The 69994-nt window shown below is 52.8% G+C and overlaps 3 protein-coding genes across 3 annotated transcripts; 2 read left to right on the top strand and 1 right to left on the bottom strand.

Moving 5' to 3' along the window:
- Nucleotides 1-11689: 11689 nt before the first annotated feature.
- Nucleotides 11690-24492, bottom strand: LOC138769215 (trypsin-3-like). Its single transcript, XM_069947532.1, has 5 exons — nucleotides 24426-24492; nucleotides 20083-20245; nucleotides 14499-14640; nucleotides 13035-13301; nucleotides 11690-12062 (listed from the first exon to the last, which is right to left on the bottom strand). The coding sequence occupies exons 1-5, from the start codon at nucleotides 24478-24480 to the stop codon at nucleotides 11919-11921; spliced, it is 771 nt and encodes a 256-aa protein (XP_069803633.1). The 5' UTR covers nucleotides 24481-24492; the 3' UTR covers nucleotides 11690-11918.
- Nucleotides 24493-28315: 3823 nt separating this feature from the next.
- On the top strand, nucleotides 28316-47267 carry CDA (cytidine deaminase). Its single transcript, XM_069947195.1, has 5 exons — nucleotides 28316-28540; nucleotides 34904-35140; nucleotides 38903-39014; nucleotides 44181-44238; nucleotides 46542-47267. Exons 2-5 carry the CDS (start codon nucleotides 34948-34950, stop codon nucleotides 46653-46655), a joined length of 477 nt encoding a protein of 158 aa, XP_069803296.1. The 5' UTR covers nucleotides 28316-28540; nucleotides 34904-34947; the 3' UTR covers nucleotides 46656-47267.
- A 5790-nt stretch (nucleotides 47268-53057) lies between these two features.
- Nucleotides 53058-57484, top strand: AGMAT (agmatinase (putative)). Its single transcript, XM_069948271.1, has 7 exons — nucleotides 53058-53396; nucleotides 54462-54664; nucleotides 54736-54784; nucleotides 55761-55956; nucleotides 56515-56694; nucleotides 56911-56995; nucleotides 57118-57484. Exons 1-7 carry the CDS (start codon nucleotides 53089-53091, stop codon nucleotides 57189-57191), a joined length of 1095 nt encoding a protein of 364 aa, XP_069804372.1. The 5' UTR covers nucleotides 53058-53088; the 3' UTR covers nucleotides 57192-57484.
- Nucleotides 57485-69994: the final 12510 nt, after the last annotated feature.

Here is a 69994-nt window from a genome sequence, read left to right as displayed (position 1 = left end):
TACTAGCATGGTGTACCTAATAAAGTGGCCGGTGAGTGTGTGTATATATATATATATATATATATATATATACATATATTATAGTGTGTAGGGGAGGGGGGCCCCATACAGTTTTTGCCATTGGGCCCTATGAATCCTAGTTACACCTCTGGGCTGCACATATGGGGTCAGAGCGCCCCCTCTGGTCTGGGGGTCCGTGGTAACATCTCTGCATCCTACAAGTCAGAAAATATCCAATATTTCTTCTCTTCTGACAGTTTCCATGGTAACACGGAGAAGTTGGTTACTTGACATCATATACAGAACTTGAGTCGCCTAAGAGACGAAACGCAGCGGATAAATATAGAAAGTTTCCTGACATAGTCGTGTCATTTACATCCATCTTGTGAGGGGATTTCATTCCTGTCCTGATAGCGAATAATGCTACTTGAGCGACACGGGGTCACATGATGGCGGATAACGCTGCCTGAGTGAGACGGGGTCACATAACGGTGGACAATGCTGCCTGAGTGAGACGGGGTCACATAACTGTGGACAATGCTGCCTGAGTGAGACTGGGGTCACATAATGGCGGATAGCGCTGCCTGAGTGAGATGGGGGTCACATAATGGCGGATAGCGCTGCCTGAGTGAGATGGGGGTCACATAATGGCGGATAGCGCTGCCTGAGTGAGATGGGGGTCACATAATGGCGGATAACGCTGCCTGAGTGAGACGGGGTCACATAAAACGGTGGACAATGCTGCCTGAGAGATATGGGGTCACATAACGGTGGACAATGCTGCCTGAGTGAGACGGGGTCATATAACGGTGGACAATGCTGCCTGAGTGAGACGGGGTCACATAATGGCAGATAACGCTGCCTGAGATATACGGGGGTCACATAATGGCGGATAACGCTGCCTGAGTGAGACTGGTTACATGATAGCAGATGACGCTGCCTGAGTGAGACTGGTCACATAATGGTGGACGATGCCGCCTATCGTAACCAACAGGGAGTTTTTTTCATCAGTTTGCTTTACAGCAGCCCTTCTGTGGGATTGGACCAGACTGGCTAGCCTCCACCCCCTACACAATAACGAGCCGTAGACCCCCATGTCCTGTCCCCGGGGACACCCTGCCCCTCGTGTGGCTCTTTGGTCCTGGTCATAGTCGCTCACCTCTTTACGTTTACTCATTCTGCTGCTTCCACAGAGCTGACCAGTCACTTCTCCTGTTCTCCCCCCACAGCGGCCATTGTCCCTGTATAAGCAGTGGTATTATTGTTATGGCTGAGCGGTGTATACTCTGCACACACTGTATACACTTCTGCACAGTTTGTGGCAGTCCTGAGAATATTGTTGCTGGTGACCATGGTCTGCGCCATCAGCAGCTCGGGGAGGCGGTGATGCTGCGGTGACATGCGGTGACATGCGGTGATGCTGCGGTAACATGCGGTGATGCTGCGGTGACATGTGGTGATGCTGCGGTAACATGCGGTGATGCTGCGGTGACATGCGGTGATGCTGCGGTGACATGCGGTGCCCATGTCATGGGATATCGTCAGCCAAACGATCAATAAACCAATGATCAGCAGATGATCGTTGTCTCTATAAGGGACCATTTACACAGGAAGATTATTATCAGGTCATAAAGGAAAGCCGGAGATTTCTCCTCTGTTCAAATCCATTCCTGGCTTTGGCTTCAAATCTTTGTCAGATAATCTTTCTGTGTAAACGCACCATTACACGGAGCGATAATATATTGAATCTGCCTGATTCCGCCAATTAACGCTCCATATAACAGGGCCCAAAGGATTTAAGAGACACCTGCACGCTAGCCAGCGAATACTGGGAGAACGAGGGGACGTTTTATAGGTCAGGGTCATGAAGGTGTCATGCAACACTGACAGGGAGACCTGCACCTGGCTGCTGCCCTGCTGGGGATACAAACCACCTCGCTGGCCCCTCTCTCTGTGCTGGTAGTGTGACATCAGGGGCCCCTCTCTCTCTCTCTCTCTCTCTCTCTCTCTCTCTCTCTCTGTGCTGGTAGTGTGACATCAGGGGCCCCTCTCTCTCTGTGCTGGCAGTGTGACATCAGGGGCCCCTCTCTCTGTGTTGGCAGTGTGACATCAGCGGCCCCTCTCTCTCTATGTGCTGGCAGTGTGACATCAGGGGCCCCTCTCTCTCTATGTGCTGGCAGTGTGACATCAGGGGCCCCTCTCTCTCTGTGTTGGCAGTGTGACATCAGGGGCCCCTCTCTCTCTGTGCTGGCAGTGTGACATCAGGGGCCCCTCTCTCTCTGTGCTGGCAGTGTGACATCAGGGGCCCCTCTCTCTGTGTTGGCAGTGTGACATCAGGGGCCCCTCTCTCTCTGTGCTAGCAGTGTGACATCAGGGGCCCCTCTCTCTCTGTGCTGGCAGTGTGACATCAGGGGCCCCTCTCTCTCTCTGTGTTGGCAGTGTGACATCAGGGGCCCCTCTCTCTGTGTGCTGGCAGTGTGACATCAGGGGCCCCTCTCTCTGTGTGCTGGCAGTGTGACATCAGGGGCCCCTCTCTCTCTCTGTGCTGGCAGTGTGACATCAAGGGCCCCTCTCTCTCTGTGCTGGCAGTGTGACATCAGGGGCCCCTCTCTCTGTGTGCTGGCAGTGTGACATCAGGGGCCCCTCTCTCTCTGCTGGCAGTGTGACATCAGGGGCCTCTCTCTCTCTCTCTGTGTGCTGGCAGTGTGACATCAGGGGCCCCTCTCTCTCTCTGTGCTGGCAGTGTGACATCAAGGGCCCTCTCTCTCTGTGTGCTGGCAGTGTGACATCAGGGGCCCCTCTCTCTGTGCTGGCAGTGTGACATCAGGGGCCCCTCTCTCTCTCTGTGCTGGCAGTGTGACATCAAGGGCCCTCTCTCTCTATGTGCTGGCAGTGTGACATCAGGGGCCCCTCTCTCTGTGTTGGCAGTGTGACATCAGGGGCCCCTCTCTCTCTCTGTGTCGGCAGTGTGACATCAGGGGCCCCTCTCTCTCTCTGTGCTGGCAGTGTGACATCAGGGGCCCCTCTCTCTCTCTGTGTTGGCAGTGTGACATCAGGGGCCCCTCTCTCTCTCTGTGCTGGCAGTGTGACATCAGGGGCCCCTCTCTCTGTGTGCTGGCAGTGTGACATCAGGGGCCCCTCTCTCTCTCTCTGTGCTGGCAGTGTGACATCAGGGGCCCCTCTCTCTGTGTGCTGGCAGTGTGACATCAGGGGCCCCTCTCTGTGTGCTGGCAGTGTGACATCAGGGGCCCCTCTCTCTCTCTCTGTGTTGGCAGTGTGACATCAGGGGCCCCTCTCTCTCTGTGTGCTGGCAGTGTGATATCAGGGGCCCCTCTCTCTGTGTTGGCAGTGTGACATCAGGGGCCCCTCTCTCTCTCTCTCTCTGTGCTGGCAGTGTGACATCAGGGGCCCCTCTCTGTGTTGGCAGTGTGACATCAGGGGCCCCTCTCTCTCTCTGTGTCGGCAGTGTGACATCAGGGGCCCCTCTCTCTCTCTGTGCTGGCAGTGTGACATCAGGGGCCCCTCTCTCTCTCTGTGTTGGCAGTGTGACATCAGGGGCCCCTCTCTCTCTCTGTGCTGGCAGTGTGACATCAGGGGCCCCTCTCTCTGTGTGCTGGCAGTGTGACATCAGGGGCCCCTCTCTCTCTCTGTGCTGGCAGTGTGACATCAGGGGCCCCTCTCTCTGTGTGCTGGCAGTGTGACATCAGGGGCCCCTCTCTCTGTGTGCTGGCAGTGTGACATCAGGGGCCCCTCTCTCTCTCTCTGTGTTGGCAGTGTGACATCAGGGGCCCCTCTCTCTCTCTGTGCTGGCAGTGTGACATCAGGGGCCCCTCTCTCTCTGTGTGCTGGCAGTGTGATATCAGGGGCCCCTCTCTCTGTGTTGGCAGTGTGACATCAGGGGGCCCTCTCTCTCTCTCTCTCTGTGCTGGCAGTGTGACATCAGGGGCCCCTCTCTGTGTTGGCAGTGTGACATCAGGGGCCCCTCTCTCTCTCTCTCTGTGCTGGCAGTGTGACATCAGGGGCCCCTCTCTCTCTCTGTTGGCAGTGTGACATCAGGGGCCCCTCTCTCTCTCTGTGCTGGCAGTGTGACATCAGGGGCCCCTCTCTATGTGCTGGCAGTGTGACATCAGGGGCCTCTCTCTCTCTCTCTCTCTCTCTCTCTCTCTGTGCTGGCAGTGTGACATCAGGGGCCCCTCTCTGTGTTGGCAGTGTGACATCAGGGGCCCCTCTCTCTCTCTCTCTCTGTGCTGGCAGTGTGACATCAGGGGCCCCTCTCTCTCTCTCTGTGCTGGCAGTGTGACATCAGGGGCCCCTCTCTCTCTTTGTGCTGGCAGTGTGACATCAGGGGCCCCTCTCTCTGTGTTGGCAGTGTGACATCAGGGGCCCCTCTCTCTTTGTGCTGGCAGTGTGACATCAGGGGCCCCTCTCTCTCTCTATGTGCTGGCAGTGTGACATCAGGGGCCCCTCTCTCTTTGTGTTGGCAGTGTGACATCAGGGGCCCCTCTCTCTCTCTCTGTGTTGGCAGTGTGACATCAGGGGCCCCTCTCTCTCTGTGCTGGCAGTGTGACATCAGGGGCCCCTCTCTCTCTCTCTGTGTTGGCAGTGTGACATCAGGGGCCCCTCTCTCTCTGTGTTGGCAGTGTGACATCAGGGGCCCCTCTCTCTCTCTCTGTGCTGGCAGTGTGACATCAGGGGCCCCTCTCTCTATGTGCTGGCAGTGTGACATCATGTGCCCCTCTCTCTCTCTGTGTTGGCAGTGTGACATCAGGGGCCCCTCTCTCTCTCTCTGTGCTGGCAGTGTGACATCAGGGGCCCTCTCTCTCTCTCCCTCTCTGTGCCGGCAGTGTGACATCAGGGGCCCCCCTCTCTCTCTCTCTCTCTCTCTCTGTTGGCAGTGTGACATCAGGGGCCCCTCTCTCTGTGTCGGCAGTGTGACATCAGGGGCCCCTCTCTCTGTGCTGGCAGTGTGACATCAGGGGCCCCTCTCTCTCTCTCTGTGCTGGCAGTGTGACATCAGGGGCCCCTCTCTCTCTGTGCTGGCAGTGTGACATCAGGGGCCCCTCTCTCTCTCTGTATTGGCAGTGTGACATCAGGGGCCCCTCTCTCTCTGCTGGCAGTGTGACATCAGGGGCCCCTCTCTCTTTGTGCTGGCAGTGTGACATCTGGGGCCCCTCTCTCTGTGTCGGCAGTGTGACATCAGGGGCCCCTCTCTCTCTGTGTTGGCAGTGTGACATCAGGGGCCCCTCTTTCTCTCTGTGCTGGCAGTGTGACATCAGGGGCCCCTCTCTCTGTGTGCTGGCAGTGTGACATCAGGGGCCCCTCTCTCTCTGTGCTGGCAGTGTGACATCAGGGGCCCCTCTCTCTGTGCTGGCAGTGTGACATCAGGGGCCCCTCTCTCTCTCTCTCTCTCTCTCTCTCTGTGTTGGCAGTGTGACATCAGGGGCCCCTCTCTCTATGTGCCGGCAGTGTGACATCAGGGGCCCCTCTCTCTCTGTGTTGGCAGTGTGACATCAGGGGCCCCTCTCTCTTTGTGCTGGCAGTGTGACATCAGGGGCCCCTCTCTCTGTGTTGGCAGTGTGACATCAGGGGTCCCTCTCTCTCTCTCTATGTGCTGGCAGTGTGACATCAGGGGCCCCTTTCTCTCTCTGTGCTGGCAGTGTGACATCAGGGGCCCCTCTCTCTCTCTGTGCTAGCAGTGTGACATCAGGGGCCCCTCTCTCTCTCTGTGCTAGCAGTGTGACATCAGGGGCCTCTCTCTCTATGTGCTGGCAGTGTGACATCAGGGGCCCCTCTCTCTATGTGCTGGCAGTGTGACATCAGGGGCCCCTCTCTCTCTCTCTGTGTTGGCAGTGTGACATCAGGGGCCCCTCTCTCTCTCTGTGTCGGCAGTGTGATATAAGGGGCCCCTCTCTCTCTCTGTGTTGGCAGTGTGACATCAGGGGCCCCTCTCTCTCTCTGTGCTGGCAATGTGACATCAGGGGCCCCCCTCTCTCTCTCTCTCTCTGTCTCTGTGTTGGCAGTGTGACATCAGGGGCCCCTCTCTCTCTGTGTGCTGGCAGTGTGACATCAGGGGCCCCTCTCTCTGTGTCGGCAGTGTGACATCAGGGGCCCCTCTCTCTCTGTGTTGGCAGTGTGACATCAGGGGCCCCTCTCTCTCTCTCTGTGTTGGCAGTGTGACATTAGGGGCCCCTCTCTCTCTCTGTGTCGGCAGTGTGATATAAGGGGCCCCTCTCTCTCTCTGTGTTGGCAGTGTGACATCAGGGGCCCCTCTCTCTCTCTGTGCTGGCAATGTGACATCAGGGGCCCCTCTCTCTCTCTCTCTTTCTCTCTCTCTCTCTGTGTTGGCAGTGTGACATCAGGGGCCCCTCTCTCTCTCTCTGTGCTGGCAGTGTGACATCAGGGGCCCCTCTCTCTCTCTCTCTGTGTTGGCAGTGTGACATCAGGGGCCCCTCTCTCTGTGCTGGCAGTGTGACATCAGGGGCCCCCCTCTCTCTCTCTCTCTCTCTCTCTCTGTGTGCTAGTAGTATGACATCAGGGGCCCCTCTCTCTCTCTCTATGTGCTGGCAGTGTGACATCAGGGGCCCCTCTCTCTCTGTGTTGGCAGTATGACATCAGGGGCCCCTCTCTCTCTCTCTATGTGCTGGCAGTGTGACATCAGGGGCCCCCCTCTCTCTCTCTCTGTGCTGGCAGTGTGACATCAGGGGCCCCCCTCTCTCTCTCTGTGCTGGCAGTATGACATCAGGGGCCCCTCTCTCTCTCTCTATGTGCTGGCAGTGTGACATCAGGGGCCCCTCTCTCTCTCTCTCTATGTGCTGGCAGTGTGACATCAGGGGCCCCTCTCTCTCTCTCTCTCTCTATGTGCTGGCAGTGTGACATCAGAGGCCCCTCTCTCTCTCTCTCCCTCTCTCTCTATGTGCTGGCAGTGTGACATCAGGGGCCCCTCTCTCTCTCTGTGTTGGCAGTGTGACATCAGGGGCCCCTCTCTCTCTCTGTGTTGGCAGTGTGACATCAGGGGCCCCTCTCTCTCTCTGTGTTGGCAGTGTGACATCAGGGGCCCCTCTCTCTCTCTGTGTTGGCAGTGTGACATCAGGGGCCCCTCTCTCTCTCTCTCTGTGTTGGCAGTGTGACATCAGGGGCCCCTCTCTCTCTATGTGCCGGCAGTGTGACATCAGGGGCCCCTCTCTCTGTGCTGGCAGTGTGACATCAGGGGCCCCTCTCTCTCTGTGCTGGCAGTGTGACATCAGGGGCCCCTCTCTCTGTGTGCTGGCAGTGTGACATCAGGGGCCCCTCTCTCTCTATGTGACCACTGATTAGCCAGGCCCCTGACCCCACTTGCCGCCATTATACTAGTGAAGCAGACACAAGGCACCACAGTGTATCTATGGCTATAAGCCCCGCCACTACCTAATCACGTGACTATGCGCAGTGTTCCTGCCCGCGCGCGCCGCACTGGGCGTCTGTGAGTGACAGATGAATCTCAGCCGACATGGACGTTACTTGATGAAAACTGCGGGAGACGGTAACCGAGCCCGGAGGAGAAGGAGGAGCTACAATCAGCAGCAGCCCCGGAAGACTATGCGGTCGGTGAGGGGCCGCCAGCAGTGATATACCCCAGGAGGATCCATCTGCTGGAGGATTTCAGGTATTGTATGGGGATTGTACAGTGAGGCTCCCCCTGGTGGCCGCTAGCGTGTATGGCAGCTCTATAGAGGCAGCTCCTGCCCTCTGTGCTGCTGTGATTGGGGATCATGTGACCCCCAGGTGACTGCGGAGGGATGCTGGTCCCACATACACCCGATCCAGAGGGACAGGCCCCATATATGCGCCATCTGTGTGGTACATCCCTATAGAGACGTATGGGACATACTAAAAAGCATGAAGAAAAAGAATGAGCATTATTTCCTATGGGAAAACATCTAAAATATGGTATTAATTGGTTTAATTAGTGAGATAGACCCGGAATGAAGAGCATATTTCTGGGAGGGAGCGTATACACCATATATAGCGATGTGTGATACCTACCTGTGCACGGTACACCTGGAATGAGTGGGATATGGGGAAATATAGGGGCATGATCCATAGATGTATAGATGGTGTACGTCTCTCCCCATGCAAGATACCAGGCGGAAGTTGGTTTCTTATTTGTCCAGTTTCTGATTCAGAGGATTTTTCTATTTCCTGTTTTAGGGTAGCTTCACACATACCGTATCGCTGCGTATTTATCACTGCGTATTTGGTGCAATTTTTACATGCAAGTTTTTATTTTCACATGATTTTCATGTGAAAATTAAAAATCGCACCAAACACGCAGCGATAAATACGCAGCGATACGGTACGTGTGAAGGCAACCATTATTCTTACAGAAAATTGATAATATTCATAAACTACCATAAGTGAGGAGCCCTGAGGGGACTGGTGATAAAAACAGCCAAAAGGACCCCACAGTTGGCATAAAAATGGGCATCAAAGTACAAACACAAAATTATGATTTAGGGTGCCTTCATACCTACCATATCCGCAGTGGATTTTCATGCTCCGAGTTTGCAGTGAAATCATGGGACCCGGCCCCTTTAACCCCTGCGCCGCCACTGGCCGCCCGCAGCTTACAGGGGTTAAAGGGGCCGGGTCCCATGCAGGCAGCCACTGATCTCACACTGATAATACACAGAGAGGGATGCCCCGCATCACATCCAAGAGAGTCCAACCTGGCCCAAAGTGGTTCTGGGTATAAAAATTGGCATCAAAATGGGCAGACGAGCATTTACAGTAACAGGTGTTTTCAAAGGGTTAAATGAGTTCGGGCAACTGATCTTAACAGGGGTTAGTGGCCGTTATTCCCCCCATAGACACTTCTAGAAAGTGATGACCTATTTCAATACATGACAGCGGATTCCCAATCCTCCCAATGATGTCACAGATGTTGCCATGAAGACAGCTCATTCTGTCCATAGACAACGAGATGGCAGAAGGGCAGAGACCTTTCCCAGACTTCTGCCGCAGCCTTAAAATAACCTTGAAGTACTAGGAAAATCAATAAATCTAGTAAGATCTCATCTGCTCCCTCCTTCCCTCCAGCCTCTCTCCCCATCCTCCCTCCCACCTCTAGTCCGCTAATTCCCCCCCTCCTCCCACCTCTCGTCTGCTCCCTCCCTCCAGCCTCTCGTCTGCTCCCTCCTTCTCTCCCGTCTCTCTCCCCATCCTCCCTCCCACCTCTCGTCCGCTCCCTCCCCCCTTCTCCTGCCTCTCGTCCGCTTCCTCCTTCCCTCCCACCTCTCGTCCGCTCCCTCCTTCCCTCCCAACTCTCGTCCGCTCCTTCACAACTCTCGTCCCTCCCTCCCGCCTCTCGTCCTCTCCCTCCCACCTCTCGTCCCCTCCCTCCCGCCTCCTGTCCGCTCCCTTCCGCCTCTCCCTCCCACCTCTCGTCCCCTCCCGCCTCTCGTCTCCTCCCTCCCGTCTCTCGTCCGCTCCTTCCCGCCTCTTGTCCGCGCCTTCCCTCCCGCCTCTCGTCTGCTCCCTCTTTCTCTCCCCATCCTCCCTCCTACCTCTCATCCGCTCCCTCCCACTTCTCGTCCCCTCCCTCTCGCCTCTCGTCCTCCCCATCCCTCCCGCCTCTCGTCCCCTCCCTCCCTCGTCCTCTCCCGACTTCGTCCCCTCCCTCTCGCCTCTCGTCCTCTCCCTCCCTCTCGCCTCTCGTCCTATCCCTCTCGTCCCCTCCCTCCCTTCCGCCTCTCGTTCCCTCCCTCTCTTCCGCCTCTCATCCTCTCCCTCCCTCCTCTCGTCCCCTCCCTCCCGCCTCTCGTCCTATCCCTCCCTCTCGTCCTCTCCCTTCCTCCCGACTCTCGTCCCCTCCCTCTCGTCCTCTCCCTCCCACCTCTCGTCCCCTCCCTCCCTTCCGCCTCTCGTTCCCTCCCTCTCTTCCGCCTCTCATCCTCTCCCTCCCTCCTGCCTCTCGTCCCCTCCCTCCCGTCTTTCCTCCTCTCCCTCCCACCTCTCGTCCTCTCCTTCCCGCCTCCTGTCCTCTCCCTCCTGCCTCTTATCCGCTGCCTCTTTTCCCCCGCCTCTCCTCTCCCTCCCGCCTCTCGTCCTCTCCCTCCCTCCGGCTTCCTGTCCTCTCCCTCCTGCCTCTCGTCCGCTCCCTCTTTTCCCCTGCCTCTCCTGCTCTCCCTCCCGCCTCTCGTCCTCTCCCTTCCTTCCGCCTCTCGTCCTCTCCCTCCCGCCTCTCGTCCTCTCCTTCCCGGCTCTGGTCCTCTCCCTCCCGCCTCCTGTCCTCTCCCTCCTGCCTCTTGTCCGCTCCCTCTTTTCCCCCGCCTCTCCTCCTCTCCCTCCCGCCTCTCGTCCCCTCCCTTCCTTCCGCCTCTCGTCCTCTCCCTCCCGCCTCTCGTCCCCTCCCTCCCGCCTCTCGTCCCCTCCCTCCCGCCTCTGGTCCTCTCCCTCCCACCTCTCGTCTGCTCCCTCCCTCTCGCCTCTCGTCCTCTTCCTTCCTTCCGCCTCTCGTCCCCTCCCTCCCGCCTCTCGTCCTCTCCTTCCCGGCTCTGGTCCTCTCCCTCCCGCCTCCTGTCCTCTCCCTCCTGCCTCTTGTCCGCTCCCTCTTTTCCCCCGCCTCTCCTTCTCTCCCTCCCGCCTCTCGTCCTCTTCCTCCCTCCGGCTTCCTGTCCTCTCCCTCCTGCCTCTCGTCCGCTCCCTCTTTTCCCCCGCCTCTCCTCCTCTCCCTCCCGCCTCTCGTCCCCTCCCTCCCTTCCGCCTCTCCTCCTCTCCCTCCCGCCTCTCGTCCCCTCCCTCCCGCCTCTCGTCCCCTCCCTCCCTTCCGCCTCTCCTCCTCTCCCTCCCGCCTCTCGTCCCCTCCCTTCCTTCCGCCTCTCGTCCTCTCCCTCCCGCCTCTCGTCCTCTCCCTCCCGCCTCTCGTCCCCTCCCTCCCGCCTCTCGTCCCCTCCCTCCCGCCTCTCGTCCCCTCCCTCCCGCCTCTGGTCCTCTCCCTCCCACCTCTCGTCTGCTCCCTCCCTCCCGCCTCTCGTCCTCTTCCTTCCTTCCGCCTCTCGTCCCCTCCCTCCCTTCCACCTCTCGTCCCCTCCCTCCCTTCCACCTCTCATATTCTCCCTCCCACCTCTCGTCCCCTCCCTCCCGCCTCTCGTCCCCTCCCTCCCTCCTCTCGTCCTCTCCCTCCCGCCTCTCGTCCTCTCCTTCCCGCCTCTGGTCCTCTCCCTCCCACCTCTCGTCTGCTCCCTCCCTCCCGCCTCTCGTCCTCTTCCTTCCTTCCACCTCTCGTCCCCTCCCTCCCTTCCACCTCTCGTATTCTCCCTCCCACCTCTCGTCCTCTCCCTCCCGCCTTTCGTCCCCTCCCTCCCGCCTCTGGTCCTCTCCTTCCCGCCTCTGGTCCTCTCCCTCCCACCTCTCGTCCGCTCCCTCCCTTCCGCCTCTCGTCCTCTCCTTTCCGCCTCTCGTCCTCTCCTTCCCGCCTCTCGTCCTTTCCCTCCCGCCTCTCGTCCCCTCCCTCCCGCCTCTCTTCCGCTCCCTTGACCCGCCTGTAATGGCAGAAGGCTCCCACCCGGCACACAGCGGAGCCCCTGGACTGGCGCCCACATTGGAGTTTATATTCTATAATGTGACGGGTGATGGGCACAGCGAGTCTCAGGACCACAGAGAGGTTATCACTTTATTCATTGATACAGAGCGGACCCCCGGACCCCACAATTATACACAGCACCTAGAGGAGTCTGCTCCCCAATGGTTATAAAAATGAAGAAGATTCCCAATCTAGTCTAACATTAACCCATGCAGCACCAGTCCGTCCGCCATGCCCTTTTGCAGCGTGATGGTCGGTATCCAAGGATGGGTCAGAGGTCACTGTGTGGATGTGCCCCCGTTTTTGGCACCACAAGGTCACGTCTGTCACTAAACGTTGGCTCAGATCTTGGGTTTCTTTAAAATATTGTCCTGTAGATCCACTTCTGGAAATTGGCTACGGCCGTATACACCCCAGGATAGTTGGGGTTCGCACAGCTGTGACCCCAGGATACAACACCAAATACTCGTCCATCACACACCAGGGGTCCCCCAGAGTCACCCTGCAACAAAGAGGGCGACAAGTGAGACATACAAGGTATGGAGACCCCCCCCCGACCGACATATTCTACATGGTAGTGGTAGTATAAAGCACTGTGCACTATATGGCAGTATTATGTGTACGGTGGCTGGTACTGCTGTCTGGCACTATATGGCAGTTTTATGTGTATGGTGGCTGGTACTGCTGTCTGGCACTATATGGCAGTTTTATGTGTACGGTGGATAGTATTGCTGTCTGGCACTATATGGCAGTTTTATGTGTACGGTGGCTGGTACTGCTGTCTGGCACTATGTGGCAGTATTATGTGTACGGTGGCTGGTACTGCTGTCTGGCACTATATGGCAGTTTTATGTGTACGGTGGCTGGTACTGCTGTCTGGCACTATGTGGCAGTATTATGTGTACGGTGGCTGGTACTGCTGTCTGGCACTATATGGCAGTTTTATGTGTACGGTGGCTGGTACTGCTGTCTGGCACTATGTGGCAGTATTATGTGTACGGTGGCTGGTACTGCTGTCTGGCACTATATGGCAGTTTTATGTGTACGGTGGCTGGTACTGCTGTCTGGCACTATGTGGCAGTATTATGTGTACGGTGGCTGGTACTGCTGTCTGGCACTATATGGCAGTTTTATGTGTACGGTGGCTGGTACTGCTGTCTGGTTGTCCCTCCAGACAATGATTTGATCAGACTATTATTTTGTGGGCGGTCGTTCCCCTATAGGAGGAAGTCATGTAGAATTAGTTGCATGGAGTACAAGACCCATCGGGCAAGGGGCGACCTCTGATCTGTTGCCTCCATGCGAGTATAACAGTGCCCCCTGCTGGTGGGGCAGGCGTATGGCACCCACCTTACAGGCGTCCTTGCCAACTCTGGTGCCCCCTGCAGGCAGGGCAGATGTATGACACCCACCTGACAGGCGTCCTTGCCACCTCTGGTGCCCCCTGCAGGCAGGGCAGATGTATGACACCCACCTGACAGGCGTCCTTGCCCCCGCTGTTGTAGCCGGCACAGATCATGTTTTTGGTGATGTGTCCGTTGTACGAGGCCGAGCTGTTACACCTCCGCAGGGGGACAATGGGCAGCCTGACGCTACGCAGAGTGTCGGAAGCCTTGCCGCTGACTGTGCTGGTGTAACCCCAGCCCGACACCTGACACAGGCGACCCTCACTGGGCGAGACCCCCTGCGCGGGGAGAGGCACTATGGATACAAAGGAGTTATACACAGCGGCGCGATTAAGCTGCAAAATAATAAACGGAGGTGGCGTTAATGGACGGACATTACTACAAGTGCTGTAAATGTTAAAGGAGCTGATCTCTAACCTGTAACACTAGAGCTACACAGTGACTGGTCGTAACACAGACCCTGCAGTTTAAAAATCCACAACTGACCACAAACCCGACCCCCTCCCCCCAAGGGGTTGTTCACACCAAAATTTTCCTTTCAAATCAACCAGTGTCAGAAAGTGCCAGACATTTGTAATTTACTTCTATTAAGAATATCCACTTGTCCAGTACAGCTGCTGTATGTCCTGCAGGAAGTGATGTATTCTCTCCAGTCTTCCAGTACTTATCAGCTGCTGTATGTCCTGCAGGAAGTGATGTATTCTCTCCAGTCTGACACAGTGCTCTCTGCTGCCACCTCTGTCCATGTCAGGAACTGTCCAGAGCAGCAGCAAATCCCCATAGAAAACCTCTCCTGCTCTGGACAGTTCCTGAAATGGACAGAGGTGGCAGCAGAGAGCACTGTGTCAGACTGGAGAGAATACATCACTTCCTGCAGGACATTCAGCAGCTGATAAGTACTGGAAGACTGGAGATATTGTAATAGAAGTAAATCACAAATGTCTGGCACTTTCTCAGTCAAGGTCCCCATACAACCCTAGACTGACTTCCAGCTGATGCATTGTAGGAGATAGCATACAATGCATCTGAGTGCAGTGCATTATGGGATGTCAGCAAAGAGAAGATAGATTCCAGGTGGACAGGTCCTGGGTGACTGTAAAGCTTGTGAAACTAAAGAGCGGGGCATGCTGGGAGTTGTAGTATTGCAGTAGCTGGAGAGCATGCTGGGAGTTGTAGTATTGCAGTAGCTGTAGAGCATGCTGGGAGTTGTAGTATTGCAGTAGCTGTAGAGCATGCTGGGAGTTGTAGTATTGCAGTAGCTGGAGAACATGCTGGGAGTTGTAGTTTTGCGGTAACTGGTGAGCATGCTGGGAGTTGTAGTTTTGCGGTAACTGGAGAGCATGCTGGGAGTTGTAGTATTGCAGTAGCTGGAGAGCATGCTGGGAGTTGTAGTATTGCAGTAGCTGGAGAGCATGCTGGGAGTTGTAGTATTGCAGTAGCTGGAGATTATAAAAACTTGTGTTGCTCCAATATAATGCAAAGACTACAACGAATGTGCGCAGTCATGTGACTGATGACATCATGTGGCTCACCTTGATCAGCATGATGTCAGCGTTCTTGGAGGAGGAGCTGTATTCAGGGTGACACACCATTTTCGCAGGCCGGAAGATCTGCTCCGTTCCTTCATAGATGGACAAGGAATATTCCCCGGCGACCACCAGCATCTGGTTCTGTCTGTGAATGTGATGGATGGCGATAGAGGCGGTTTAGAAATCACTCATATAAAAGCGAAACCTCCCAAATGAGGTTTTTGTAACCAAAATAAATTTGCGTCACTGCTGAATTATTGATCGTTTAATGAACACAGAAAGGTCAGATTAACACACAAGTTTTGTCGCCCACAGAAAGTAATGTGAAAATCAAACAAATAATTCACATCAAATACAAAGCTCTGCTCTAAGAAGAATTCCAGCACCCCCCACCTTCACCACGCCAAACATCCCCTCTCCGACCAAAGCCTGGATCATCAAGAGGCTGAAGACCGGATCCACTGCAGAGGTGGCGGCACCTTTATGTGTCTTAGGGTGGTATTACACGGAACGATTATCGTTCGAAAAATCGTTAAATCGTTCGGATTTGAACGATAATCATTTTGTGTAATAGCAGCAACGATTAAACGACCAACTAGAAATCGTTGATCGTTTAATAGGATCCGGACCTATTTTTATCGTTTGATCGTTCGCTCATCGTTTCGCACACCGTTCGGTGGAATAAGAATTCACAGCTGAAACGTACGCAATAGCGACGACTAAACGACCGCAAGAACGATCATAAATAACGATCATCAATTCGTGTACTTGGGCAAACGATTTCGGGTCGTTTGCCTTAGCGGTCGTTTAGATCGTTTATCGTTAATCGTTAGTAGTCGGAAAATTGCTTGGTGTAATAGTACCCTTAGCCTCAAGTACAAAGAATTAAAAAAAGATTTGAAAAGACTGGAGATGTTTTTGACAAGCCCAGGTCCGGCAGACCGCGCAAGATAACTGCTCAGGAGGAACGTTTCTTGGTTTGAAAATCGAAAGCCAGCCCCTCTTCCACTGCGGCGGAGCTCCAACAGGCCCGTTCACCTCAAGGCCCTGTGTCACCTAGAAAAGTTTGTAGGTTTCTGTCTGGAAATGGCCTCCGTGGAGGAATCAGTACCCAGAAGCACTAAACAAAAGGCAAGTAAAAAAAATGCGTGGCATTGGCCAAGGCCCACAGCCTGCTAAATGGATGGACGTTAGAAAAGTGGCAGAAGGTGGATTTCTCAGATGAATCTTCAGTTGAATTACACCACAACCACCGCAAATCCTGCAGGAGATCTACTGGAGCCCATATGGATTCAAGATACACCCAGAAAACAGTTACGTTTGGTGGTGGAAAGATCATGGTCTGGGGTTACATTCAGTATGGCGTGTGCGAAACATCTGCAAGGTGGAAGGTAATATCAATAGACTAAAATATCAAGAAGTATTAGCTACCTCTTACATCCCCAATCATAAAAGAGGTGACGCAGCAGGATGGTGCTCCATCTTATACATCCATCTCTACATCAAAGTTCCTCAAGGCAAAGAAGATCAAGGTGCTCCAGGACTGGCCAGCCCGGTCAGCAGACATGGACATAATGGAGCTCCAGGACTGGCCAGCCCAGTCACCAGACATGAACATCATGGAGCTCCAGGACTGGCCAGCCCAGTCACCAGACATGGACATCATGGAGCTCCAGGACTGGCCAGCCCAGTCACCAGACATGGACATCATGGAGCTCCAGGACTGGCCAGCCCAGTCACCAGACATGGACATCATGGAGCTCCAGGACTGGCCAGCCCAGTCACCAGACATGAACATCATGGAGCTCCAGGACTGGCCAGCCCAGTCACCAGACATGGACATAGTGGAGCTCCAGGACTGGCCAGCCCAGTCACCTGACATGAACATCATGGAGCTCCAGGACTGGCCAGCCCAGTCACCAGACATGGACATCATGGAGCTCCAGGACTGGCCAGCCCAGTCATCAGACATGGACATCATGGAGCTCCAGGACTGGCCAGCCCAGTCACCAGACATGGACATCATTCAGCATGTTTGGGGTAGGATGAAAGGAGGCTTTGAAGACAAAACCAAAGAATCTTGATGACCTCTGGGAGGCATGTAAGACTACATTCTCTGCTATTCCTGATGACTTCATCAATAAATTGTATGAATCATTGTTGATACACATGGTTGCCGTCCTTCAAACCCATAGAAGTCACACAAAATATTTCATATGGCTCTAATAGCCGCACATCCACCAATGGTAGGAAACAGAGCTTAGTATTTGAAGTGAATTATTTTGATTTTCACATTATTTTCTGTGGGCGACAAAACTTTTGTCTTGCCAAAATCCGACTTTCTGTGTTCATTAAATGATCAATATTTCAGCAGTGACGCAAATTTGTTTCCGTTAAAAAAAAAATCATTTGGGAGGGTTTCAGCTTTCATAGGAGTCATTTCCAAAACAAATGCATGAATTTTAGGTCAGGTTATAAGCTTTGGTTTCTACAACATAGAGAAGCGACAGAACTTCTGTCAGGGACTGTATCTTGTACTCTAGTTACATCCAAAGCTGCATTTATAGTTCATGGACAGAGTCATCAGTGCACTGACCGCTCCGTCCTGTGCCATCCCATAATGCACTTCACCCTGGTATCAGAGTATATCTTCTATAATACATAGCGTGTCTTGTGCACACACTAACCAGAGGGGGGCAGTACAGATGTGTCCTGTCAAACAACCCTGCATTTGTGCTGTGTGTTATTAAGTAACTACATGTAATAATGTGTAGAGGAGGATATATACTGTCTTATTTTTTCTCAGGTGTCCATTCAGTGACAGTGTTCCTCCATATTCTGCTTTGTCCCTCCCCTCATCTTCCGCTCTGTCCCTCCCGTCATCTTCCGCTCTGTCCCTCCCCTCATCTTCCGCTCTGTCCCTCCCCTCATGTTCCGCTCTGTCGCTCCCCTCATCTTCCGCTCTGTCCCTCCCGTCATCTTCCGCTCTGTCCCTCCCCTCATGTTGCGCTCTTTCCCTCCCCTCATGTTGCGCTCTGTCCCTCCCCTCATGTTCCGCTCTGTCCCTCCCCTCATGTTCCGCTCTGTCCCTCCCCTCATGTTCCGCTCTGTCCCTCCCCTCATGTTTCGCTCTGTCCCTCCCCTCATGTTTCGCTCTGTCCTGCCTTGTCACAGGTCTCGCTATGTCTGTCAGCATCCGAGTTACCTCAGGCCACCTCCACCAGTAGGGAGCTACCCAGAAGTCTATAAGTAGGGGTGGGGAGGGCCCTGTTCTCAGCAGGGAGAGGACAGGATTAAGCTGTGGTCCTGACTGTGTAACTCACCAGAGATTCCACTACGCTTGAGGGGACTCTACCTGTCCACGCTGAGGGGGTTATCAAAGATATGCGTTCCACAGTGGTCAGGGTTAGGAGAAGCTGCGTTTCTACTGGCAACCATTGGAAGTCAGTGCCAAGTGCTACTGGAGATGCCGCTCTGCACACTCATCACAGAGAGACGGATCTGGTTGTCTCTCCCTCTCTCTGTCTCTATCTGTTATCTTTTCAAGTCATCGCAACCGATCCAAAGTTTTGAGGACCCTCTCCGGCAGAGTTGTTACTGTACGGACACTCGTGGTAGTCGCCACTAACCTCACCACTAGCATCAGTGACTATTCTTAAACCACTCAAACGTCTCGCAAAACTCCAGACTCTGGCTCCAAAAAGTCTCTTAAAGGGGAATTAACCGACAGGCCTGCCCCGAGCCGTCCTCTCTTGTGCTGATTCTGTATCTGCGCATTAACCCCTTCTCAGTTTTCATTTTTGCGCTTTCGTTTTTTTCTCCTCATGTTTATAAAACTTTAGCACTTCCAGATTTTCACTTACAGACCCCACATGAGCCCTTATTTTTGTGACACCGATTGTGCTTTGTAATGACTGGCTTCATTTTTCCTTAAAATATACTGCAGAACTAAAAAAAAAAAAATATTTAGAAGGTGAAATAAAAAAAAAATTGTTAAAATTTTGAGGATTTTTGTGTTTACACCGTTCGCCCTATAGTAAAACTGACTTGTTCTGTATGTTCCCCACATCGGTGCGATTACAGCGAAATGTAACTTGTAAAACTTTTATTTTATTTGATGGCTTTTAAAAAATTAAAACCTTTTTTAAAAGAAACCCCTAAATTTGTGTGAAATGTCTCTATTCCCTCCTTATAGCGCTGTTATCTTTGGGGCTGTGTGAGGCGCCGTTACCCTTTGGTCTATGGATGTGTGATACGCTGTTACCCTTTGGTCTATGGATGTGTGATACGCTGTTACCCTTTGGTCTATGGATGTGTGATACGCTGTTACCCTTTGGTCTATGGATGTGTGATACGCTGTTACCCTTTGGTCTATGGGGCTGTGTGATACGCTGTTACCCTTTGGTCTATGGATGTGTGATACGCTGTTACCCTTTGGTCTATGGGGCTGTGTGATACACTGTTACCCTTTGGTCTATGGATGTGTGATACGCTGTTACCCTTTGGTCTATGGGGCTGTGTGATACGCTGTTACCCTTTGGTCTATGGATGTGTGATACGCTGTTACCCTTTGGTCTATGGGGCTGTGTGATACGCTGTTACCCTTTGGTCTATGGATGTGTGATACGCTGTTACCCTTTGGTCTATGGGGCTGTGTGATACGCTGTTACCCTTTGGTCTATGGATGTGTGATACGCTGTTACCCTTTGGTCTATGGGGCTGTGTGATACGCTGTTACCCTTTGGTCTATGGATGTGTGATACGCTGTTACCCTTTGGTCTATGGGCTGTGTGATACGCTGTTACCCTTTGGTCTATGGATGTGTGATACGCTGTTACCCTTTGGTCTATGGGGCTGTGTGATACGCTGTTACCCTTTGGTCTATGGATGTGTGATACGCTGTTACCCTTTGGTCTATGGGGCTGTGTGATACGCTGTTACCCTTTGGTCTATGGATGTGTGATACGCTGTTACCCTTTGGTCTATGGGGCTGTGTGATACGCTGTTACCCTTTGGTCTATGGATGTGTGATACGCTGTTACCCTTTGGTCTATGGGGCTGTGTGATACGCTGTTACCCTTTGGTCTATGGATGTGTGATACGCTGTTACCAGAGATGAGCGAACCTCAAGCATGCTTGAGTCCATCCGAACCCGATCATTCGGCATGTGATTAGCGGTGGCTGCTGAAGTTGGATAAAGCCCTATGGATATAGTCATTGGCTGTATCCATGTTTTCCCACTTTATCCACCGCTAATCAAATGCGGAACGATCAGGTTTGCATGACTCGAGCATGCTCTATGCCTGTTACCCTTTGGTCTATGGGGCGGTGTGAGGCGTCATTTTTTGCTCCATGATCTGTACTTTTTATCAGTAACTTGCTTGCGTAAATACAACTTTTGGGATCATTTTTCATAACAATTTTCCGGTTACCCCTCACCACCCCCCCTATCTCCCACACTACAACACAGCAGGAAAGCAGCAGCAGCTTTGGATGTGATTGGAGTATGTACAGTCCATGTATAGAGGCGCTCAGCCGCCACCTGCAGCCATATTGCTTCCCTCTCCCTCAGTCCTCGTCTACTTACTCAATCTTGCAGTGGGCGGCTGTCAGGACCCAGAACCTGCTGACCAGGGACCCCCCGCAGAAGTGCAGTCCCGTATTCCTCTTCAGAGACACCAGGTAGCGGGTAGAATAGGGCAACACTGAGTACCCCCCAATAATACGCGTCATGCTCCTCTGCCCCTCGCCTGAAACATTAGAAAATATGGTCCTGGTCCAGTGAGCTGCATACCAGCCAGGCGATCAGCAGCTTAAAGGGGTTATCCAAGCTTAGAAAACAGCGCCAAATTGGTGGTGCCAACGTTGTGGTATCATAATTGGGCACCATTTATTTCAGTGTAGCTGCAGTACCCCACACAAACTGAGTACGTAAGAGTGGCGCTGTTTCTGCAGCAGCTGTGTCTTACTAGTCCTTGATATCCCCTGTAATCACCGTATAATGAACCGTTCTTCATCCTTATATTAACATTTCTCACCATATTCATCATCTCCATTTTCTGTCAATGATGGGAATATTGTTTACTAACCTCATCCCACAGCTTAAAGTAGCACTCCGAGATTTCATATATCCTATAAGGTGCACTCATCCCCACTGTTCCTGCAGTGTCATCTGTTTTATCCCAGCTCTGCTGCATCTATACACTTCATTGCTGTGTCTGGGTCATGTGACCTCCCATCTGCCGCCATCTTCAATCTGCTCTCAGATTTCCAGTCTGACACAGTGCTCTCTGCTGCCACCTCTGTCCATGTCAGGAACTGTCCAGAGCAGGAGAGATTTCTATGGAGATTTGCTGCTGCTCTGGACAGTTCCTGACATGGACAGAGATGGCAGCAGAGAGCATTGTGTCAGACTGGAGAGAATACACCACTTCCTGCAGGACATACAGCAGCTGATAAGTACTGGAAGACTGGAGATTTCTAAATAGAAGTAAATTACAATTCTATCTAACTAGAAATTTTCACCAGAGTGCCCCTTTAATGCCCCATTTTTTAACATGGTTTCTGAAATTACTTCAGACTGTGGTAAAATTGTGATATTACTGCATTGTGTGAACAGGAGTCTACGCTCACCCTCTAACTCAGCTTTCCTCTTACCCTGAGTTATAAAGATTAACACAGCAGGTTACTAAGGGGAGGGATGTTTTTTTGCAGCCTAAGCACAATGTCAGTCTTTACTGCGGTTCTCCCATTCTGTTCATGAACCAGGAAGCCCTGGATGAGCACTGGAATAAGTCATGATGGGGTCTGTGGGGCCTGACAGTGACCTTTTCTATCAGGCTTCTTATTGTGGATGCCGCAGTGTTGGGGCTCTGTAATATTCTCTTCCTTCTCCATAAGTTCTCTGCAGCTCGGGGCTCCTGGAAGTGGAGGCATTACCCGGCCCCATGTTCCTGGAAATCTGCAGGGAGCGGATGAGTCACTCAGCTTGGAGAGATGACCCCTCCACCCCCAAACCACACAGGTAAAGAAGGTGATGATGGACCATGCTTTAGGAAAGGGTTAATACTGCTGCACTGTGAACTGTACTGCAGGTAAAGAAGCGGTTACTGATGGACTGTACTACAAGTAAGGAAGGGGTTACTGATGGACTGTACTGCAGGTAAGGAAGGGGTTACTGATGGACTGTACTACAAGTAAGGAAGGGGTTACTGATGGACTGTACTGCAGGTAAGGAAGGGGTTACTGATGGACTACTGCAGGTAAGGAAGGGGTTACTGATGGACTGTACTGCAGGTAAGGAAGGAGTTACTGATGGACTGTACTACAAGTAAGGAAGGGGTTACTGATGGAATGTACTGCAGGTAAGGAAGGGGTTACTGATGGACTGTACTGCAGGTAAGGAAGGAGTTACTGATGGACTGTACTGCAGGTAAGGAAGGGGTTACTGATGGACTGTACTACAAGTAAGGAAGGGGTTACTGATGGAATGTACTGCAGGTAAGGAAGGGGTTACTGATGGACTGTACTACAGGTAAGGAAGAGGTTACTGATGGACTGTACTGCAGGTAAAGAAGGGGTCACTGATGAACTGTACTGCAGGTAAGGAAGGGGTTACTGATGGACTGTACTACAAGTAAGGAAGGGGTTACTGATGGACTGTACTGCAGGTAAGGAAGGGGTTACTGATGGACTGTACTGCAGGTAAGGAAGGGGTTACTGATGGACTGTACTACAAGTAAGAAAGGGGTTACTGATGGACTGTACTGCAGGTAAGGAAGGGGTTACTGATGGACTGTACTGCAGGTAAGGAAGGGGTTACTGATGGACTACTGCAGGTAAGGAAGGGGTTAATGATGGACTGTACTACAGGTAAGGAAGGGGTTACTGATGGACTGTACTGCAGGTAAGGAAGGGGTTACTGATGGACTACTGCAGGTAAGGAAGGGGTTAATGATGGACTGTACTACAGGTAAGGAAGGGGTTACTGATGGACTGTACTGCAGGTAAGGAAGGGGTTACTGATGGACTGTACTGCAGGTAAGGAAGGGGTTACTGATGGACTGTACTGCAGGTAAGGAAGGGGTTACTGATGGACTGTACTGCAGGTAAGGAAGGGGTTACTGATGGACTGTACTGCAGGTAAGGAAGAGGTTACTGATGGACTGTACTGCAGGTAAGAAAGGGGTTACTGATGGACTGTACTGCAGGTAAGGAAGAGGTTACTGATGGACTGTACTGCAGGTAAGGAAGGGGTTACTGATGGAATGTACTGCAGGTAAGGAAGGGGTTACTGATGGACTGTACTGCAGGTAAGGAAGGGGTTACTGATGGACTGTACTGCAAGTAAGGAAGGGGTTACTGATGGACTGTACTGCAGGCAAGGAAGGGGTTACTGATGGACTGTACTGCAGGTAAGGAAGGGGCTACTGATGGACTGTACTGCAGGTAAGAAAGGGGTTACTGATGGACTGTACTACAAGTAAGGAAGGGGTTACTGATGGACTGTACTGCAGGTAAGGAAGGGGTTACTGATAGACTGAACTGCAGGTAAGGAAGGGGTTACTGATGGACTGTACTGCAGGTATGGAAGGGGTTACTGATGGACTGTACTGCAGGTAAGGAAGGGGTTACTGATGGACTGTACTGCAGGTAAGGAAGGGGTTACTGATGGACTGTACTGCAGGTAAGGAAGGGGTTACTGATGGACTGTACTGCAGGTAAGGAAGGGGTTACTGATGGACTGTACTGCAGGTAAGGAAGGGGTTACTGATGGACTGTACTGCAGGTAAGGAAGGGGTTACTGATGGACTGTACTACAGGTAAGGAAGGGGTTACTGATGGACTGTACTGCAGGTAAGGAAGGGGTTACTGATGGACTGAACTGCAGGTAAGGAAGGGGTTACTGATGGACTGTACTGCAGGTAAGGAAGGGGTTACTGATGGACTGAACTGCAGGTAAGGAAGGGGTTACTGATGGACTGTACTACAGGTAAGGAAGGGGTTACTGATGGACTGTACTGCAGGTAAGGAAGGGGTTACTGATAGACTGAACTGCAGGTAAGGAAGGGGTTACTGATGGACTGTACTGCAGGTAAGGAAGGGGTTACTGATGGACTGTACTGCAGGTAAGGAAGGGGTTACTGATGGACTGTACTACAGGTAAGGAAGGGGTTACTGATAGACTGAACTGCAGGTACTTTACAGGGTACTCACATATGAGACTAATTCCCCTCAGGGTGTCACTAATAGGGGTGGGAGCCAGAGGCGGCAGTCACACTGGGCCCCTCTGCCCCATAAGACGGCCCCAGTATTATACATGGCACGTGGTGATTTGGGGCCCTATTACAGATTTTGCAGTGGATCCCTGAAGCCACAAGCTGCCCCTGTGGGCCCCAGCCCCTCTCCTCCTGCCCCTGCGGGCCCCGCCCCTCCCCTGCGGGACCAGGCCCCTCTCCTCCTGCCCCTGCGGGCCCCGCCCCTCCCCTGCGGGACCAGGCCCCTCTCCTCCTGCCCCTGCGGGCCCCGCCCCTCTCCTGCGGGCCCCGGCCCCTCTCCTCCTGCCCCTGCGGGCCCCGGCCCCTCTCCTCCTGCCCCTGTGGGCCCCAGCCCCTCTCCTCCTGCCCCTGCGGGCCCCGCCCCTCCCCTGCGGGACCAGGCCCCTCTCCTCCTGCCTCTGTGGCCCACAACCGCATCCCCATCTACCCCCCGATATCAGTAATGGAGGGTCCCAGACCTTGCACGCACCACCAGCTGTGACGACCCGGTGCCTGTCAGTGTGGGCCGCCAGTGCTGCCTGTTGCCTGTGGGGAGGGTTACCCTTGGGAGACAAGTCACATGACAAGGAATTGCAAGCGACTGACCCAAAGTAACAAATCTTCACCGTTCCCATGTCACTGAGCCGCCCCCCAAACCGTAGCGGGAACTCACCCATCATGGCGGAGAAGTGCAGGAGGAGCAGGAGCTGCAGCTTGTGACCGTCCATCCTAAAATACTGATGGGCAGAGGGAGAAGCCCACCACCGGTACCCGCTTCCCTGCCCCGTCACCATGGCAACATGACAGCAGGGTAGAAAGGGCTATTATGTCCCCTGAGGACAGGGGAGGCAGCTCATCTTACCCTCGGCAGCCATAGGTGGCATCAGGGCATCTCTGGTTTCGCTGGCACCTGCCGGGATAACATGAGACGCCGTCCTCACAGTCTCATCTGCATCCAGGTCGGCACCCCAGGAGCTGAATCCTGACAACTCAGCGCTGCCAAATCTCTGTTAACCCTGTGCGGGCGGCAGCAGCGACTGCAGGGCACTACAAGCCTCAAACAACATAGTCCTGCAAGTCTCTGAGGCAGACGGGTGACAACCAATATGGCAGGTCCTGCAACCCCACAGAGACAGACATTCACCTTTCCCAGACTCCTGAATGGAAGCAGGGATCTGGGGACAGGGAGCAGCTGCCTGGCAGGGCTCCAGGAAAGCTGGGTGGGCTCTCTGTGAGTCTTCGTATCACCACGCCCTGTACCACCGCAGTTTCCTCGTTTTGTCTCCTCCGGCATTGTTTCCTTTGTCACAGACCTTTTGCGTCACCTGACTGTATCTAAGCATGTGATACACACTGGCTGATAAGGAACTACAAGTCCCAGAATACTTTGCAATATTATACAACATATTTTAGACTCCAATCACTTTGACAGCCTGCAAAGGTAAGATGGAGTGTTAGAAGATGCTGGGAGTTGTAGTCTGGCTTCAGACCTGCAGGATGATCCGGCCTCCACCGCAGATGGAAAAATAATAGTCCGGCGCCATCTAGTGGCTATTTTGCATAATGGGTGTTTGTGCCTTTAAGTGTCTGATACATTGTAGAATTTACAGGGTAAAAATTGCTCTTAGTAGTGATTCTCCAATGGGAAAGATGGGGTGACAACCAATATGGGGGACTCACCCAGCTTTCCCTGAGTCCAGACTACCAGATAAGCCGGGGGGGAGGGGGGGGGGGATGTGACCACCGCCGCAAGGCCACTGACCCAGAATGGACTCGGCTCACGCTGGAGATGATTAAACCATGGTTCACAGTTTTCTTAGTTTATGTGATCCGTGCCAGTAACCATGACCTTAAAAAGTATGTGCCCCCCTCCCAGTGTCCGTCACTTCAGCTGCTGGGGCCGGATCATTCTCTGCGTAACAGGTGTCTCTTATCTGGAATTCTCCAGCTGCTGTTGGACTACAAGTACCAGCACGATGAGTTTGGCGACCACATGTTACATGCACATGTTTGTCTAGGACTGATTGAGTGTCAGTAGCCTCCAAACTGCGTCTCTCCAGCCATTACAAAACTACACGTCCCAGCATGCCCAGACAGTCATTGGTAGGGATGAGCCGAAATGAGGAAATTTAGAATATAAAAAAGTGCTAGGACCCGAACCCATTGAAGTCAATGGGGACCCCAATGTCTGAGCCTAAAAATGACAACAGGAAGGGGTAGAGGGGTGAACAAGTAAACAAAAAAAGGGGAGGAGGGGGCAACAACCCCCTTGCTCAGTATTTTGCAACCAAAACCAGGAGTGGATTGAAAACACAGAAAGGCTCTGTTCACACACTCTTAAAATTGAGTGGATGGCCGCCATTTAATGGAAAATAATTTCTGTTATTTTAAAACAATGGCGGCCATCCACTCAATTTTAATAGTGTGGGAACAGAGCCTTTCTGTGTTCTCAATCCACTCCTGGTTTTGGTTGTGAAATACTGAGCAAAAATCCTATGTGTGAACCTAGCCTAAAGAGAGAAGAGTGGTTCTTAACACTAGCTGAAGTGAAGGTCGATATTCCGGACAGGCAGAGTATTCAGAGATCCGCACGCGCACTGAATTATAATAATGTGTCCAAAGCGATGACTTGTGGTAGGGAACCGTCTCAGCCAACCCCTAAGCCTAGGTCTTCAAGAAATAAGGAGGGGAGAATGGCCAAGAATGATGGACTCCAGTTTGGTGCTCAAGTTGCTGAGGGATAATGGACTGAGTTGCAAAATCCCGGCTCTGGCCAGGATAAGAGGCCTCCAAAAGATCTGTAACAAGAAGCAAGTCTGGACCAGTACTATACCACTGACTGTGGACACTCCTGTATGGACAATACCACCCACCCCTGTCTACAGTCATTGTGCCGGGAGACTTGGGGGTGAGCAGTGGCAATTCTGTGATTAAACAACTTCTTCCTCAGACCAGACTTCTGATTAGAGAAGACCAAGTGTGGAAATCCATAGACACCGACTGCTGTGACCAGTGGGATGGAGCCTGGTGGTGTTCCTGTACTCCAACTGCTGTGATCAGTGGGATGGAGCCCGGGGGTGTTCCTGTACTCCAACTGCTGTGACCAGTGGGATGAAGCCCGGGGGTGTTCCTGTACTCCAACTGCTGTGACCAGTGGGATGGAGCCTGGGGGTGTTCCTGTACTCCAACTGCTGTGACCAGTGGGATGGAGCCTGGGGGTGTTCCTGTACTCCAACTGCTGTGACCAGTGGGATGGAGCCTGGGGGTGTTCCTGTACTCCAACTGCTGTGACCAGTGGGATGGAGCCTGGGGGTGTTCCTGTACTCCAACTGCTGTGACCAGTGGGATGGAGCCCGGGGGTGTTCCTGTACTCCAACTGCTGTGACCAGTGGGATGGAGCCTGGGGGTGTTCCTGTACTCCAACTGCTGTGACCAGTGGGATGGAGCCTGGTGGTGTTCCTGTACTCCAACTGCTGTGACCAGTGGGATGGAGCCCGGGGGTGTTCCTGTACTCCAACTGCTGTGACCAGTGGGATGGAGCCTGGGGGTGTTCCTGTACTCCAACTGCTGTGACCAGTGGGATGGAGCCTGGGGGTGTTCCTGTACTCCAACTGCTGTGACCAGTGGGATGGAGCCTGGGGGTGTTCCTGTACTCCAACTGCTGTGACCAGTGGGATGGAGCCCGGTGGTGTTCCTGTACTCCAACTGCTGTGACCAGATGTTTGTATGTGTGTTCATGTGTGTGAATTGGGCTGAATCGCTGCAGGAGGAAGAAGATGAAGCAGCTGCAAGATACAGAGGTCTGAATTATCAGCAATGATCAGGCGTAAAGTGTGAAGGTTCTGGGCTGTGAATCCATTCTGGTGAGCACCAGTGTAGGTGTATATATATATATATCTCCTTCCAGGCTTTGTTTGATGATTTGAGCAGGATAATATGGCAGAATGTAGATTGGATGGACATCGCACTCTCGCAGCAGGTCTCGCAGGTCTCGCAGCAGGTCTCGCAGGTCTCGGCATTAGGTGGAGGTCACTTCAGAGGTCACTTCAGAGGTCGCCCTTGTTTTATTGTTCAGATAACTGATCTGTGAACAATAGGCCGGCCATGGAACCCGCCCTCCAAAATCTTCAAAGGACGGAACATCTGCATAATCACAGAGTATCAGTCTCTCTGACCAATCAGATTAAGTGTTTAGTCATAAAACTGGATTATCCTGCTCTTAGCCAATCAGGTGCTCCTCAGTATCATCCAATGAAGGAAACTAGTATAAGGACAGAGTAAAAGTCTGTAGAGGTGCTGGCTGAGTGGAGCTGAGGCTTCTGGGTATTGTGGTCCATTCCTCCATACCCCCCATATATAAGAGCTAGAACCACCTGCTGATCCTCTGGGATCGGACCTGAAGGAAAGCTTCATCTGTGGAGAAGAGCGGACTGGATGTTACCTGGCTGTGGTAAAGAAGATCCCGCATACATTTACTATAGATATATACACCTGCACTGACACACTGTAACAGACCAGGCAGAGAGATTGGTTGCTGTGTGCTGTGTCTCCCCTATTGTTTGTCCTCCTCTCAGCTGTGTCGGGAGGCAGCACAGCAACAGTCACAGAGGATGGAGGCGCAGGGACGGCTCAGCTGTTTGTCACCCGTCATCCAATCAGCAGTCAGGAGGCTGCCGGGTGGACGCTGGGTCCCGCTCCTGTTCTGCTGACGTCCTGGGACAACTCAGTCTGTGGGGAAACCAGCAGCAAGAGGAGGAACCCGGCAGATGTGCCTGCAGCTATAGCCAGGTATATACAGGGGGTATACAGTATCATACAGACAGGGGATATACAGTATCATACAGACAGGGGATATACAGTATCATACAGACAGGTATATACAGGGGATATACAGTATCATAGAGACAGGGGATATACAGTATCATACAGACAGGGGATATACAGTATCATAGAGACAGGGGATATACAGTATCATACAGACAGGGGATATACAGTATCATACAGACAGGGGATATACAGTATCATACAGACAGGTGTACAGGGGATATACAGTATCATAGAGACAGGGGATATACAGTATCATATATACAGGGGATATACAGTATCATAGAGACAGGTATATGGGGGATATACAGTATCATAGAGACAGGTATATACAGGGGATATACAGTATCATATATACAGGGGATATACAGTATCATAGAGACAGGTGTACAGGGGATATACAGTATCATAGAGACAGGTGTACAGGGGATATACAGTATCATAGAGACAGGGGATATACAGTATCATATATACAGGGGATATACAGTATCATAGAGACAGGTATATGGGGGATATACAGTATCATAGAGACAGGTATACAGGGGATATACAGTATCATAGAGACAGGGGATATACAGTATCATAGAGACAGGTATACAGGGGATATACAGTATCATAGAGACAGGGGATATACAGTATCATAGAGACAGGTATACGGGGGATATACAGTATCATAGAGACAGGTATATGGGGGATATACAGTATCATAGAGACAGGTATATACAGTATCATACAGACAGGTGTACAGGGGATATACAGTATCATATATACAGGGGATATACAGTATCATACAGACAGGTGTACAGGGGATATACAGTATCATATATACAGGGGATATACAGTATCATACAGACAGGTGTACAGGGGATATACAGTATCATATATACAGGGGATATACAGTATCATATATACAGGGGATATACAGTATCATATATACAGGGGATATACAGTATCATATATACAGGGGATATACAGTATCATAGAGACAGGGGATATACAGTATCATAGAGACAGGTATACAGGGGATATACAGTATCATAGAGACAGGGGATATACAGTATCATATATACAGGGGATATACAGTATCATAGAGACAGGTATACGGGGGATATACAGTATCATAGAGACAGGTATATGGGGGATATACAGTATCATAGAGACAGGTATATACAGTATCATACAGACAGGTGTACAGGGGATATACAGTATCATATATACAGGGGATATACAGTATCATACAGACAGGTGTACAGGGGATATACAGTATCATATATACAGGGGATATACAGTATCATACAGACAGGTGTACAGGGGATATACAGTATCATATATACAGGGGATATACAGTATCATATATACAGGGGATATACAGTATCATATATACAGGGGATATACAGTATCATATATACAGGGGATATACAGTATCATACAGACCAGGGCCGTTTTAATACACTGATGGGCCCCCTCTCCTTATTAAGGTTTACTGAATTCTATTTATCAAGTATTATCACTGGGGCGTTATACTCAGTGCATCAGGTGTTATCACAAGTTATAAAAAGGGAGTATGGTCGGGGAGCATTGCTATGTCAGGTACAATACCCCTAAATCTTTATGAATAATGGAGAGTTAAGCTAATGGGGGCAGGTACAGACCTAATATCACCACTGGAACAGTTTCTGGCTTTGACAGGTTTCCACTGTAGGGATTGGTGAACTAATAAGGACCCCCCCCCCCCCCCCCCGGGAGTATGGGTGTGTAAGCAACTGTTTTCCCCCCAGTCCTCCTAGTCTGTAAGCTCCTGTGTCCCCCAGTCCTCCTAGTGTGTAAGCTTGTGTCCCCCCAGTCCTCCTAGTCTGTAAGCTCCTGTGTCCCCCAGTCCTCCTAGTCTGTAAGCTCCTGTGTCCCCCAGTCCTCCTAGTGTGTAAGCTCCTATGTCCCCCCAGTCCTCCTAGTGTGTAAGCTCTTGTGTCCCTCCAGTCCTCCTAGTCTGTAAACTCCTGTGTCCCCCCCCCAGTCCTCCTAGTCTGTAAGCTCCTGTGTCCCCCAGTCCTCCTAGTGTGTAAGCTCTTGTGTCCCTCCAGTCCTCCTCCTAGTCTGTAAGCTCCTGTGTCCCCCCCCCCAGTCCTCCTAGTCTGTAAGCTCCTGTGTCCCCCAGTCCTCCTAGTGTGTAAGCTCCTATGTCCCCCCAGTCCTCCTAGTGTGTAAGCTCTTGTGTACCCCCAGTCCTCCTAGTCTGTAAGCTCCTGTGTCCCCCCCCCCCCCCGGTCCTCCTAGTGTGTAAGCTCCTATGTCCCCCCAGTCCTCCTAGTGTGTAAGCTCTTGTGTACCCCCAGTCCTCCTAGTCTGTATGCTGCTGTGCCCCCCAGTCCTCCTAGTCTGTGATCTCCTGTACCCCCCCAGTCCTCCTCCTAGTGTGTAAGCTCCTGTGTCCCCCCAGTCCTCCTAGTGTGTAAGCTCCTATGTCCTCCCAGTCCTCCTAGTGTGTAAGCTCCTGTGTCCCCCCCCCAGTCCTCCTAGTCTGTAAGCTCCTGTGTCCCCCCAGTCCTCCTAGTCTGTAAGCTCCTGTGCCCCCCCAGTCCTCCTCCTAGTCTGTAAGCTCCTGTGCCCCCCCAGTCCTCCTCCTAGTCTGTAAGCTCCTGTGCCCCCCCCCCCAGTCCTCCTAGTGTGTAAGCTCTTGTGTACCCCCCAGTCCTCCTAGTCTGTAAGCTCCTGTGTCCCCCCAGTCCTCCTCCTAGTGTGTAAGCTCTTGTGTACCCCCAGTCCAGACTAGGAGGACTGGAGGGACACAGGAGCTTACAGACTAGGAGGAGGACTGGGGGGACACAGGAGCTTACAGACTAGGAGGACTGGGGGGACACAGGAGCTTACAGACTAGGAGGACTGGGGGGGGGACACAGGAGCTTACAGACTAGGAGGACTGGGGGGACACAGGAGCACTGGGGGGACATAGGAGCTTACAGACTAGGAGGACTGGGGGGGGGACACAGGAGCTTACAGACTAGGAGGACTGGGGGGACAGGAGCTTACAGACTAGGAGGAGGACTGGGGGGGGTACAGGAGTTTACAGACTAGGAGGAGGACTGGGGGGACATAGGAGTTTACAGACTAGGAGGACTGGGGGACACAGGAGCTTACAGACTAGGAGGAGGACTGGGGGACACAGGAGCTCACACACTAGGAGGACTGGGGGGACACAGGAGTTTACAGACTAGGAGGACTGGGGGGACACAGGAGCTTACAGACTAGGAGGACTGGGGGGGGGACACAGGAGCTTACAGACTAGGAGGACTGGGGGGACACAGGAGCTTACAGACTAGGAGGACTGGGGGGGGACACAGGAGCTTACAGACTAGGAGGACTGGGGGGACACAGGAGCTTACAGACTAGGAGGACTGGGGGGGGGACACAGGAGCTTACAGACTAGGAGGACTGGGGGGACACAGGAGCTTACAGACTAGGATGAGGACTGGGGGACACAGGAGTTTACAGACTAGGAGGACTGGGGGGGGGGACACAGGAGCTTACAGACTAGGAGGACTGGGGGGACACAGGAGCTTACAGACTAGGAGGACTGGGGGGGGACACAGGAGCTTACAGACTAGGAGGACTGGGGGGACACAGGAGCTTACAGACTAGGAGGACTGGGGGGGGGACACAGGAGCTTACAGACTAGGAGGACTGGGGGGACACAGGAGCTTACAGACTAGGAGGAGGACTGGGGGGACACAGGAGCTTACAGACTAGGAGGAGGACTGGGGGGACACAGGAGCTTACAGACTAGGAGGACTGGGGGACACAGGAGCTTACAGACTAGGAGGAGGACTGGGGGGGCACAGGAGCTTACAGACTAGGAGGAGAACTGGGGGGACACAGGAGCTTACAGACTAGGAGGACTGGGGGGGGGGACACAGGAGCTTACACACTAGGAGGACTGGGGGGGACACAAGAGCTTACAGACTAGGAGGACTGGAGGGACACAGGAGCTTACAGACTAGGAGGACTGGGGGGACACAGGAGCTTACAGACTAGGAGGACTGGGGGGGGGTACAGGAGCTTACAGACTAGGAGGACTGGGGGTAACACAAGAGCTTACACACTAGGAGGACTGGGGGGACACAGGAGCTTACAGACTTGGAGGAGGACTGGGGGGACACAGGAGCTTACAGACTAGGAGGAGGACTGGGGGGACACAGGAGCTTACAGACTAGGCGGACTGGGGGGACACAGGAGCTTACAGACTAGGAGGACTGGGGGGACACAGGAGCTTACAGACTAGGAGGACTGGAGGGACACAGGAGCTTACAGACTAGGAGGACTGGGGGGACACAGGAGCTTACACACTAGGAGGACTGGGGGGGACATAGGAGCTTACAGACTAGGAGGAGGACTGGGGGGACACAGGAGCTTACAGACTAGGAGGACTGGGGGGACAGGAGATCACAGACTAGGAGGACTGGGGGGACACAGGAGCTTACAGACTAGGAGGACTGGGGGAACACAGGAGCTTACAGACTAGGAGGACTGGGGGGGGGTACAGGAGTTTACAGACTAGGAGGACTGGGGGGGGTACAGGAGTTTACAGACTAGGAGGACTGGGGGGGACACAGGAGCTTACAGACTAGGAGGACTGGGGGGGGTACAGGAGCTTACAGACTAGGAGGAGGACTGGGGGGGACACAGGAGCTTACAGACTAGGAGGACTGGGGGGGGGACACAAGAGCTTACACACTAGGAGGACTGGGGGGGTACAGGAGATCACAGACTAGGAGGACTGGGGGGCACAGCAGCATACAGACTAGGAGGACTGGGGGGGCACAGGAGGTTACAGACTAGGAGGACTGGGGGGGGTACAGGAGATCACAGACTAGGAGGACTGGGGGGCACAGCAGCATACAGACTAGGAGGACTGGGGGGAAACAGGAGCTTACACACTAGGAGGAGGACTGGGGGGGCACAGGAGCTTACAGACTAGGAGGACTGGGGGGGCACAGGAGCTTACAGACTAGGAGGACTGGGGGGACACAGGAGCTTACAGACTAGGAGGACTGGGGGGGGTACAGGAGCTTACAGACTAGGAGGACTGGGGGGGACACAGGAGCTTACAGACTAGGAGGACTGGGGGGACACAGGAGCTTACAGACTAGGAGGACTGGGGGGGACACAGGAGCTTACAGACTAGGAGGACTGGGGGGGGGGGGGACACAAGAGCTTACACACTAGGAGGACTGGGGGGGTACAGGAGATCACAGACTAGGAGGACTGGGGGGCACAGCAGCATACAGACTAGGAGGACTGGGGGGCACAGCAGCATACAGACTAGGAGGACTGGCGCCGCTGCGGCCGGCCGTGCGATGCGCGCGCTGCGCATCCAATCAGGTGCCGGGCCGGGTGACATCACACGCAGTCAGGCGTCCCGGCTCATTAGGTGGTTGGGGGATTAAAATTTGTGGTGACTCAGCCAGGGGGCCCCTGTCATGTGATCTGGATCAGGGGGCCTGGTGCACGTGCACCATATGCAACCAGGTTAAAGCGTCCCTGAGGTAATGTACCCCCCATGTATGCTGTACTGTGCACATGGGGGAGATCTTATACAGGTAATGCTCCCCCCCCCCCCTATGTATACTGTACTGTGCACATGGGGGAGATCTTATACAGGTAATGTACCCCCCCCCCCCTATGTATACTGTACTGTGCACAGGGGGGGATCCTATACAGGTAATGTACCCCCCATGTATACTGCACTGTGCACATAGGGGATCCTATACAGGTAATGCTCCCCCCCCCCATGTATACTGTACTGTGCACATAGGGGATCCTATACAGGTAATGTACCCCCCCTCCCCCCATGTATACTGTACTGTGCACATGGGGGAGATCCTATACAGGTAATGCTCCCCCCCCATGTATACTGTACTGTGCACATGGGGGGATCCTATACAGGTAATGTACCCCCCCCCCCATGTATACTGTACTGTGCACATAGGGGATCCTATACAGGTAATGTACCCCCCCTATGTATACTGTACTGTGCACATGGGGGGATCCTATACAGGTAATGTACCCCCCCCCCATGTATACTGTACTGTGCACATGGGGGAGATCCTATACAGGTAATGTACCCCCCCTCCCCCCCCCCCCCCCCCATGTATACTGTACTGTGCACATGGGGGGATCCTATACAGGTAATGCTCCCCCCCCCCCATGTATACTGTACTGTGCACATGTGACCTATGGATATTGGGATGTATGCTGCAGAATATCGCAGCTGCAGGATGTTCCGCCGTGTGGGAACGCTCCTTTACATCGGTAACTCTCCCGTTTCTGCAGGACATATCCAGATATAGTCACAGTCTCTGAATTCCTTATAGAAGATGAATCAGGATTCGAGTTGTCAGGAAGATGGCGTCCTGAATAACGGGCAGTCACATGACCGCGGCCTGACACCGGAGCTGATCCAGAAACTCGTACAAAAAAGTCATGAAGCCAAAGCCTTCGCCCACTGCCCGTACAGCAAGTTCCCGGTGGGGGCGGCTCTGCTGGATCAGGACGGCAGGATTTTTCTGGGTAACTATGACTCATTGTCTGATTCCGTATAGAATTTAAAGGGGCGGCACATTCGGTGAATATCTGGTACTTCTCGTACCCCTTTACACCATAGTTCACTAATGTTTGCACAATTATTGTCATGAGAGACAATGGAGTCACGTACAGAACATAGTGATGGGGGGAAATGTCACAACAGTTACACCGCATCCTTACAACGGCCAGAGGCTCAAAAGTGTCGGTCATTGTGTAAGGCGAACACGGGACGTGACACAACAGCAGGACGTGTCACAGCTGAGATCTGACCCCATTATTCACCTCAACAACAATACATTGTGAACCTGTCAACAAATCCCTTAGGAACTGTATCATGGAGACGAGACTCCGCCCCCAGAGCAAAGGTCAAAATACTAGTTGGGTCATTTTTATTTTTTTTGTGTTGCTTTAAAAAGTGTCCCTGAGACCTGATATCCGGGTGTGTAGTGCGTAAAGATCCCCTCTGCGGGTGTGTCCAGGGCAGAAGAGCACCCCCACACACACTTAAAGGGGATCTCCATGAATCAACTTACCTATTCCTCTTTAAAGCTTACAGAAGTTGTCCAACATTTTTTTCTTATTGGAATAAACAATTATTTGTAATCTTTGTCCCTTAGTTGTTTCCTCTTTGTCCCCAGGCCTCCTCCTTTGTCTCCCCGGGCCTCCTCCTCCTCTATGTCCCCAGGCCTCCTCCTCCTCTGTGTCCCCAGGCCTCCTCCTTTGTCTCCCCGGGCCTCCTCCTCCTCTGTGTCCCCGGGCCTCCTCCTCTGTGTTCCAGGGCCTCCTCCTTTGTGTCCTTGGGCCTCCTCCTCCTTTGTGTCCCCGAACCTCCTCCTCCTCTGTGTCCCCGAGCCTCCTCCTCCTCTGTGTCCCTGGGCCTCCTCCTCCTCTGTGTCCCTGGGCCTCCTCTGGGTCTCTGGGCCTCCTCCTCCTCTGTCTCTGGGCCTCCTCCTCCTCTGTGTCTCTGGGCCTCCTCCTCCTCTGTGTCTCTGGGCCTCCTCCTCCTCTGTGTCTCTGGGCCTCCTCCTCCTTTGTCTCCCCGTGCCTCCTCCTCCTCTATGTCCCCAGGCCTCCTCCTCCTCTGTGTCCCCGGGCCTCCTCCTCTGTGTTCCAGGGCCTCCTCCTTTGTGTCCTTGGGCCTCCTCCTCCTTTGTGTCCCCAAACCTCCTCCTCCTCTGTGTCCCCGAGCCTCCTCCTCCTCTGTGTCCCTGGGCCTCCTCCTCCTCTGTGTCCCTGGGCCTCCTCTGGGTCTCTGGGCCTCCTCCTCCTCTGTCTCTGGGCCTCCTCCTCCTCTGTGTCTCTGGGCCTCCTCCTCCTCTGTGTCTCTGGGCCTCCTCCTCCTCTGTGTCTCTGGGCCTCCTCCTCCTCTGTGTCCCCAGTCCTCTTTCTCCTCTGTGTCCCCAGACCTCCTCCTTCTCTGTGTCCCCGGGCCTCCTCATCCTCTGTGTCCCCAGGCCTCCTCCTCCTCTGTGTCTCTTGGCCTCCTCTGTGTCCCCAGTCCTCTTTCTCCTCTGTGTCCCCGGACCTCCTCCTCCACTGTGTCCTCGGGCCTCCTCCTCCTCTGTGTCCTCGTGCCTCCTCCTCCTCTGTGTCTCTGGGCCTCCTCCTCCTTCTCTGTATCCCCGGGCCTCCTCATCCTCTGTGTCCCCGTGCCTCCTCCTCCTCTGTGTCTCTGGGCCTCCTCCTCCTCTGTGTCCCCGGGCCTCCTTCTCCTCTGTGTCTCTGGGCCTTCTCCTCCTCTGTGTCCTCGGGCCTCCTCCTCCTCTGTGTCCACAGGCCTCCTCCTCCTCTGTGTCTCTGGGCCTCCTCCTCCTCTGTGTCTCTGGGCCTCCTCCTCCTGTGTCTCTGGGCCTCCTCCTCCTGTGTCTCTGGGCCTCCTCCTCTGTGTCCACAGGCCTCCTCCTCTGTGTCTCTGGGCCTCCTCCTCCTCTGTGTCCCCGGGCCTCCTCCTCCTTTGTGTCTCTGGGCCTCCTCCTCCTCTGTGTCCCCGGGCCTCCTCCTCCTCTGTGTCCCCGGGCCTCCTCCTCCTTTGTGTCTCTGGGCCTCCTCCTCCTCTTTGTCTCTGGGCCTCCTCCTCCTCTGTGTCCCCGGGCCTCCTCCTCCTCTGTGTCCCCGGGCCTCCTCCTCCTCTGTGTCCCCGGGCCTCCTCCTCCTCTGTGTCTCTGGGCCTCCTCCTCCTCTGCGTCTCTGGGCCTCCTCCTCCTCTGCGTCCCCGGGCCTCCTCCTCCTCTGTGTCTCTGGGCCTCCTCCTCCTCTGTGTCCCCGAGCCTCCTCCTCCTCTGTGTCCCTGGGCCTCCTCTGGGTCTCTGGGCCTCCTCCTCCTCTGTGTCTCTGGGCCTCCTCCTCCTCTGTGTCCCCGGGCCTCCTCCTCCTCTGTGTCCCTGGGCCTCCTCCTCCTCTTTGTCTCTGGGCCTCCTCCTCCTCCTCTGGGTCTCTGGGCCTCCTCCTCCTCTTTGTCTCTGGGCCTCCTCCTCCTCCTCTGTGTCTCTGGGCCTCCTCCTCCTCTGTGTCCCTGGGCCTCCTCCTCCTCTGTGTCCCTGGGCCTCCTCCTCCTCTGTGTCCCCGGGCCTCCTCCTCCTCTGTGTCCCCGGGCCTCCTCCTCCTCTGTGTCTCTGGGCCTCCTCCTCCTCTGTGTCCCCGGGCCTCCTCCTCCGCTGTGTCCCTGGGCCTCCTCCTCCTCTGTGTCCCCGGGCCTCCTCCTCCTCTGTGTCCCTGGGCCTCCTCCTCCTCTGTGTCCCCGGGCCTCCTCCTCCTCTGTGTCTCTGGGCCTCCTCCTCCTCTTTGTCCCTGGGCCTCCTCCTCCTCTGTGTCCCCGGGCCTCCTCCTCCTCTGTGTCCCCGGGCCTCCTCCTCCTCTGTGTCCCCGGGCCTCCTCCTCCTCTGTGTCCCTGGGCCTCCTCCTCCTCTGTGTCCCCGGGCCTCCTCCTCCTCTGTGTCCCCGGGCCTCCTCCTCCTCTGTGTCCCTGGGCCTCCTCCTCCTCTGTGTCTCTGGGCCTCCTCCTCCTTTGTGTCTCTGGGCCTCCTCCTCCTCTGTGTCCCCGGGCCTCCTCCTCCTCTGTGTCCCCGGGCCTCCTCCTCCTCTGTGTCTCTGGGCCTCCTCCTCCTCTGTGTCCCCGGGCCTCCTCTGTGTCCGGGCCCTATAACCTGAATCTATATAACTTACTAATATAGGGACATCACTAATAGTACTGGCCTCGCTTGTGACTGCACAGTGTGTATTGTCTCCAGCTCCTCAGCTCCTCCCCTTCCCCATAGACATTACATTACTCTCTGATGTCGGAGGAGAGGCGGCTGGATCTGCTCTCTGAGCTCCCCGTCATATACACACATACGTACATCTTTATTGGGACACTTCTGCGGTGTGTACAGCATGCTGCCTTGTGCTGAATGACGCTACAGAAAGACCAGACAGGCAGTGTATACAGCAGGTGCTGCAACCTCACTGTCCAGAGCAGCAGCAAATCCCCATAGAAAACCTCTCCTGCTCTGGACAGTTCCTGACATGGACAGAGGTGGCAGCAGAGAGCACTGTGTCAGACTGGAGAGAATACACCACTTCCTGCAGGACATACAGCAGCTGATAAGTACTGGAAGACTGGAGATTTTTACTTACAAATCTGTATAACTTTCTGACACTAGTTGATTTGCCCTTAAAGTGGAAGTGTAGGACTCTCCCCCTTTAACAACCCATGTATGTCACCTGCCCTGACTGTTCTTACATGTCGGCGCCTTCTGATCGATTCTGCAGGTTGTAATGTTGAGAACGCCTGTTACACTCTGGGGACCTGCGCGGAGCGTACCGCCATCCAGACCGCCGTGTGTCAGGGCTCCACACACTTCATTGCTATGGCTGTGGCCAGGTAAGTGACACCCCCCATGTCTGCCCCCAATACAGATCCTGGGGGGCTGGACTCGCTGAAGCCAGGGAGCAGAGACAGCGCCACACTTAGGCTACGTGCACACAGAGCAAAGGTGGCGGAATTGTCCACAGCGGTGGGATGCCGCCAGCCTCCCTGTCATAATGACACTCTATGGGAGGCTCGCGCTTCTCTCGCCACTAAAGAACGGACTTGTCCAGCCTCCCATAGACTGTCATTATGACGGACGCTAGCGGCATCCCGCCATGAAGAATTCCGCCACTTTTGCTCCGTGTGCACGTAGCCTTACACACCACGGACAGGGCGGCGCTGTTTCTGGAAGAAAGCGAATGTGTCCTAATTGTTGACAGCAGATCTGGCATTGTGCTGCTGAACCAGGAGGCTCTGGATGAACATTGCAGGAAGAAGGGACCTCACTTCAGACACTTTATGGGATGGAGATAACACACAGAGCGCCAATGGCGGCAGATCCAGTCCAAGGTCTCCATGAACTTTCTGCACAACATTGTAAATTCTTTGAATGCAGAATCCAGAGGTTTAAAGATCAGGGGAAAAAAACATTGTTCTGGTATTATATCATTTACAGCTGAGTGGCCCCGCCCCCTGCCCACTCCCCGCCCCCTGCCCCGCCCCACAGCTCCACTACAAGACACTTTGTACAAGACTGCAAATGGGGGTGGGGGGGCCTAACTTACAGTCGCACTCGCTCTCTTTCCTTCTCCCACACACTCTCTTTCTCTCTCCCGCTCACTGTCTTTCTTCTGCTCGCTCTCTTTCCTTCTCCCACACACTCTCTTTTTCTCAGTTCACTATCACACTCTCTTTGCTGCTCTTTCTCTCTCCTGTTCGCTCAGTTGCTTTCTCCCGCTCGCTCTCCTTCTCTCCTGCTCTCTCCAGCTTGCCTTCTTGCTTGCTCTTTCTTCTGCTTGTTCTCCTTCTCGATTAGTTGCTCTCTCTCCTCTGTCCTGCTCACTATCCTTCTCTCCTGCTTGCTCTCTCTCTCTCTTCTCTCTCCCGCTTGCTCTCCTCTCTCCCGCTCGCTCTCCTTCTCTCCAACTTGCTCTCCTTCTCTCTTGTTTGCTCTCCTTCTCTCTTACTCTCCTTCTCTCCTGCTCGCTCTCCTTCTCTCTCCTGCTTGCGCTCCTACCCTCCTGCTCGCTTTACTTCTCCCTCTTGCTTGCTCTCCTTCTCTTCCGCTTTCTCTCCTCTCTCTCCTGCTCGCTCTCCTTCTCTCTTCGCTTTCTCTCCTGCTCGCTCTCCTTCTCTCTTCGCTTGCTCTCCTCTCCCACTTGCTCTCCTTCTCTCACTTGCTTGCTCTCCTTCTCTCTCCCGCTTGCTCTCCTCTCTCTCCCGCTCGCTGTCCTCTCTCCCGCTTGCTCTCCTTTTTCTTGCTTTCTCTCCTGCTCGCTCTCCTTCTCTCTCCCGCTTGCTCTCCTTCTCTCTCCTGCTTGCTCTACTTCTCTCCCGCTCGCTTTGCTTCTCCCTCTTGCTTTCTCTCCTCTCTCCTGCTTGCTTTCCTTCTCTCTCTTGCTTTCTCTCCTTTTCTCTCCCACTTGCTCTCCTTTTCTCCCGCTCGCTCTCCTTCTCTCTCCCACTTGCTCTCCTTCTCTCTCTCTCCCGCTTTCTCTCCTCTCCTGATCGCTTTACTTCTCCCTTTTGCTTGCTCTCCTTCTCTTCCGCTTTCTCTCCTTCTCTCTCTCCCGCTCGCTCTCCTTCTCTCTCCCGCTCGCTCTCCTTCTCTCTCTCTCCCTCTCGCTCTCCTTCTCTCACTTCCTCTCCTTCTCTCACTTCCTCTCCTTCTCTCCCGCTCGCTCTCCTTCTCCCTCTCACTCTCCTTCTCTCACTTCCTCTCCTTCTCTTCCGCTTTCTCTCCTTCTCTCTCTCCCGCTCGCTCTCCTTCTCTCTCTCTCTCCCGCTCGCTCTCCTTCTCTCTCTCTCTCCCGCTCGCTCTCCTTCTCTCTCCCGCTCGCTCTCCTTCTCTCTCTCTCCCGCTCGCTCTCCTTCTCTCTCTCCCTCTCGCTCTCCTTCTCTCACTTCCTCTCCTTCTCTCCCGCTCGCTCTCCTTCTCTCTCTCTCCCTCTCCTTCTCTTCCGCTTTCTCTCCTTCTCTCTCTCCCGCTCGCTCTCCTTCTCTCTCCCGCTCGCTCTCCTTCTCTCTCTCTCCCTCTCGCTCTCCTTCTCTCACTTCCTCTCCTTCTCTCCCGCTCGCTCTCCTTCTCTCTCTCCCTCTCGCTCTCCTTCTCTCACTTCCTCTCCTTCTCTTCCGCTTTCTCTCCTTCTCTCTCTCCCGCTCGCTCTCCTTCTCTCTCCCGCTCGCTCTCCTTCTCTCTCTCTCCCTCTCGCTCTCCTTCTCTCACTTCCTCTCCTTCTCTCCCGCTCGCTCTCCTTCTCTCTCTCCCTCTCGCTCTCCTTCTCTCACTTCCTCTCCTTCTCTCCCGCTCGCTCTCCTTCTCTCTCTCCCTCTCGCTCTCCTTCTCTCACTTCCTCTCCTTCTCTCCCGCTCGCTCTCCTTCTCCCTCTCGCTCTCCTTCTCTCACTTCCTCTCCTTCTCTCTCTTGCTTGCTCTTCTCCTTTTTTTTTATTCTTTATTTTCACCAAAATAATGAACAGTGTACAGCAGAAGCCAACACGAATAACATGCATAAACACATTTGTATTCAGAAGTATATAGGAAGGTTAGCCAAGAATATATATTTGGCTCCGCGGAGGAGGGGGGGGGGGCCTTCCGACCCTGTTCACAATTTGCTTTTATCATTATTAGAGAAGTCTGAAAATAATGATGAAGGGAGAGAAAATAAAAAGAACAAAACAAAACTAGAGAGTAGTAGCGGGACAAGAAGGAGTCAGGGGAAAAGTGGAGGAGAGGAAGCAGGGGAAGCAAGCGCTTGCTGAGCTTCCGACACCAACCATGTCGTAGAACGTTTGGGTAGGAAATCTCAAAAGATTCCTGTATTTATCTGTTCCTTGGATGCGCATCCATGAAGACCAGGTTATATCTGGAGTGTAGGCTGGAGGTGAGGCCCGCCATATGCATCAGGTCATTGATTTTGGCAATCCACAAGGATACTGCAGGTGGCTCTCGTTGTTTCCAACACAGTGGAATGCATTGCTCGTGCTGCTCTCCTTCTCTCTCGCTCACTCCACTTCTCTCTCTCGCTTGCTCTTCTCTCTCTTGCTTGCTCTTTCTTTCTCTCTATGCTCGCTCTCCTCTCTCTTGTTTGCTTTTCTTCTTTCCCGCTCACTCTCCTCTCTCCCCCTCACTCTCCTCTCTCCCACTTGCTCTCCTTCTCTCTCTTACTTGCTCTCCTCTCTCAAACTCTCCTTCTCTCCTGCTCGCTCTCCTTCTCTCTCTTGCTCTCTCTCTCGCTCCCCTTCTCTTCCGCTCGCTCTCCTTCTCATTCCCGCTCACTTTCCTTCTCTCTCTTGCTTGCTTTAATTCTCTCTCTTGCTTGCTCTCCTTCTCTCTCTCGCTCGCTCTCCTTTCTCTTGCTCTCTTTCTCCTCTCTCTTGCTCTCTCTCTCTCTTTCTCGCTCTCCTCTATCTTGTGCTCCTTCACTCTCCCGCTCGCTCTCCTTTGTCTTGCTCTCTTTCTCTCTCGCTCTCCTCTCTTGCTCTCTCTCTCACTCTCCTTCTCTCTCGCTCTCCTCTTTCTCGCTCTCCTCTCTCCTCTTTCTCGCTCTCCTTCTCTCCCGCTCTCCTTCTCTCCCGCTCTCCTTCTCTCTCTTGCTCTCTCTCTCCTTCTCTCTCATGCTCCTTCTCTCCCCTGCTCGCTCTCCTTCTCTCTCTCGCTCTCCTTCTCTCTCTCGCTCTCCTTCTCTCTCGCTTTCCTTCTCTCTCTCGCTCTTTTTTGCTCTCCTCTCTCTCGCTCTACTTCTCTCTCTCGCTCTCCTTCTCTCTCTCGCTCTCTTTCTCTCTCTCTCTCGCTCTCTTTCTCTCTCTCTCGCTCTCCTTCTCTCTCTCTCGCTCTCCTTCTCTCTCTCGCTCTTCTTCTCTCTCTCGCTTTCCTTCTCTCTCTCGCTCTTTTTTGCTCTCCTCTCTCTCGCTCTACTTCTCTCTCTCGCTCTCCTTCTCTCTCTCTCGCTCTCTTTCTCTCTCTCTCGCTCTCTTTCTCTCTCTCTCGCTCTCTTTCTCTCTCTCTCGCTCTCTTTCTCTCTCTCTCGCTCTCCTTCTCTCTCTCTCTCTCGCTCTTGCGCTCCTTCTCTCTCCCGCTCGCTTTCCTTCTCTTTCGCGCTCTCTCCTTCTTGCTCACTTGTATGATAGTTCTTGTGGCCCCAGTCTTGTGTAAGTTTCTTGTCATTTAACGATCTCAGGGACTGGAACAGAACCGTCTGTACTGATACATTGTAACAAATGCAGCTGGAGGAGCCAATCACTACAGTGTTAGACATGACCCAAGATGACCCTGAAATCGCAGATAACAGAGAACAATAACCTGTATTCAGTCATCTCATCTCCAGTCCATAACTGGCTGATAACAGGGAGCAATAGAGGAGCTTTATCAGGTTATAATGTACAGGAGGTGCGTGCTGTGCTGGAGACATGTCGCTGATCCGACCCCTGAGATTAATGATTGATTCTTGATCTTCTGCCGCACAGATTTAACCCTGAAGATCCAGTTACTTATTAACCGGTGCGGTTATTACTGATCTATTATGTCACTGTGTGTAATCGGCCCCTGTGCCCAATATACATCACTGGGGAATCATCCAGAGGCTGTACAATCCGTGTATCACAGCGCCCCCTGTGGCTCCACTCATCTCCCCTATAGTCAGTGCCGTAATCCTGCCTATCTAGTTCCTGCAGTACTTATAATGGGCTAGTTATAATGGGCTATCCAGGCCAGTATGGACATCTCACTGTTATGTAATATTGCCTCTAGTGGCCATTATGAGAACTGAGTTCATCCAGAATGTAAACACAGCCGCCTGCTTCCAGAACAGCGCCACCCCTGTCCTCAGGCTGTGTGTGGTATCGCAGATTAGATCCATTAATGTGTATGGAGCTGAACTGTAAAACCACACACAACCTGAGGACAGCAGTGTGGTATAAAAAGCAACCATGCTTCTCCAAATTCTAGATAGTCCTTTCCATTTTCTCTAAGGACAGGGGGGATCTGTCTGTAATCGATGTCCCCGCTTTTCTCTTGCAGTGACGTGGAGGATGAGTTTATAACACCGTGTGGAGCCTGCAGACAGGTCATGAGAGAGGTATGAGGAGGAACCCCTAAACAGTTCACTAATAGGGGGCATGCCTAGTCCTGGAGGATCCATATGTGCTGACCTGGGGTAGGACCTGGAGCGGGAAAGTCACAGAACGGTAGATGTGAAACTGTTAATGCCCTGGGCTGTTCCCTGGTACCAGTATTCTGGCCAGGGGTAGGTGTTCGCCCAGGGTTGGTGGTCTGTAAACATAAAGCGTAGATCTAGACACTGGGACTTCATGGCTCAAAACCTATACAGTTCCAATAACAGCAGCTTGTAATGGTGGATGGCACTGAAAGAGTTAACCCATTAGGTTAGTCAGATGAGGAGATGTTCCTGAGAAGTGAAGATGACCGAATGTCGGCTGCCAAGAATAGAAGGTCTTCCAGCCTGCCGGGGGTCCGCAGATGGCTAAGTCACCCTAGAATGATTGTTTCCTTGTGCTCTTATAGTGTTCATACACAGGATGCTTAGTAGAGACTAGGGCCAGAGGTCTAAGAGCTAAGGGCCAGAGATTGGAGGCTGAGGGCTGAGACTGGGGGCTGAGGGCTGGAGACTGAAGGCTGAGACTGGGGGCTGAGGGCTGAGACTGGGGGCTGAGGGCTGGAGACTGAAGGCTGAAACTGGGGGCTGAGGGCCTAAGACTGGGGCCTGAGGGCCGAGAATGGGAGCTAAGGGCCTGAGACTGGAGGCTGAGGGCCGAGACTGGGGGCCAAGACTTGGGGCTGAGGGCGAGAGACTGGAGGCTGAGGGCCGAGACTGAGGGCTGAGGGCTGGAGACTGAAGGCTGAGACTGAGGGCTGAGGGCTGGAGACTGAAGGCTGAGACTGGGGGCTGAGGGCCTAAGACTGGGGCCTGAGGGCCGAGAATGGGAGCTAAGGGCCTGAGACTGGAGGCTGAGGGCCGAGACTGGGGGCCAAGACTTGGGGCTGAGGGCGAGAGACTGGAGGCTGAGGGCCGGAGACTGGGGGCTAAAGGCCGAGACTGGGGGCTGAGGGCCGAGACTGGGGGCTGAGGGCCGAGACTGGGGGCTGAGGGCCGGAGACTGGGGGCTGAGGGCCGGAGACTGAAGGCTGAGGGCAGAGACTAAGAACTTAACTTGACTGACTTAACTCTCTGGTTTAACGTAAAGTAAATCTGCATGTAGCCGCCCCCACACTGGCGGTAGCGAAGTCCTCACGCCGCATTCGGTTCGGGAGTTGGCCTCTCTCCCCGCCTTCCATCACTTTCAGTATGTACCTGGACTGGATGGAGGCGCTGTAGGCCACCCGGCCACACCCCAATGCGCCACAGCAATTAAAGTATTTTTTCTTCAAAATACCAGGAGAAAGGCTGACCACAAACAGGATGCGGAGTGAGGGCCTCTACAATGTGGTACCGGTGGTTTGGGGGCGGCTACATGCAGGTACAGATTCAGAGAGCAGGAGTTGCTGAGTATTTATAAACTGCTGAATTCCATTAACTAACTAGTCTTGCAGTGATAGCCCTAAGGTAGGGATCAGTCAGCCCTAAGGTAGGGATCAGTCAGTCCTAAGGTAGGGATCAGTCAGCCCTAAGGTAGGGATCAGTCAGCCCTAAGGTGTGACACCTGTGTTATGGAGGGTTAGACCAGAAGGTTACTCCCCTTTACTAGAAATTAAGTTAAAAGGGTTCTCCAGCATTAGAAAAACATGGCCACTTTCTCCGAGAGACAGCATTGCTCTTGTCTCCAGGTCAGGTGCAGTTTACAATTAAGCTCCATTCACTTCAATGGAACCAAATTGTAAAACCTGCACCCAACCTGGAGACAAGAGTGGTGCTGTCTCTGGAGGAAAGCAGCCATGTTTTTCTAATGCTGGATAACCCCTTTAACAGAATATGGTTGTCCACCAGGGGTGGCAGTAAAGAGCAGAAAGTATATATGGGTGAATAGGTAAACTCTTTTAATACCATCTGCCAATACTTACAAAATTATATACAAAAGTGCAGTTTAAGATTAGAGGACAATATACATACATCACAACAGTCAGGTGATACTTTAATAAACCCTATGAGTTATACTTGTGGCGGGAAACTACACGTACCCTCTCTAACCCAGATAATGTACTGGGTCTACTCTGGGCCCAATCCAATACTGTCAGACTTCTTTCATGCTGCCGATACCTCACAATGTGTCCAGATCCTGGATGAAGTCGCTCTCTTTCTTCTGTCCCAGCACAATCATAATCACGTTAGAAAGAAAGATGTCTGACAGAGCGCCCCTTAAAGGGACAGGTCCTGTGAGATAAACGCTCGCGTCTCTTACTACGTCTTGTGTTGTATTTTCACAGTTTGGCTCGGCGTGGCAGATCATACTCACGAAGCCGAGCGGCTCCTACTACGTACGGACCCTGGAGGATCTGCTGCCCTTTTCCTTCGGACCTGAGAAACTGGCCCTGAAATAAGGAAAGTTCCCCAAATGTAGATTATTTTATGAGGGACTGGCCCTAGAGGGAGGCGAGCCTGTGTGGCCCCTAAGTGCAGCAATGAGGGGCAATCACAAGGACCCCTCGTCCCCTTGCAGATCAGTGGTATTACACCCAATATGCACCACCGCTCCTCAGGGAGCATCGCAGGAAGCCATCTCCGCTAAGGACGAGGGATGAATGGACACCTGTGACAGACGCCATCCTGTGACATCATCACCACAGGCTGATATGAGATCCATGGAGCACATACAGAGCTACATTATTCCTTCCTTGACTTGTGTATATACCGGCAGGACAAGAGATAGCGGGTCACCCCTCTGGACTTGAGTGTATGTCAGTGTATATTGCGTCCTCACGCTTCCCCAGATCCCTGAATGACAAATCGGCTTCCCTGCCTTCTCACTGAGTAATTAGACAGATCTGCCATTCAGGACTCTGGAAAGCTGAGTGACAGCAGCCATATTGTTACTCAGGTTTCCCAACAACAGATTTCAGGACTGGTGTTTCCTGATGATTCTCTGTATACAGAACACTGGTAATCTGTAATCTACAATGTATAATCTGTAATAAATCACAGAACATTGAGTACTACTGTGTCCGAATCCTGATGCTGCATCACTAAAAGCCACACTGCTTCAGGAGGAGCCACACTGCTTCAGGATGGGCCACAATGCTTCAGGATGGGCCACACTGCTTCAAGATGGGCCACACTGCTTCAGGATGAACCACACTGCTTCAGGATGGGCCACACTGCTTCAGGATGAACCACACTGCTTCAGGATGAACCACACTGCTTCAGGATGGGCCACACTGCTTCAGGAGGAGCCACACTGCTTCAGGATGGGCCACACTACTTCAGGAGGAGCCACACTGCTTCAGGATGGGCCACACTGCTTCAGGAGGAGCCACACTGCTTCAGGAGGAGCCACACTGCTTCAGGATCGGCCACACTACTTCAGGAGGAGCCACACTGATTCTGGATGGGCCACACTGCTTCAGGAGGAGCCACACTGCTTCAGGTGGAGCCACACTGCTTCAGGAGGAGCCACACTGCTTCAGAAAGAGCCACACTGCTTCAGGAGGAGCCACACTGCTTCAGGATCGGCCACACTGCTTCAAGATGGGCCACACTGCTTCAGGATAGGCCACACTGCTTCAGGATAGGCTACACTGCTTCAGGATGGGCCAAACTCCTTCAGGAGGAGCCATACTGCTTCAGGAGGAGCCACTGCTTTAGGAAGAGCCACACTGCTTCAAGATGGGCCACACTGCTTCAGGATGGGCCACACTGCTTCAAGATGGGCCTCACTGCTTCAGGATGGGCCACACTGCTTCAGGTGGAGCCACACTGCTTCAGGAGGAGCCACACTGCTTCAGGTGGAGCCACACTGCTTCAGGATGGGCCACACTGATTCTGGATGGGCCACACTGATTCCGGAGGAGCCACACTGCTTCAAAATGGGCCACACTGTTTCAGGAGAAGCCACACTGCTTCAAGAGAGGCCACACTGCTTCAGGAGGAGCCACACTGCTGCAGGATGAGCCACACTGCTGCAGGATGAGTCACACTGCTGCAGGATGAGCCACACTGCTTCAGGATGGGCCACGCTGCTTCAGGAGGAGCCAAACTGCTTCAGGAGGGGCAACACTGCTTCAAGAGGAGCCACACTGCTTCAGGATGGGCCACAATGCTTCAGGAGGAGCCACACTGCTTCAGGAAGAGCCACACGGCTTCAGGATTGGCCACACTGCTTCAGGATGGGCCTCAATGCTTCAAGAGGGGCCACACTGCTTCAGGAGGAGCCACACTGCTTCAGGAGGGGCTTCAGGATTGGCCACACTGCTTCAGGAGGAGCCACACTGCTTCAGGATGGGCCATACTGCTTCAAGATGGGCCACACTGCTTTAGGATAGGCCACACTGCTTCAGGATGGGCCACACTGCTTCAGGAGGAACCACACTGCTTCAGGAGGAGCCACACTGCTTCAGGAGAAGCCACACTGCTTCAGGATAGGCCACACTGCTTCAGGAGGAGCCACACTGCTTCAGGAGGAGCCACACTGCTTCAGGAGAAGCCACACTGCTTCAGGATAGGCCACACTGCTTCAGGAGGAGCCACACTGCTTGAGGATCGGCCAAACTGCTTCAGGAGGAGCCACACTGCTTCAGGTGGAGCCACACTGCTTCAGGTGGAGCCACACTGCTTCAGGTGGAGCCACACTGCTTCAGGAGGAGCAACACTGCTTCAGGATGAACCACACTGCTTCAGGAGGGGCCACACTGCTTCAGGAGGAGCCACACTGCTTCAGGAGGAGCCACGCTGCTTCAGGAGGAGCCACACTGCTTCAAAATGGGCCACACTGTTTCAGGAGAAGCCACACTGCTTCAAGAGGGGCCACACTGCTTCAAGAGGAGCCACACTGCTTCAGGATGGGCCAAACTGCTTCAGGAGGAGCCACACTGCTTCAAGAGGGGCCACACACCTTCAGGATGGGCCACGCTGCTACAGGAGGAGCCAAACTGCTTCAGGAGGAGCCACACTGCTTCAGGAGGAGCCATACTGCTTCAGGAGGAGCCACACTGCTTCAGGAGGAGCCACACTGCTTCAGGAGGAGCCACACTGCTTCAGGAGGAGCCACAATGCTTCAGGAGGAGCCACACTGCTTCAGGATGGGCCATACTGCTTCAGGAGGAGCCATACTGCTTCAAGAGGGGCCACACTGGTTAAGGAAGAGCCACACTGCTTCAGGATGGGCCTCAATGCTTCAGGAGGGGCCACACTGCTTCAGGATGGGCCACACTGCTTCAGGATGGGCCACACTGCTTCAGAATGAGCCACACTGCTTCAAAATGGGCCACACTGTTTCAGGAGAAGCCACACTGCTTCAGGAGGAGCCACACTGCTTCAGGATCGGCCACACTGCTTCAGGAGGAGCCACACTGCTTCAGGATGGGCCACACTGCTTCAGGAGGAGCCACACTGCTTCAGGAGGAGCCACACTGCTTCAGGAGGGGCCACACAGCTTCAGGAGGAGCCACACTGCTTCAGGATGGGCCACACTACTTCAGGATGGGCCACACTGCTTCAGGATGGGCCACACTGCTTCAGGAGGAGCCACACTGCTTCAGGAGGGGCCACACAGCTTCAGGAGGAGCCACACTGCTTCAGGATGGGCCACATTACTTCAGGATGGGCCACACTGCTTCAGGATGGGCCACACTACTTCAGTATGAACCACACTGCTTCAGGAAGAGCCACACTGCCTCAGGATGGGCCACACTGCCTCAGGAGGAGCCACACTGCTTCAGGATTGGCCACACTGATTCCGGATGGGCCACACTGATTCAGGAGGAGCCACATTGCTTCAGGATGGGCCACACTGCTTCTGGAGGGGCCATACTGCTTCATGATGGGCCACACTGCTTCAGGAGGAGCCACACTGCTTCAGGATGGGACACACTGCTTCAGGATGGGCAACACTGATTCAGGAGAAGTCACACTGCTTCAGGAGGGGCCACACACCTTCAGGAGGAGCCACATTGCTTCAGGATGGGCCACAATGCTTCAGGATGGGCCACACTGCTTTAGGAGCAGCCACAATGCTTCAGGATGGGCCCCACTGCTTCACGAGCAGCCACAATGCTTCAGGAGGAGCCACACTGCTTCAGGATCGACCACACTGCTTCAGGATGGGCCACACTGCTTCAGGAGGAGCCACACTGCTTCAGGGTAGGCCACAATGCTTCAGGATGAACCACACTGCTTCAGGAGGAGCCACACTGCTTCAGGAGGAGCCACACTGATTCAGGAGGAGCCACACTGATTCATGATGGGCCACACTGATTCAGGAGGAGCCACACTGCTTCATGATGGGCCACACTGCTTCAGGAGGGGCCACACTGCTTCAGGATGGGCCACACTGCTTCAGGAGGAGCCACACTGCTTCAGAAGGGGCCACACTGCTTCAGGAGGAGCCACACTGCTTGAGGATGAACCACACTGCTTGAGGAGGAGCCACACTGCTTCAGGATGGGACACAGTGCTTCAGGATGAACCACACAGCTTGAGGAGGAGCCACACTGCTTCAGGATGAGCCACACTGCTTCAAGAGGAGCCACACTGCTTCAGGATGAACCACACTGCTTCAGGATGGGCCACACTACTTCAGGAGGAGCCACACTACTTCAGGATGGGCCACACTGCTTCAAGATGGGCAACACTGCTTCAGTAGGGGCCACACTACTTCAGGATGGGCCACAATGTTTCAGGATGAACCACACAGCTTCAGGAGGAGCCACACTGCTTCAGGAGGAGCCACACTGCTTCAGGAGGAGCCACACTGCTTCAGGAGGAGCCATACTGCTGAAACTCCTCCTCTCCCCCCCTCCCATCCCAGCTGGCAGTCAATCATAACCTTAGGCCAGCACTGATATGTCGTGCTCCTCACCTTACAGTTGCAAGGGTTACCCAGTTGTCACAACTTACATACATTTGTGTTTAATCGCCCCTATAATACTCCATCCCCCGAGACCCCTTCTCATCCTCACATATATAGAGCTGGAGCTGCCATATCCGATTATGTAGAGGAGGGGCCGACTACGTAAGGGCCACACACCAGACAAGGGCCACTTTGACCCAATATGAACAGGCTGCAATACCAGCACTGACCAGCAGATGTCACTGGAAACCTAGAATATTCTGTGTACTGCAGCTGGCTACAGTGTCTTCTCACAGGGCATGATGGGTAACAGGCTGGTGATCACTGATCTACAGAGGAAAGTACCAGGCTGCTAAATTATTATTATTACTATGAACCTGTCACCTGGAAATTATTATTATTACTATGAACCTGTCACCTGGAAATGCCACCTGGGCTGTTACACTGTATCTCTCTATACTGCCAGCAGGGGGAGCTGTTACACTGTATCACTGTATACTGCCAGCAGGGGGAGCTGTTACACTGTATCTCTCTATACCGCCAGCAGGGGGAGCTGTTACATTGTATTACTGTATACCGCCAGCAGGGGGAGCTGTTACACTGTATCACTCTATACTGCCAGCAGGGGGAGCTGTTACACTGTATCACTGTATACTGCCAGCAGGGGGAGCTGTTACTTTGTATCACTCTATACTGCCAGCAGGGGGAGCTGTTACACTGTATCTCTCTATACTGCCAGCAGGGGGAGCTGTTACACTGTATCTTTCTATACTGCCAGCAGGGGGAGCTGTTACACTGTATCACTCTATACTGCCAGCAGGGGGAGCTGTTACTTTGTATCACTCTATACTGCCAGCAGGGGGAGCTGTTACACTGTATCACTCTATACTGCCAGCAGGGGGAGCTGTTACACTGTATCACTGTATACTGCCAGCAGGGGGAGCTGTTACTTTGTATCTCTCTATACTGCCAGCAGGGGGAGCTGTTACACTGTATCACTCTATACTGCCAGCAGGGGGAGCTGTTACACTGTATCTCTCTATACTGCCAGCAGGGGGAGCTGTTACATTGTATCTCTCTATACTGCCAGCAGGGGAGCTGTTACATTGTATCTCTCTATACTGCCAGCAGGGGGAGCTGTTACATTGTATTACTGTATACTGCCAGCAGGGGGAGCTGTTACACTGTATCTCTCTATACTGCCAGCAGGGGGAGCTGTTACATTGTATCTCTCTATACTGCCAGCAGGGGGAGCTGTTACATTGTATCTCTCTATACTGCCAGCAGGGGGAGCTGTTACACTGTATCTCTCTATACTGCCAGCAGGGGGAGCTGTTACATTGTATCTCTCTATACTGCCAGCAGGGGGAGCTGTTACACTGTATCTCTCTATACTGCCAGCAGGGGGAGCTGTTACACTGTATCACTCTATACTGCCAGCAGGGGGAGCTGTTACACTGTATCTCTCCATACTGCCAGCAGGGGGAGCTGTTACACTGTATCTCTCTATACTGCCAGCAGGGGGAGCTGTTACATTGTATCTCTCTATACCGCCAGCAGGGGGAGCTGTTAGTGGGTCATTTGCTGGCTGCTGTTGGCTGGACATGCTATATATATCTATAGGTATCTATTTGGGGGAGGTTCTTGGTGCTGTCACCGTGGGGGAGGGGTTTTAGGGCTGCCCAGGGGGAGGGGTTTAGGGCTGCCAGGGGGAGGGGTTTAGGGCTGCCCAGGGGGAGGGGTTTTAGTGCTGCCCAGGGGGAGGGGTTTAGGGCTGCCCAGGGGGAGGGGTTTTAGTGCTGCCCAGGGGGAGGGGTTTAGGGCTGCCCAGGGGGAGGGGTTTAGGGCTGCCCAGGGGGAGGGGGTTAGGGCTGCCCAGGGGGAGGGGTTTAGGGCTGCCCAGGGGGAGGGGGTTAGGGCTGCCCAGGGGGAGGCGGCTGCACCTTGCACTGTGGGACAGGTTTCTCAGCATGGCTAAAGTCCTCAGCGTCTGCAGATTCGTCATCCCGGGGTCCCTGTGCGCCCCCCTCACTCCATGCTCAGGAAAGCTGCTCCTAGGATGGGGCCCCGGCTCGGTTCTGGGGCCCCTGGGGGTCTGTGGGGGCCGGAGCCTGTCAGACATCACATATAACCAACCGCTGAGCGCTGAGGAGGTGGCCCGGCCGGCCGGACCGTGCACCATGATGCGGCTTCCCTTCCAGGAGTCAGCGGAGGGGCTGCATGCGGCTTTTATCGGGGTCCCCCTGGATACGGGGACCTCCAACCGCCCCGGAGCAAGGCAAGGAGCCCGCAGACTGAGACAGTGTATCTAAGCCTAGCATGTGTGATACCGCTTGTGTATCTAAGCCTACCATGTGATACCGCCTGCTGAGCCTGTGTATCTAAGCCTAGCATGTGTGATACTGCCTGCTGAGCCAGTGTATCTAAGCCTACCATGTGTGATACCGCCTGCTGAGCCTGTGTATCTAAGCCTACCATGTGATAACGCCTGCTGAGCCTGTGTATCTAAGCCTAGCATGTGTGATACTGCCTGCTGAGCCAGTGTATCTAAGCCTACCATGTGTGATACCGCCTGCTGAGCCTGTGTATCTAAGCCTACCATGTGATACCGCCTGCTGAGCCTGTGTATCTAAGCCTAGCATGTGTGATACTGCCTGCTGAGCCAGTGTATCTAAGCCTACCATGTGTGATACCGCCTGTGGAGCCTCTGTATCTAATCCTACCATGTGTGATACTGCCTGCTGAGCCTCTGTATCTAATCCTACCATGTGTGATACTGTCTGCTGAGCCTCTGTATCTAAGCCCCTACCATGTGATACCGCCTGCTGAGCCAGTGTATCTAATCCTACCATGTGATACTGTCTGCTGAGCCACTGTATCTAATCCTACCATGTGTGATACTGCCTGCTGAGCCAGTGTATCTAATCCTACCATGTGTGATACTGTCTGCTGAGCCTCTGTATCTAAGCCTACCATGTGTGATACTGCCTGCTGAGCCTCTGTATCTAAGCCTACCATGTGTGATACTGCCTGCTGAGCTGCTGTATCTAATCCTACCATGTGTGATACTGCCTGCTGAGCTGCTGTATCTAATCCTACCATGTGTGATACTGCGTGCTGAGCCTCTGTATCTAATCCTACCATGTGTGATACTGTCTGCTGAGTCTCTGTATCTAATCCTACCATGTGTGATACTGCCTGCTGAGCCTCTGTATCTAATCCTACCATGTGTGATACTGCCTGCTGAGCCTCTGTATCTAAGCCTACCATGTGTGATACAGTCTGCAGAGCTGATGTATCTAATCCTGTTGGTGAACCCTCCTTCATGTTGCTTCTTTGCCAGGTTCGGCCCGCGGCACATCAGAGGGGAGTCCTGCATGGTGCGGACATACAATGTGGCCACTAGAGCGGCGCCCTTCTCCCACCTCATGGTGGCCGATATTGGAGATGTGAATGTCAATCTGTATAACCTGCCGGACAGCTGCCGCAGGATCCGCGAGGCTTTCCAGAAGATAATGGCGGCTGGCTGTGTCCCCCTGACCCTGGGTAATACCGCCGGTATCCGAGCCACATTCCTGGAGATACACAGCTGAGTTTGTCTGTTTTCTGTCCTGTAGGTGGCGATCACACCATCACTTACCCTATCCTGCAAGCTGTCGCTAAAAAGTAAGTGCCCCCACCCCCATATTCTAATCCAGGGTTTGTAATGGTCCTTTTACACGGAACAATTTATCGTTCGAATTTGCACGATAACGGTCGAATTTGAACGATAATCATACGTGTAAATGCAGCGAATGATCAAACGACAAGCGATAAATCGTTCATTTTGATCTTTCAACATGTTCACAAATCATCTTTCAACGATTTCTCCTGTGAGAGGCTTAAACGATCGCATAGCGAATTTTCCGTACAATGTATCGTTCCGTCTAAACGCTGATCGTTATAAAAAAAACATCATTCATTCAAAATTGTTAATCGTGCGATCAGGCGAATTATCGCTCTGTGTAAAAGTACCATTACAGTGTATCGGTGCAGACAATCCCCTGTGAGCTCAGCAGAGCCCCTTCCTGTCCTGTTTGTTACAGTGTATCGGTGCAGACAATCCCCTGTGAGCTCAGCAGAGCCCCTTCCTGTCCTGTTTGTTACAGTGTATCGGTGCAGACAATCCCCTGTAAGCTCAGCAGAGCCCCTTCCTGTCCTGTTTGTTACAGTGTATCGGTGCAGACAATCCCCTGTGAGCTCAGCAGAGCCCCTTCCTGTCCTGTTTGTTAGTGTATCGGTGCAGACAATCCCCTGTGAGCTCAGCAGAGCCCCTTCCTGTCCTGTTTGTTACAGCCTGCAGACAATCCCCTGTGAGCTCAGCAGAGCCCCTTCCTGTCCTGTTTGTTACAGCCTGCAGACAATCCCCTGTGAGCTCAGCAGAGCCCCTTCCTGTCCTGTTTGTTACAGTGTATCGGTGCAGACAATCCCCTGTGAGCTCAGCAGAGCCCCTTCCTGTCCTGTTTGTTACAGTGTATCGGTGCAGACAATCCCCTGTGAGCTCAGCAGAGCCCCGTCCTGTCCTGTTTGTTACAGTCTATCACCCTGGAGACTGTAGAGGACTGTGCAGACACCACTAGACCCGGCGTGTTTCTCCTTGCAGACATGGGCCGGTGGGCCTGATCCATGTGGACGCTCACACTGACACAGGGGAGGAGGCGCTGGGGGAGAAGATCTACCATGGCACCCCCTTCAGGCGCTGCGTGGAGGAGGGGCTCCTGGACTGTAAGCGGGTGGTGCAGATCGGGATCCGCGGCTCCTCCTACACCCCAGATCGGTACGAGTTCTGCCTGGAGCAGGTACGACATGTCATACAAACAAGGCATGCTGGGAGTTATAGTTCTGTAACAGCCAGAGAGTCACAGGGAGGAGATTACTGCCCTATGCAATCAGTGATGCTGTCAGGGCATGCTGGGAGTTGTAGTCCTGTAATAGCTGGAGAGTTACAGGGAGGAGATCATTGCACTATATAAATGAGTGATGCTGTCAGGGCATGCTGGGAGTTGTAGTCCTGTAATAGCTGGAGAGTCACAGAGAGATCACTGATCTCTAGTTCTATAGCATCATATCCTCCTATCATTCCAGAGCTGCCTCACAGATCACATCCTGCAATGAGGCAGCTCTGGCTGTGACTGGAGAAGATCAGTAAGCTGGGGATTACCAGGAAAAAACAGGGACTGGCGTCCTCCAGCATCACCTGATGACCTCATAGCGTCCTCCAGCATCACCTGATGACCTCATAGCGTTCTCCCACACCCCCTGATAACCTCATTCAGCGCCCCTCCCACACCCCTGATGACCTCATTCAGCCCCTCCCACATTCCCTGGTGACCTCATGGCGCTCCTCTATGTTGCAGGGTTTCCGGCTGGTTCTCGCAGAGGATTGCTGGTATAAGTCTCTGGCTCCGCTCATGGCTGAAGTGCGGCAGCAGATGAGGGACGGACCGGTCTACCTCAGCTTTGACATTGATGGGATTGACCCTTCATTTGCCCCTGGTACAGGGACCCCAGAGATCGCCGGCCTCACCACAGCCCAGGTAGGACAAGGCATAGATATAGCGGATCTCCAGGCCCCTCCCCGTTATTTAGACTCCTCCCCTCTGACCGGTTTGGGCTCCTTGTAGTATAATCATCTCCGGGGCTGTGGCTGGAGATCCAGGTATTACCTCGCATGTATCCAAAAATCTGGACCATGATGCTTTGGCAATCCAACATGTCTGTCCTGTCACTGACCACGTCTATCCTGTCCTCAGGCGCTGGAGATCATCCGGGGAAGCCGCGGCCTGAATCTGGTGGGCTGTGACCTGGTGGAAGTGGCCCCTGTGTACGATCAGTCAGGTGAGTGACCTGCATGATGTTAGGGAGCACTTTATCTCCCACAATGCACAGCAGCAGAGCATGCCCAGCAGGGGGCAGCAGTGAGTTAGGGGCGTCCGGTAACCTTTTCTCCATTTCCTCAGGTAACACCGCGCTTCTAGCCGCTAACCTGCTCTTTGAAATGTTGTGTGTGCTGCACGGGGTGAAACCCTACTGAAAAGCCCATGACGGAGGGCGGGAGGCCGGGGGCCATCACAGGATCAGAGTCAGTATCCAAGGACTGCCGCTGCTACGCCCCCTCCTTGCTGATGGTTTCCCCAAGGATTCAGCCTGAGACACTGAGGATGTGCCATGCGGGTTGTCAGAGCTCCGCCCCTTTTAGTGGCACCTCTGAATGTCACTTATGTTAATAGGTCAATCATCACTATTAAAGGGTAACTCCACCTGCAACATTTCTGTAGCGACGGTCGCGTTATGGCAAGAAGAAATAAAATCAGTGATTCCATAGTTCCCAGGTCTCCGGTGTCTCCATCATCCTGACAGATCGCACACAGGGTAGGAATCATGGTTGGCCCACACTACAGAATAGTGTGGGGGGGGGGGGGGCGTCTCTCAGTAGGAATTACAGTAGGAATGGTGTTCCTTCCATCATAGCCTTGCTGACATCTCTCCAGATGTAACGTTTATGGTTGGGGCCAATAAGTTGCATTTTGGTCTCATCCCTCTAAATGACCTTGTTCTTTTTTTTTTTTGTAAATCAGGCTTTTATTGAAAGGTATGTCACAACAACAAAGCAGACCAGAACAAAGTAATAAAGTAGTAAAGTAATGGTAGACCAATCTGAATCCAACAAATAATGAGTCCTCAGACAGCCAGTAGTCTAGTAGAGGAACAGTTCGAGGTATTCGTTAAAGCAAGCAGTATATTGGAACAATTCCGCCCACCCAGGACGGAACTGTGAGCTTTTGTGTCCACCATACAATTCAATAGCGTAACAGAAACGCCCGTCTAGGCGGTTAACTTGTTCAAAGCACCCCTCTGTAAAAGAGGAGAAAAAAAGAAGTGCAGAGTAGAAGAGAAGAGGCATATGGTGCGTAATTCTACTCCTCGTCAGAAGAATAAGAAAAGAAGTAAGAAAAAGAAGAAAAGAGGAAGGAGGGGGGGGGGGTCAGGGAGGGGGGGGGGGTACATGTGAGGGATCAAGGAGGGAGGGGGGAACATGTGGGGGAAGGAGGGGATCAGGGAGGGGGGGGTATACGTGAGGGTGGGGGGGGGGGCATGACGTTCCCAGAGTAGAAAAGACAACCCCCAACAACGGGGTCCGGGAGAGGGCTAGCCTCATCCTGACAGCTCATGTGAGCCACCTTGCAAGGGAGGGGCTGGCTTTGAAGGTCACCCACGGGAGCCAGGTATGATCCACTTTTTTACTGCGGCCATGTTCCTCCGCCGTCAAGGATTCCATTCTATAGAGGGAGTCCATCTCGGCTAGCCAATCAGCAATAGAAGGGGCTGCTGAGGACTTCCAGTACCTAGGAATAACAGCTCTGGCAGCTGTCAGAAAGTGACGAAGTAGGCCTTTCTTGGCGGCCGAGGGAGGGCCCGGGACTAAGGAGAGCAGGGCAAGAGCAGGGGAAGGGACCAACCTCTTGTCCGTAACCGTGGTATAGATTTCGAAAACTGCATTCCAGAAGGGGCGCAGGACCGGGCAGTCCCACCAAATGTGGAGCATAGATCCCACCCCTATGGCGCAGCGCCAACATGAGTCGGGCACTTCTGGGTAGAACCTGTGAAGCAGCGAGGGACAACGGTACCATCGGGTGAGTATCTTAAAGTTCTTCTCCTGCGCGTGACAAGCCAGTGGCCATTTATGCGTCAGGGTGAAGATTTTCTGCAAGTCTGGCTCTGAGAATGTGATGCCTAGGTCTGTTTCCCAGGCTGAAATGAAAGCAAGAGCCGTGTCTGCATCTTTAGCCATGAGAAGGCGATACAGCCGGGAGACAACCCTCTCGGGCGGCGACGGTGACAGGAGCAAGGACTCCAAGTCAGTTTGTTCTACAGTGCGGACTCCTCCTGGGAAATGCAGGGTCAGGTACGCTCTCAACTGTGCATGCTCGAACCAGGATAGATTTTTCTCGGGGCAAAGTTGTTGCATGGACGCTAACGGTGGAAGAGTGGCATTAGCTCCCAAGACCTGGGCTATCCGGGTGCCCTCTGGGGCTGACCAAAGCAGAAAAGACTCCCTACCGCACGCTGGAGGGAAAGCTGGGTCCCCAAACAAAGGGCTCATGAGACCCGGGCGACGTGAGAGACTATATAACGGGAGGAGCCTGTCCCACACCGACAGGAACTGTCCAGTCAGCGGGGGAAAGGCGGAGATAGCAGGGCGGTCTACAGGAAGCACCCAAGGCAGGGACTTTAATGGGACAGGGGACAGGGGACAGGGCCTCCTCCAACCCCACCCACTGTTTGTCTGAGGCTCTGTGGAACCAATCCACAAGGCGCAACAGCGTACATGCCTTACTGTAGATGGAGAAATCTGGTAATCCAGCGCCTCCCGAGTGCTTCGCACGCGTGAGCGTCTTGTATTTGATGCGGGGTCTGGCAGAGCCCCAGACAAAGTTCCGGACAACGGTTCGCAGTTGTTTAAAGAACGAGCTGGGTATGTGTAAAGGGAGGGCCTGGAAGAGATACAAAAATCTAGGCAGGACATCCATTTTGATCACGTTGATTCTCCCGAACCAGGAGAGGAGGGAGCGATTATAGTTAGAAAGGTCAGTCTTCGTTCGAGCCAGCAACGGGGAGAAATTTAGAGAGAACAGCAATGATAGATCCGTGGGAACCCAGATTCCCAGATATTTGAGGGCTTGTGATTGCCATTTAAATGAAAAGGCATCCCTGAGCTGCCGCGCCATAGGGGCCGGGAGGGAAATGTTTAAGGCCTCTGTTTTTGAGTAGTTGACCTTGAAATTGCTGACCTGGCCATAAAGCTCTAGTTCCCGCAGGACTGCTGGAAGGGTTGTAGCAGGGTTAGATATATACAGCAACAGGTCGTCTGCGTAAAGTGCCGCCTTATAATGGGAGCCCTTCAAACGTATGCCCGCTATATCAGGAGATGCCCGCAGTGCCACCGCCAAGTGCTCCATAACCAGGACATATAGCAGAGGAGAAAGCGGGCACCCCTGACGTGTCCCATTTGCAATTGTAAGGAGGGCTGAAAGGAGTCCATTTACTTTGACCCTGGCTGTTGGTCCGTGGTATAAGGCGCCTATCCTGCCCATCATCCCATCTCCCATGCCCAGCTGGCGTAGGGTGGCCCAGAGAAATGCCCAGTGGACGCGGTCAAATGCTTTCTCAGCGTCGATTGACAGCATACACGCTGGGGACCGCGTCCCCTGGGCATGAGACATCAACAGTAACGTTTTATTGAGGTTGTCCCTCGCTTCACGTCTCGGGACAAAACCCACCTGATCAGTATGTATGATCGAGGGGAGCGAGGGGGCTAGTCTGCCGGCTATCATTTTAGAGAAGAATTTGATGTCTGAGTTAATCAGGGAGATTGGCCGGTAGTTGGCGCACGAAGACGTGTCTTTACCCGGTTTAGGAATCACAACAATTGTGGCCATTAGGGACTGGGGTGGGAAGGGACAGGTCGGGGAAATGGAGTTGAAAACCCGGGCAAGAAAGGGCGCGAGCTGGTCAGAGAACTGCTTATAGAACTGTGCGGTATACCCGTCAGGACCCGGGCTCTTCCCACTTGGTGTATTTTTAATGACTGTGGATAGCTCAATCTCAGAAAATGGGGCCTCTAACAAATCAACCGCCTCCCCCGAAAGGGCTGGTAACGCGCTAGACGTGATGTATGATTCCACCCTGTCCGAGAAGGCAGCCGGGGCCATGTCGTGCAAGGGTCCTTTCAGGTTATATAGGTTGTGGTAGTACTCTCTGAAAACCGTAACTATGTCCGTCGGGTTATGTTTAGTTCCATGTCCAGAGTCTATGGAAGGGATAAATGTACTGCCCGATTTGGGGTGCAGGAATCTGGCTAGTGGTGCGCCACATTTGTTGGAGTGTTCGTAATAAGAACGCCGTAGGCGTTCCCGGAAACGTGTATACTTTTGATCAATAAGGGCTTTTAGTTGAGTTCTGGCTTCCAGGAGGGTCGCCAGGACCTCCGCATCCCGTGTCTGTTTGTGTGTGAGTTCAGCAGCCTGTATTTGGGAAAGGAGTTTTTGAATTTTAAGGCCATTGTCTTTCTTAAGTCTAGCTCCGTTTTGGATGAAAACCCCCCTAATTACGCACTTGAGTGCTTCCCATTGTAGGGGTAACTGGGTGTCATCAGCCCCGTGGGTGGCAAGAAAATCCGAGATGGCGGACCTGACCTGGGCTTGGCACACTATATCTTTCAGTAAATTAGGATTCAGGCGCCACGTCCACTCACGCGGTACCTGATCAGGAAGAGGGAGTGACAGGGTTACTGCGGCATGGTCTGCCCATATGATCGGATCTATGACTACTTGAGGGCGCCAGGAGAGGAGGTGGTGATCTACAAGGATGAGATCAATCCGGCTATAGGAGTCATGCACAGATGAGTAATACGTGTAGTCTCTTACCCCTGGGTGGAGAATCCTCCAGACATCTACTAGCCTTTTGTCGAATAGCGTTCTTTTCAGAGCGCGAAGCTGTGAGGAGGAAATTGAGGATCTACCCGCGGAGGAGTCCGACTGTCGGTCCATCACCAAATTGAAATCACCTGCCGTGATGAGAAGGCCTTCCGCGAAGCGGCTGAACTCCCGGAGGTATCGTCTGCCCACCTGTACCTGATTATGATTGGGAAGATAAAAATTAGCAATAGTAAACATTCTCCCAGAAAGTTTAAGTTTTAAAAAAAGGTACCGTCCCTCAGTGTCTACACAGGTATCCACCACCGATGCCGCCAGTGATTTATGCAGGGCAATACTGACGCCCTTTGTCTTAGCAGCTGCGTTGGTACTATGGTACCATAAGTTGTAATGGCGGGTGGGTAGCGCCGGGACATGGCCCGTTCTGAAATGGGTTTCCTGAAGGAGTAAAACATGAATCCGTTTTTTGTGCATATGGTAAAGAATTTGTGAGCGTTTTTCAGGCTTGTTAAAACCCCGCACATTTAATGTCGTGACCCGTAGGGACGTCATGGTGGGTATAGGGAGGTGGAGAGGGAAAGGGTGGTATCAAGGAAGGAGAGGAAGGCGGAGGGTAGGGAGCAGAAGAAAGAGAAGAGGCAGATAGGTAGATGAATGAAAACACTGACGGAAAGAAAAAAGGCAGAAGGATAGATTCCGCCCGCCTCAATCCACTAAGGACAGAGGAAAGTATAAACACTTACGTGTTATCGTGTTTATAGTAAACACCAAAAGTAGGCTATGTGGGGAAGTGACTGGAGTGACACCAACATATGCGCCAAACGCCTCCAGCACCTCGCCGCCTAAACATCTTGTGTCAGCAAACCCAGAGGGTATGAACATACATAAACTACCCCCAAGGGGGGAACCCCAAAAAAAGAAATATATGAGGGAGAGCTGAGGTGGAGCGCGTATGTGGTCCGCAGAGTAAAATCAGGGCACAGCCATGCCACTAGGTATGTTATCACACACCCGACTCGAACTCACACACGCGGTCCCCCTCATTTGCAGCCCATGCCCGTATGTGACCGGGACACCCGACACAGGGGTAGCCTTCGATCAAAGGCCGCAATACACCAGGATAAGACAACACAAAACCCAGCCTGGCGGTAGAGCAACATTTGGCCAGTCAGGATTACGGAATACATGGGTAGCCGGCCCCGGGCGGGTCCCAACAATCTGCAGGTAATAATAACTGACCGCGAGAGCGGCTCCACATTCGGCCCCTGACAGGGTGCCTAAGCGAGAGACCACCCCAGGCCGGCCCCCAAACAAGCAGCATCCCCGCCACCTCCTAACATCTGACATACATGCCAACCTTAACCAGGGCTATAAAGTCCACGATGAATGACCTCCTTTATGGCCCCCAATGAGGGGGACACAACACTCCAAGGGAAGGAAGGGGTGAAAGGGAGAGGGAAGGAGGGGAGGAGAGGGGGGGAGAGGGAAGGAGGGGAGGAGAGGGGGGGAGAGGGAAGGGGGAGGAGGGGGGGGGGAGAGGGAAGGGGGAGGAGGGGGGGGGGAGAGGGAAGGGGGAGGAGGGGGGGGAGAGGGAGGGGGGAGAGGGAAGGGGGAGGGAGGGAGGGGGGGAGAGGGAAGGGGGAGGGAGGGGGGGGGGGAGGGGGAAGGGGGCGGGACGGGGGAAGGAGTGAGGCAAGGGGGGAGAAGGACGGCGGAGGGGAGGGGTGGGGAGGGAGCGGGGGGAGTGAGGCCTTCTCAACTTCTATGGCGGTGATATCGCAATCACAGCGTCCGCAATAGTCTCTGCAATCACCAACGAGGCCCCAACATGTGATGGAAGTCATTCATGTGGGCTAAGTAGAGACGGTTCCTGTGTAACCATCAGGTCACACCCTTTCTGGAGAGCGACGTCCACGTCTCCGCTCCCGTGGGGGTCTTGGTCGGTCTGCTCGCGCTGCACCCTGTGGCAGGGGAGGCTGAAACGGCCATTCCGGGATCTCTAAGCGGGGGAGGTCCAGGGTCTCCAGAACATGTGATAGGTCCGAAGGTGTACGAAGATGAATCTGGCCTCCCTCGTGGCGGATCTGGAGCTGGAACGGGTAGCCCCACGAGTAAGGGACATTGCGCTCTCGGAGTAGGGATAGCAAGGGACGAAGCGCTCTCCGCTTAGCCAGGGTGGTCCTGGACAGGTCCGTTAGTAGCTGAATAGCGGCACCATGAAAGTCAATGTGATCGCGATCTCTGGCTTTGCGCATTATAGTCTCTTTGATTTGAAAATAATGCACCCTGCACACTATGTCTCGGGGTCTGGCAGGGTCATTGCTAGGTGGGCCTAGCGTCCTATGAGCACGGTCTATTTCCAGGGGTGCAGTGGGGGGTTTCCCCAGTAAGTGGTTAAAGAGTCCCTGCAAAGTGGACATGAGGTCCGGGGGCTTAATCGATTCTGGGATCCCCCTTACCCGGATGTTGTTCCGGCGGTTTCGATTTTCGGCGTCATCCGCCATATCAAACAACATCTGGATCTGCTGCGTATGGAGATCAAGCTGGGGTCGCAGCGTTTGCTGTTCGTCCTGTAGGTCCCCTGTAGTGTGTTCTAGGGCCTGCACCGTGGTAGTGAGAGAGACCAGGTCATCCTTTAAGGATCTAATTTCAGACTTGCAAACGGCCTCCATGCGGGCTATGTAGCCCTCCATATCTGATTTTGTGGGCATTGCAGCTATATGGGACTGTAAAGTTTGCAGTTCCTTACCCGATGGCCCAGGCAGGCTGAAGGTGGAGGTGGCAGGCTGGTCGGGAGGTGGTTGTTCCCGTAACAGGGCAGGAAAGTCCTGTGAGAGAGCGGGTGCCGCGTCCTGCAGAGGGCTCCGGTGCGCAGCAGTAAGAGTGTTGCGGGCGGCCATCTTGGATCCTTGCGCGGTCTGGCTAGTGCCGGCAGCGTCCAGGAGAAACTGCCGAATACCGCTTCTGGTGCGACCCGGGGGGGCTGTAGAGACGCACGGGGACCTGCGGCGGGGCTTCCCCGGCATGTGGGCTCAATGCTGAAGCTGACAGACGCTGATGAGGGGCGGTTCGGGCCGGCGGCGGGACGGAGCTCTCACACCACGCGTCCGGTCAGCGCCATGTCCAGGCCACGCCCCCTAAATGACCTTGTTCCAGAAGTTTTGCGGCTTCTGTCCCTGTGCTGTTTGGCTTATTGTAGATACTTTCTGGCATTAGCACATTAATGGCTTCTTCTGGTCACACCACCATGCAGACCACTTTTCTTCATGTGCCTCCTAAAGCAGCCGCACCGCTAGTTTGCAGAGTCCTGGGTTTCAGCTGATGTTGTTTTTTCTTTCCATCCCGAACAATTTTCCTGGCACTTGGGGCTGATGTTTTTGTTGGTCTACCTGACTGTGGTTTGTACAGAGCCCCTGATTTTCCATTTGTTAATCACAGTTTTAACACTGCTGACCGGCATTATCAATTCGTAGAATATCAGGACAAAGTGAAGGTTCTAGAACGGCCACTTGTCTCCTGACCTCAATATCATTGAGCCACTCTGGGGAGATCTCCAGCACGCAGATCAAACAGGACAGCCCAGGAACTTACAGGAACTGGAGGCCAAGAAGAATGGGCAGCTTTACTGTGGTGACATGCTACTTGACCAGTTACGTACTAAGACGTTACTAGTGATGCCACTTCTATGGTGATTGGTCAGTTTTGTTGCACAGCCCTGGGCTCCCTTGGGCTCCTGTCACAGCAGTCCTGAGTGGCAATTGACCCACCCCGACTATCAGTACCGCCACCCACAGAAAAGGGAAAAATAACCCAAGGTGTACAGCTAGTGTGTATACGTGCTGGTGCCTGCACTGCGAGACAGGATATGTACACCTCTTGGTAGCTTTGTCCTAGCCAGACTAGTTCTGCACTTTTTAGACTGGTTAGTCGGCATGGGCTAGGATGTTCCCAGACTCTCTTCCCTTTGTAGTGTTTAGCACTGCATAGTAGATATAGTAAGAATACTGAATCTGCATACACACGTCATAGACTAGACTGCTCAAGACTGAACTGCACTGAACTGTTGTCCCAGATGAGGGTCCTGGCAGAAGCCAGGCCTTGGCTTGGCTACAGCTGGGATGTTTCCTCTGCGTGTCCTTCTTCCATGAGAATCTGGATAAGACTCACAAAACTGAAGCTACACCTCCTCCCATCTAGTATGTACTTCCTACAGGGGATAAGTACTCTACCCTGTGAGTGTTGTAAAGGAATGCATGCAAAAGAAGAGAGACAATAGGTTAGAAGTAAAGAGCATCTTCTATAGATCAGCAAAAGCACATGGTAACACACAAAACAGTAACCCATTCCTAACTTCAGCTGTGCAATACATACATATAAAAATGGCTTAACTAGGCATTGCTCCCACCTAGCCAGAATCCTGGTCCACACTGATGAGGGGCAATACCCCGAAACAGCTGTATGTGCATGAAAACCTGGCCTTTTTTCCCTAGTCATTACATTGACTTGTAGGGCCACTTTATATGGTGGTTTTCCTACAGGAGCCACCCCTTGGCTATGTCCTTCCCGGAGGGATACCTGGCTAGTCCTGTGTTTCAAGACTCTTTAATAAGGCTTCTTAGGCTCTTCTATTCATGTTTCCCAGGGGGAAATGCACCTAGGATTTCACTGCATTAAGCGCTTTAATTAGCAGCCGGAAGTGTTATCGTTTGGCGATCTGTTTCCTTATATAAAAATACTGACATGTAGTGGTGAAACCTTAGAGTGCATTTTATCACCGCTTAACCTGGAGTAAGAAGCTTTTTTGAGAGGTGTAAAGGAGGGACACGAAACATTCATGGTGGGACATCACATTACCATCTGAGAAAATAAAGAGCCTCATTTACCACTAATACAAAAGACTTCAAGCTGTCATTTATGTTAGAGAAGGCAATACACAGGATTAAGAACTCGGGGATGGGAACTTTTGATCCATTACACTGTATATTTAGGGTGGTAAACTTGTGCCGCTGATGGGAACATTCTAAATGTAATCTTCCCTTTTGTCCCCCAGCAGCACAATAATGGGGATTTAGCACCTACAAGCCCCTATGGGACAGCAACATGCAAAGCAGAATTTAATACAGACCTATAGCAGGCCGTACTGTTGGCAGGTAGAGTTCTAATTGTTTAATGACTAAAGAAAGTCCTTTGAGTGGCCCAAGAGGAAGACTGGCACATTTCTCATAGCCCAGGATGTGGCTACTGCTCTTGTGGTCTGTGCCACTGTACGTTCTGGTGGATCATAGCAGCAGTTTACACATTCAGAAATCCACCTGGAGATTGTTGGGTTAGTGGCTTTTTTTATATATATACTTTATTTTATCCTATGACGTTAAGGGATTTCCCGATACTCCAACTCCTCAGTCCTCTGTAAGTTGCTTTAAGGCATCTCAGGACACCCAACGTTTTCATTTTTGGATCTTCAGAAGAGGAATCAGCAGAAAGCAGCGGGAGAGATACCAACTGGTTTGGAGAATGACATACATTTAGGAGTAAAGGTAGATATGTATTTCAGAAGTTCTAAACATGAAAGCAATGTAAGGTCTGGCTGAGGAGAAAGCCTGAAGCTCTCCAGGTCTCTTGGCAGATATTATAGCCAGTAGATCTGAACAACTTCTGTTTCAGAGCTGGAGAACAGCCATCTGAAGAGGTCTCATATGCCAAAGAGCCCATTATACCACTTTGGCAGCGGAGAAGAGTAGTCAGCAGTCCTGAGGGACACGCGAGGAGGAACTCTCAATAAACAGCACCCTTCTTGAATCCTTACTGTGCGATTTGATGATTGTTCTGAAGTGTCCTTGACAAGGATTGTTCTGAAGTGTCCCAGAACAAGGAGAGGAGACCTCCTCCACAAGGTATGGCATCAGAAGTCCTTTCTCTCTGAAGAGGACTTGGCTTCTCTTGCGGTTTCTCTTTGATTTGAGGTTCCAGAACCTCCCCCTCCGAGGTAAACTATCTTGTCTCCTCCAAAAATACTTCTGCATGTGGGGAAAGATTTAACCTTGCGGTCAGACAGAGCTTCAATCAATGAATCCAGCTTCTCCAGTCTGCCTGGAAAAAATTCTAAATTACAAGAGGTGATTTTTGTAAAGGTCGTCACCCGACCTTGGATGGAGCCACAAGGCCCATAGCATATAGCAAAGGTCTGCAGCCACCGCTCCTATTCCACGGATCGACGGCAGCAGATCGCTGCTATATGAGTCGTTTGTTTTAACATGTTAAAAGACAAACGACTGCATGATCAGCCGACATCATTCATGTTGGCTGATCGTTGTCTTCTGTTACAAAAGGAGATTATCGACCAAATACAAGGAGGATAGAATATTGTCTCTACTGATCTTGGACCCTTGATAACCACTTCCTCAGCACTGTGGATACATCATGGATAGAGATAATCGATCAGGAAATCTTAGGTTCGATCTAACAGGGATAGGCTGTATCCCTGTTTTCCATCTGGTACTCGGGCTTGCTCCACCTTCCCCATGAAACGGGAAGGCATCGGGAATCAAATGACTAATTTTCGAGAAGGTTAGAGTTCGATCGAACCTAAGATTTCCTAACGTTTGATTATCTCCAATCATGGATACTGCTGAGCCAGCCTAAAGGCCCTATTCCACAGGACGATTATCGTTCAGATTATCGTTAAGTCGTTCGAATCTAGGTGTTAATCGTTCGGTTGAATAGCAGTTAACGATTAACAACCAAACGAGAAATTGTTGATCGTTTATTAAGATCTGGACCTATTATTATCGTTGCTCATTCACACATCGTTCACATTGAATAAGACGTTGTTCGCAATAGTGACGAAAGCAATAGCGACGACAAGACGACCGCAAGAATGATCATAAGTAACTATTATCGTTCCATGTAAATGGGTGAACGATTTCAGGTCTTGGGATCATTTATCGTTAACGATTATGCGAACGATAATCACCCTGTGGAATAGGGCCCTAAGTATGACGTCATCCATCTTAAAGGTTTTGGGCCCCTTAAATGAAGATGTTAAGACTTCCCGCTGTTCAGGCTGTTGAGTATCCGTCTGGCCCCACTTAGTCTAGTAATCTTTGCAGAACTGAAAATAAAATTTCCTAGTTTCCTTCGTCTTGGACCCTAATCTCTTCTTCAGAGTATGTATGACCCCTTATGGATCTTTTCTTTGGCCATGTAAATGAACCTTTCAACTCCTTGACAGAAGACTGCACAAAGTCTTTTACCCAAATGGCGACATCTTGAATGGTAGGCTCTTCCTTTTCAACAATCATCAGATAAGAAGACAATGCTGGTGGTAAGGATAAAAATTTACTCATGGCTAAGGGAGAGAAGCTACTATACTATATACCTGGGGAGGTATATAGCATATTTTGCACAGACCATCACCTCATGTGTTTATAATAATCGTAGAACAGCATTTAGCAACATAAAGATCCAAAACCAAGGATCTCCTTTAGTAAACCATCATTAACGGAAAACCATTATCATATCCTATAAAGTCAGGAGAAATAAGTAGAAGAAGAAGACATCACAACAAGACATACACGAGAGGCACATACGGAAAAGGGTCATCCCATGTTCACTGCTCCATCTCCTTTCACTAATAAAATACCTGAATCAACGCCCAGGCAGACGTCGGTGGAATATCCATCAACAAATCACACGTCCCCAACGTCCAGGGGGTCTGAGGTGGTCAAAGTAAAAAATTCAGGCGAGTCCATAAAGTGGCGCCATGGGTACCATATCATGGTGCACTTTTCCGACCGGCCATGTTCCTCAGCTATGAGCTCCTCCATCCTACCCACTTCTCTAACCTCAGCTATCCAGAGTTAGTGTAGAGACGTGTTAGTAGCTTTATTAATTTGGTGCTATTAAATATTCCTTTTTTCCTGCCAAGCTTAAAGGGGCAAGAAACCCCCCTCCAAGCGAAAGGTGCTGATTTCGAACATTAATCTGTTTTTCCTTAGACCTGACAGCAGCACAATGATGGGTAATACTGGGTGATGATGGTGAATTTGCTCTGTGAACTAGGAGAGCAGATTTTTTTTTTTATCTAATGAACACTGATTAGCTAGAGCCCCACCCCCTTTAAGAGGTCGCCTAGGCCCCTGCTATCCTGCATTTATTAAGAAGTGACAATCAGAGAAGGAGGCTTGTGCTGCTGTGAGGACTAAGGGAAAGCAGATAAACATAAGTATTCAAGGTGCATGGCAAGCTGCCGACGGGAATGGACGCACATTAGAGGAGCTATATAGGTGACCTGACCGCTCCATACTCCCCCTGCACATAGGGAAAAGGATCAGGAGGACCCTGAGAGCATTTTCCCCGCTGCTGGACACTGTGCCCTCTCACATACGTTATATTGATAACT

Source organism: Dendropsophus ebraccatus, chromosome 12 (assembly GCF_027789765.1).
Source record: "Dendropsophus ebraccatus isolate aDenEbr1 chromosome 12, aDenEbr1.pat, whole genome shotgun sequence".
Taxonomy (NCBI): domain Eukaryota; kingdom Metazoa; phylum Chordata; class Amphibia; order Anura; family Hylidae; genus Dendropsophus; species Dendropsophus ebraccatus.
Note: the sequence above shows the minus strand (reverse complement) of the source record. Positions and strands in the feature narration are given on the sequence as shown.

What these genes read in the sequence shown, in the direction of transcription:
- CDA (XM_069947195.1), top strand. Translation starts at nt 34,948, where the DNA reads ATGAATCAGGATTCGAGTTGTCAGGAAGATGGCGTCCTGAATAACGGG. An exon ending in GGACGGCAGGATTTTTCTGG is followed by an intron (nt 35,141 to 38,902) that starts GTAACTATGACT and finishes TCGATTCTGCAG; the next exon opens with GTTGTAATGTTGAGAACGCC. An exon ending in GCAGACAGGTCATGAGAGAG is followed by an intron (nt 44,239 to 46,541) that starts GTATGAGGAGGA and finishes GTATTTTCACAG; the next exon opens with TTTGGCTCGGCGTGGCAGAT.
- LOC138769215 (XM_069947532.1), bottom strand. Translation starts at nt 24,480, where the DNA reads ATGGACGGTCACAAGCTGCAGCTCCTGCTCCTCCTGCACTTCTCCGCC. An exon ending in GCACTTCTCCGCCATGATGG is followed by an intron (nt 20,246 to 24,425) that starts GTGAGTTCCCGC and finishes CTAATGTTTCAG; the next exon opens with GCGAGGGGCAGAGGAGCATG. An exon ending in CTGACATCATGCTGATCAAG is followed by an intron (nt 13,302 to 14,498) that starts GTGAGCCACATG and finishes ATTATTTTGCAG; the next exon opens with CTTAATCGCGCCGCTGTGTA.
- AGMAT (XM_069948271.1), top strand. Translation starts at nt 53,089, where the DNA reads ATGGCTAAAGTCCTCAGCGTCTGCAGATTCGTCATCCCGGGGTCCCTG. An exon ending in TCCAACCGCCCCGGAGCAAG is followed by an intron (nt 53,397 to 54,461) that starts GCAAGGAGCCCG and finishes CTTCTTTGCCAG; the next exon opens with GTTCGGCCCGCGGCACATCA. An exon ending in ACGAGTTCTGCCTGGAGCAG is followed by an intron (nt 55,957 to 56,514) that starts GTACGACATGTC and finishes TCTATGTTGCAG; the next exon opens with GGTTTCCGGCTGGTTCTCGC.